The 60,948-nt window shown below is 38.3% G+C and overlaps 1 protein-coding gene across 3 annotated transcripts; it reads left to right on the top strand.

Annotated features, from left to right (window-relative positions):
• The first annotated feature begins 11,768 nt into the window (after positions 1 to 11,768).
• RNF138 (ring finger protein 138) lies at positions 11,769 to 51,610 on the top strand. 3 transcript variants are annotated; one of them, NM_001038174.2, is given in 8 exon segments: positions 11,769 to 11,987; positions 12,531 to 12,714; positions 36,732 to 36,897; positions 38,635 to 38,750; positions 45,326 to 45,382; positions 48,053 to 48,164; positions 49,761 to 49,868; positions 51,426 to 51,608. In NM_001038174.2, coding segments are annotated over 7 exon segments (738 nt in total). In that variant the 5' UTR covers positions 11,769 to 11,987; positions 12,531 to 12,604; the 3' UTR covers positions 51,495 to 51,608.
• Positions 51,611 to 60,948: the final 9,338 nt, after the last annotated feature.

Below are 60,948 nucleotides of genomic sequence, written 5' to 3'. Positions count from 1 at the left end.
TGAAGATCAGAGATCCCACATGCCACAACTAAGACCCAACACAGCCGTATAAATACATAAATATTAAAAGCAAAAACTACTTTAGGGGAATTCTCTGGTGGTCCAGTAGTTAGGACTCCTCCCTTCCTCTGCAGGGGGCATGAGTTTGATCCCTGATTGAGGAACTAAGATCCTGCAAGCTGCACAATGCAGCCAAAAATTTGTAATAAAGATTTTTTTAAATTATTATTTTATTTATAGTCAAACTCTTAGAAAATAGGATGGTGGTTGTCAGGGGGCAGAGAAAAGGGGAAAATAGGAGTTGTTCAATGGATATAAAATTTCAGTTTTGCAAGATGAAAAAGTTCTGGAGACCTGTTGCATAACAAGGTACATAGAGTTACCATTACTGCACCACACAGTTAAAAATGGTTAAAATGGAAAATTTTATGTTACATTTTTTTTTACCACAATAAACAAACAAACAAAATTGGTATGTGGGTAAACCAAATACCAATTTATATACCAAATATATAGTTTTATGACACCCAGTTTGGGAAATTATAATCATTGCTGAAATTTAGGAAAGAACTGTCATGTCACTGGTGAAGCCCTTGAGCATCCAAAATAAAAGGTTTAAATATAGAGACTGAACAATGCTCCTCCCTGTTACTATTTTTTTCACCCACAGATCTCTCTCCAGACTTAAGGTGAAACTTAGAGTACACAGCTTTGTTTACTTGTTTTTTCCCTATTTGCATCGGGTGTATGTTCTCTTAGATTTACTGATTTGAGTTGCCAGTCTAAGTTAATATCACTTCTTTATACGATTTTTGATGGGATGTTTGGGAAAAGAAGGCAGTTCTTGTTTTCATTATGGGTACTATTCAAACTGGTGTGAGCTTCCCAGGTGGCTCAGTGGTAAAGAATCCGCCTGCCAGTGCAGGAGAAGCAGGTTGGGTTCCTGGATTCCTGGGTCAGGAAGATCCCATAGAAAAGGAAATAGCAACCCACTCCAGTATTCTGACCTGGAAAATCCCATGGGCAGAGGAGCCTGGTGGGCTACAGTCCATGGGGTAGCAAAGAGTCGGACATGACTGAGCTGCTGAAACTGAGCTGGATCCTATGGCCCTCCCAGGTACGGTCTTTCTGTATCCCCTCATTTCTTGTTCGTAAGAAAAAGGCTTCAGCTTCTTAGACCTTCTTTGAGTCCCAAAGGGCAGGCTCAGACAGTTACCCATCAAGGAAATGAGGGAATACAGAAACAAAGGAAAGGCCAAGTGATGAGGCAGGGTGTGCAGAGCAATCTGATACGCTTCTCAGAAACTAAGACCCACCCCGCCCCCCTTGCCCCAACTTAGTGTGGAGGATGGTAACTTCAGTTTGGATAAAAGCAGGTGGACCCCGAATCCTGCCGACTCTTTCGTAACCCCAGGGACTATATATAGCCCATGCTCCTCTGTCCATGGAATTTCCCAAGCAAGAATACTGGGGTGCGTTGCCATTTCCTCCTCCAGGGGATCTTCCCCACCCACGGGTTGAACCCGCATCTCCTGCTTTGCAGATTCTTTACCACTGAGCCACCAGGGAAGCCCCCAGAATGATTGGAGCCAGCCAAATAAATAAATAAAAAATTTTAAAAGGAAGAAGAAAGGAATCATTTGCTAGACTGAAGTGAAGAAGTCAAGTTCCCTGATTCACTTCCCTTTCTCTGTATAAGACTAAAATGTTGACTGAGAAAGTGTGAGATCTTGGCCACTGGGGAGGGATTAATGGCAGATCTGGGGTACCTGACTCCCTGGGCTACACCACAGGGCCCCACACTGGCTCCCCTCCTGACAAACAGGATGTGGGGAGGGGCATGGCAAAGTACACTGGACTGGAATTCAGTGTGGGGGCAGGGTGATGTTCTAGAACAGCGGTCCCCAACCTTTTTGGCAATTTTTTCATGGTGGGGCTGGAGATGGTTCAGGCAGTAATGGGAGCAATGGGGAGCGATGGGGAATGGCAGATGAAGCTTCAATTGTTTGCTCACTGCTCACTTCCTGCTCTGCATCCATTTCTAACAGGCTGAGGACCTCAGTTCTAAAAGATAGAGAAAAAAAAAATTTTTTTTTAAATAAATAAATAAAAGATAGAGAAGAGTTTTCTGTGAGCCCAGTCTGTTTTTTCATTCACTCTGAGACAGTTTGTCAAACAGTGCCCTGTATATGTGTTATCCTCAGAGTTGCTGCTAACAAATAGGAAATCTATGAGGCCACCCAGACTTGTCTCTAATTTAGCAGCCTGTGACCTGACACATTTTTTTGGTGTTTACTTTCAGGAAGTTCCCCGAAAATGAAACTGATAAACAGAAGACTAAAGTTTTATCCGAAATGAAACTGATAAACAGAAGACTAAAGTTTTATCAGAACTGTAGCACCAGCAGAAACTTACCTAACCTGTATAACAGGCCTGTGGTTCATTAAAATCAATGGGGCAAAATTTATGAAAATTCATCAAAGATGATCAAAGTAGATGCATTTTATTGTATTTAAATAATACCTCAATAAAGTTGATTTTTAAAAATAAATAAATAAAATCAACCGGGCAGAATATCCTAATTCCTAGGTCTCAAGAAGGGTCTTATATTTTTTTTTAACTTAAAATTATTTGGCTGTGCAAAGTCTTAGTTGCAGCATACAGGATCCATGCTCCCCAACCAGGGATTGAACCCAGGCCCCCTGCTTTGGGAGCTTAGAGTCCAGGCCATTGTACTACCAGGGAATCCCCTTAACTTTTTATTTTGTATTGGAGTATAGTCAATTAACAATGTTGTGACAGTTTCAAGTGGACAGCAAAGGGACTCAGCCATACCTAGACATGTATCCATTCTCCCCCAAACTTCCCTCCCCTCCAGGATGCCAGATAACATTGAGAAGAGTTCCCTGTGCTATACAGTAGGTCCTTGTTGGTTATGCATTTTACATACAGCAGTGTGCACATGTCGATCCCAAACTCCCGAACTATCCCTTCCTCTCATCAAGAAGAGTCTCATTTTTACATCCAATACTTTTGACAAAATGTAATTGCAAATGAAATAGACCCCTCCCTTCTCATACAGGAGAGTCTACTCTAAGGTCCTTTAAGGTGTTCCCCTGACAACAGTAATGATCTCAGCCAGCAGTATCAGAGAGTCCAATTCATTGACAATAGGATTCTCACCACTGTCAAGTCAACCAAACGATGCTCACGGGACTCAGTGGTTCCCTGCTTTGCTTCATTAACTCTGTACAGCAGCAGACACTGCATAGTCTATGGTTTCTTCTCCTCTCTCCACGTTCTAAATGGAAGTTCTTGTTGTAGTTGTATTTGTTCTGCATTGTGGTACTTAAGGGGTGGTGGATAGGGATTACATTTATGACTTAGTCTAAGACTGCAGGTTGAGGATTTCCTTGGGGGTCCAGTGGTTAAGTCTCCACTTTCCAGTGCAGGGGGCGCAGGTTGGATCCCTGGTGTGGGACCTAAGATTCCCACATGCTGTGGAGTATGGTCAAAAATTTAAAAAAAAAAAACTTGTTTTTAAAAAAGACAGCAGGATGATGAGATATGAAAACTGACCCAGGGGTATTCCCTGGCAGTCCAGTGGTTGGGGCTCTGTGCTCTCATTGCCAAGGACACGGGTTCAATCCTTGGTCAGGGAACTAAGATCCCACAAGCCACAGGATGTAGCCAGCCAAACAAACAAAAAACTGGACTAGATTAAAACTCAACTAAAGGAAGAAGTAAGAGATATTGCACTGGAGAAAGAGTAGACTTATGACATTGCCTCTAGAAGCCTACCTGGAAGGGGCTTTGGATTGTATCCTTTAGTGCGTGTGCTCTGATGCTCAGTCATGACCTACTCTTTGCAACCCCAAGGACTGTATTGTAGCCCGCCAGGCTCCTCTGTTCATGGGATTTTCCAGGCAAGAATACTGGAGTGGGTTGCTATTTCCTACTCCCAGGATCTCCTTTTGAGGAAGTACAAATATATGTGTGTGAAGGGGAAATGACTGGAATCATTAACTTTATGAACAGAGAGTATTTATGTTCTGGAGGTTTCTTCTATACCTTAAAAATTAGCCTTTGTTTGCTTTTAAAACCTGTTGTCAAGCTTTTGACTTCAATTTTATACTGGAACTAGTCTTTTTGTAAAAGTTGCCTTTGTCCTGGCTGTGAGCCCAGGACAGAACAATGCCCTGCTGCTGCTAAATCACTTCAGTCGTGTCCGACTCTGTGCAATCCCATAGACGGCAGCCACCAGGCTCCTCCGTCCCTGGAATTCTCCAGGCAAGAACACTGGAGTGGGTTGCCATTTCCTTCTCCAATGCATGAAAGTGAAAAGTGAAAGTGAAGTCGCTCATTCGTGTCCGACTCTTAGCGACCCCATGGACTGCAGCCTACCAGGCTCCTCCATCCATGGGATTTTCCAGGCAAAGTACTGGAGTGGGGTGCCATTGCCTTCTCCGGAACAATGCCCAGAAGATAAATGTGTGAAGCAAACGAAAGAGGAGGAAGGGAGAAGGTGGTTTAGAAGGAAGGACAGGGACAGGTATCTTTTTCTCCAAATTTGTATCTTTTTCTCAAACATCAGTAAAACAACATCAAAGAAAATTTGGAATGTGAGTTGATTTGTTGACATTTATTGCCATTTCTGGTTTAATCTATGGCTCTGCCTCTGAGGACAGCATAGCTTATCCAGTGGGACAAATGAGCTGCATTCAGAATGTCTGTTTTGCTGCCTCTTTGCCCTCTGTGGATTGGCTTCCTCTGCTTGGGGAAGGAAGGAGGTGGCTGGTTGTTAGTTCCTGTTAACATACCTTCCAAGTTAATGTAAGCAGATAAATAAGGGAGTCCCCAGAGAAAGAGAACCAGGAATGGCTTTCTTGACTTAAGAGAAGCCATTTTGGCCTAAGATATTTTATAATCTGGGTCTGGCCACAATGATTGCCCTTGGACAGGTCTCAGTAATGATCTTAAGGGAACAACGGAATGCAGGAACAGAGAAAAGTACAGTGATAAAGTGGAGTCCTAGTTACTCCTCATGGGATATACATAAAGATGTATCTTTCAGTGTGACAATAATCAAGGCCCCCAACCAAGTGCAGGATGGAAATGTAAGGCTGACTTTCCTGACTTCAGTCAACTAAATCTTGGACTCTGTCAACCTTTGCCTGAATTCTAGGCTGAACTCTCCTCTGCTCAAGCCCCTTCATGAATATGAATGTACCCTTAGCTTAAATCTTCCCCAGTTTGGCTGTTTAGAGGGCCACTAGGATGGGAAAGATCCCCTGTGTTCTCCCTACTTGCTGACACTAATAAACTCTTTCTCCTCCCCATCTTTGGCTTGATTGTGTCTTTTGGCTCAATACCCACCAAGAGATGAACTCAGTTTTCAGATAACATGAATGCACTTAATGGAGAGTGACTAGAATATAGGGATCTCAAGTCCGTATTCTTGAAAGTGTGACAGTCACAAGTTGGGACTATACATACCTCTATGTTAATCAGTTGCAACATGGAGCCTTTATTTCACAATATATATAGGCCCAATGGGGCTACTAATAGGACTGTTATTTAAAATGACAGCTCTATAGCCTTCACATTACAATTGATTGTATGTATAGTCCCAACTTGTGACTGTCACCCTTCAAGAATATGGAATTGAGATCCCTATATTCTTGTCACTCTCCATTAAGTGCATTCATGTTATCTGAAAACTGAGTTCACCTCTTGGTGGGTACTGAGCCAATAGACACAACCAAGCCAAAGATAGGGAAGAAAGAGTTTATTATTTGCTCCAAGGGAGAACACAGGGGATCTTTCCTACAGTAGTGTCCCTCTAAACAGCTAAACTGGGGATGTTTTAAGGTAAGGATTCAGGCATATTCATGAAGGGGCTTGAGTATATGGGCTTCCTGGTGACTAAGATGGTAAAGAATCTGCCTGCAATGTGAGAAACCTGGGTTGGGAAGATCCCTTGGAGAAGGGAGTGGCTATCCACTCCGTATTCTTGCCTGGACAATCCCTATGGACAGAGGGGCCTGGCGGGCTACAGTCTATTCGCAAACAGTCAGACACAACTGGGTGACTAAGTACACACACACACAATAGTGTATAGAAACACTGCTGATATGAAGTTAAATTCAGGTAAATAGCATCGAAATGCATATTTATAATGGCATTTATGAGGACTTGAAATTTAACTGTTCCAAACTGTGGTAGACTAAACAGGTAAATTCGGAGGACCTATGCTAGGGGGCACCTTCCAGGACTGCTGCTGCCAGTACCCCTGACTCTCATACCCCAGCCTGAGGCATCCTTCTGTGTGTGTGTGTGTGTGTGTGTGTGTGTCTGTGTGTGTGTGTCTGTGTGTGTGTGTGTGTGTGTGTGTCTGTGTGTGTGCACGCGTGTGCACATGAGTGCACATGTGTGCGCAAATATTGCAGTGAAGTGGGAAAAAGAAGTAATAAGTATTAATTCAATGCAGTCACTCAGTTGTGTCCTACTCTTTGTGATCCCGTGGACTGCAGCATGCCAGGCTTCCCTGTCCATCACCAACTCCTAAAGCTTGCTCAGACTCGTGTCCATCAAGTTGGTGATGCCATCCAACCATCTCATCCTCTGACGGCCCCTTCTCCTCCTGCCTTCAATCTTTCGCAGCATCACGGTCTTACCCAATGAGTCAGTTCTTTGCATCAGGTGGCCAAAGTATTGGAATTTCAGCTTCAGCATCAGTCCTTCCAATGAATACTCAGGACTGATTTCCTTTAGGTTTAACTGGTTCGATCTTCTTTCAGACCAAGGGACTCTCAAGAGTATTTTCCAACACCACAGTTCAAAAGCATCAATTCTTTGGCACTCAGCTTTCTTCACAGTCCAACTCTTACATCCATACATGACTACTGGAAAAACCATAGCTTTGAATAAACTGACCTTTGTCAGCAAAGTAACATCTCTTCTTTTTAATATACTGTCTAGGTTGCTCATAGCTTTTCTTCCAAGGAGCAAGCATCTTTTAATTTCATGGCTGCAGTCACCATCTGCAGGGATTTTGGAGCCAAAAAAAAAATAGTCTCTCACTGTTTCCATTGTTTCCCCATTTATTTGCCATGAAGTGATAGGACCGGATACCATGATCTTCATTTTCTGAATGTTGAGTTTTAAGCCAACTTTTTCACTCTCCTCTTCCACTTTCATCAAGAGGCCTTTTAGTTCTTTGCCTTCAGCCATAAGGGTGGTGTCATCTGCATATGTGAGGTTATTCATATTTCTTCCAGAAATCTTGCTTCCAGCTTGTGCTTCATCCAGTCTGGCATTTCGAGTGATGTACTTTGCATATACGCTAAATAAGCAGGGTGACAATATACAGCCTTGATGTACTCCTTTCCCAATTTGGAACCAGTCTGTTCCATGCCCAGTTCTAACTGTTGCTTCTTGAGCTGCATACAGATTTCTCAGGGGGCAGGTAAGGTGGTATTTCTGTCTCTTGAAGAATTTTCCACAGTTTGTTGTGATCCACAATCAAAGGCTTTGGTGTAGTGAATAAAGCAGAAGTAGATGTTTTTCTGGAACTCTCTTGCTTTTGCGATGATCTAGTGGGTGTTGGTAATTTGATCTCTGGTTCCCCTGTGTTTCTGCTGTACAACAAAGTGAATTAGCTATATGCATATGTATATCTCCTCCCTCTCCCACCTCCGGCCTCTCCATTCCACCCCCGTAGGTGATCACAGAGCACGGAGCTGAGCTCCCTGTGTGATATGGCAAGTTCCCACTAGCTAGCTATTCTACACCTGGTAATGTACTCGCTGGGTTTCCCTGATGGCTCAGACAGTAAAGAATCTGCCTGCTTTGCAGGAGACCTGGGTTTGATCCCTGAGTTGAGAAGATTCCCTTGAAGGAGGGCATGACAACCCACTCTATTATTCTTGCTTGGAGAATCCCCATGGACAGAGGAACCTGGTGGGCTGCAGTCCATGGGGTTGCAAAGAGTCAGACATGACTGAGTGATTCAGCACAGCACGGCACAGTGTATCCGTGTGTGCCCTCAGTTGCTCAGTCACGTCTGACTCTTTGCAATCCTATAGACTGTAACCCAGAAGGCTCCTCTGTCCATTGAATTTTCTTGGCAAGAATACTGGAGTGGGTTTCCATTTCCTCTTCCAGGGGATCTTCTGGACCTAGGGATCCAACCTGTGTCTACTGCATTGGCAGGTGGATTCTTTACCACTGAGCCACCTGGGAAGCCCATGGTAGTGCATTTAAGTCCAATCTAATCTCCCAATTCATCCCGCCCTCCCCCTACCTCCCCTGCCATGTCCACATATTGGTTCTCTGTGTCTGTATCTCGATTCCTGCCCTGGAACGATGTTCATCATTATCATTTTTCTAAATTCCACATACATGAATTAATATACGAAATTTGCTTTTCTTTTTCTGACTTACTTCACTCTGTGTGACAGACTCCAGGTCCATCCACATCTCTACAAATGACCCAATTTTTGTTCCTTGTTTATGGCTGAGTAATAGTCAATTGTATATCTCAGGGCTTATTGAGAAGCTGTTCCCAGGTTATAATTCTCAAATTTAGCTTGAATAAAAATTTCCATTTCTTTCTTAGATTGATTGATTTTCACTGACAGACTTCTAGTTCGAAAAGAGAGAAGAAAGATGTGTTAGATAGGTTGAGAGGACAGCTGAGGGCTGGGGACCTGAAAGCACATTGCCTCATAGGCTGGGGAGAACCAACCTATGGGTCAGCACTTCAGGCAAATCCAATGACATACAATGAGTCTTCCTCCCAGAGACAGAGGGGAGGGACCCCAGAGATGCAGTGGAGTATAGTTGTCTTGAGAACATGAGGGACCTGCTGCATTGAGGATCAAGAAACCAGAAGATGACAGTGGCAGAGATCTAGAAGGTTCTACAGCATTGGTGAGATGAAATCAACCAGGGCACAGGACCGGGCCATGACCCAGCTAGGACAGGCCAGAGTAGCCCTCACCAGCATGTTACCAGCAACAGAACGCCCAAGACTTGCATCTCAGAGAACAGTCAAAATGATCCTCTTCTGTAGAAAAGTCCAGCGAGAATTTAAGGAGACTTTGTAGCTCTTAGGACCAAGATTCCAGAGTAGTGTCTCAAGTTCATGCCAACTACCCTTTGTCTTTCTTTTTATCTTCCCACATGTCATTTTGAGGATAGCTGACTGAGAGAGAGGGGCTGAGGAAATGTTTAAATTATTTCAACGGACTAAGTTTATAAATTGGTCTAACATTTAGAGTTTTCCCCCTACTGTTCCCCAAACCTGAGGACATTTTATTTACACAGCTGAATGGATCTTGAGTAAATCTGTGACATTGCCATAAAAATATCAAGTAGCTTTTCATATAAAAAGCTGCCAAGACAGAAGGTTATGTATTTTGGCATTTATGGTTTATGTATCTAAGCTTAACTCTCAAAAGATGACTACAGTTTTCTTATACCCACACTCTTGATGGATTTCCACATATGGCCAACTATACACATACATGTAAGCCAAATGACTTACCTGAGTCAGAGAGTATATGAAAAGCAATACAAATGTGTTTGGATTAGTGCATTGAGGAAGGCTGCCATTACTGAGAAAGAATGAAATAAAAGTCACAAAATTAATGTTCTAATTAACAATTCTCAATGAGTAAAGGGAAACATTTACTAAGTAGAAAAAGCATTTTACTTCCTAAAGTGATCAAAATAAGTAAAATATGATTGGGAATACAGTATCAAAAATGTGAAATTTGGAACCCAAGAACCATTTTATGAGAGAATTTAAAAAGCACTTGGGGACTATTGTTATTAGATATCTCTCCCATCAGGTGCTTTTCCTCCTCCGAAGAAATCTGAAGATAAAATTAGCCTGTCTGCTTCCACTTCTACTGTTTTTGCTATGGATGAAAGGAAGAAAATAATGCCAAACACTGTAGATTGGTGGTGGAGGGAATTCGCTGTTGTTTAAAGATGTACATTAAGACCCATTTCAAGTCTGTACAAATCCAATTATTCATCTTCTGCATTATAGTCACTGTTAATGAAAAATTTAAGATTGATACTTTGGCAAATATTTTTTTGTTCTATCATTTTGATAGACAACCAAAAGTATAAATGAATTGAGAGCAAAGGTCATGATACCTATAACTTCCCCATTGGTCCAGTGGCTAAGACTGGACCACCTGGACTCATTGCAAGGAGGCGAAGTTTGATCCCTGATCAGTGGGTTGCCATGCCTTCCTCTAGGGGATCTTCCTGACCCAGGGATCCAATGCATGTCTCTTATGTCTCCTGCACTGGGAGGCAAGTTCTTTACCACTAATACCATCTGGGAAGCCCCAGGGAACTAGATCCCATATGCTGCAACTAAAGATCCCCCATGCCCAGATGATAACCACTCTAATGGAAGAAAGTGAAGAAGAACTAAAGAACCTCTTGATAACCATGCTGACAAAGGTCCATATAGTCATGGCTATGGTCTTCCAGCAGTCATTTATGGTTGTGAGAGCTGGTCTGTAAAGAAGGCAGAATGCTGAGAATTGATGGTTTTAAACTGTGGTGCTAGAGAAGACTCTTGAGAGTTTCTTGGACCGCAAGGAGATCAAAGCAGTCAACCCTGAATGTTCATTGGAAGGACTCATGCTGAAACTGAAGCCCCAATACTTTGGTCATCTGACGCAAACACCTGACTCATTGGAAAAGACCCTGATGCTGGGAAAGACTGAAGGCAGGAGACAAGGGTGTCAGAGGATATGTCTGGATGGTGTTATTGATGCAATGGACTTGAACTTGGGCAAATTCCGGGAGATGGTGAGGCACAGGGAGGCCTGGCTTGCTCCGTGCAGTCCACAGTGCTGCGAAGAGTTGGACACAACTGGCCGACTGAACAGCATGCCCAACATCCAAAACCTCAAGTGCCACAACTAAGGCCCAGGACAAATAAATATTTTTAAAAAGCTGATGACACCTGCATGACATTTATCACAGTGCCAAGAACAATGTAGACAATAAATGACAGAATTGAATTAACTAAGCCTTTCAATGGCTCCTAGTAATGATTCATTTAGCCCATAGTGCAAAGCTTTAACAAAGCATGGTAATGAAACAAGTGAATTGAGGATGCTTTATGATGTTCTATATTTATTTAGCTCTGTTCATGTAATTGTGACTTCATCTTATTCACTTATCAATTGTGTGGATATATCTGGGAATTAACGGCTCATTAAAAAAAAATTTAGTTGATTACGGTAAAATGCCTAGATCCATGCTTCTACCTCATTTTTCTTCGAACCTATCAAACAACAAAACAATGGTGTTGGTGGAAAACTGTATTTGTGACTGTAACTCACTGTGTTAAGGTCTAAAGATGAAGTCTAAAGCCTCTCAAGGAGGCTTATCTATAATTTTTTTTCTCCAAAGGTTTAAAATCCCATAACGGATTATTACAGAACACATCTTGGCAAGATCAAAACATTCTGACAAGGACTAACTCTTTAACACTATTAGGCAAGGCTATTCTTTTTTTAATGGAAAAATTCCTGCAAACACCAATATATATGATAGGAGTTCCGAGAGACGGGATCCTTGCTGGAGGGAGGCTGGGGTAAAGGTGATCACCCAGCTGGTGATGTCACAAGCTGCTGCGGGCTACAAGCGCCGGTTGCTGTGGAGGCCACATTCCCGCCTCTCCTACACCCCAGGCTCGCCGCTCGCTCGGGCAGAGCGATGACCCGGGAGAGCAGCTGGAGAGGGCGGCGGGATCCCAGTGCACCATGAGCCTCGGGCCCGGCCCCGTTTCGGGCCGATGTGCACCACGTATTCCGCCCGCCTCTCCCCTCCCGGCCTCGCCCGCGAAGGCGGCAACGGCTGGACAAGAAGCCCGACTACGGCGCCGGGCTTCTCTACGAACACTCGCCCGGGAAGTGGGTTCACTAGCCTCGGGGCTCTGGGGCTCTTAAGTGAGAGTCTATGCTAGCTGAGTGCGGGGGGCGGGGCGTGAGGCGGGTACAGGGAGGTGTGGGGCGGGGAGCCGAGGTACTGGGTAGGTTGCCGCCCGGAGACCGACGGCCGCGCGGGTGGGAGGGGGGATTTCGGGGAGCGAGTGGTGAAAGGAGCCTAAAAGCCCGGGGAAAGGGAGGCTAGACGCGCCGCAGAGGGTTGAGGGCGGAGCCCTGCGGAGCCAGGTGAGGGTGTGGCCCTGGGCGGGGGAAGGGCTAGGAACGCCCTTCCCAGGTGAGAGGGGAGGCTCCTGGCTCGAGCGGAAGCGACAGTGAAGCCAATCGTCGGGCTCTCGGCCACCGCCTCCCGCTAGGCACCGCCTTCCAGTCCTGCCCCTATGGGAGCAGCGCCCCAGGGCACGAGCCTAGCCCGGCGAGTGCGGTCGCTGTAGCGTCTCCGCGCTCGGCCCCGCCCCTCCTGGGCCCCGCCCCCCGGGGCCCCGCCTCCTTCCTGGCGCGAGCAGCTTCCTGACGCGATTCCCCGCCCCCTTCGGGTTCGCGCAGGGAGTCTGGCCCCTGGCCGCCACCGCCACCCCGGCCGCTGCCGCCGCCATCGCCTTCATCCTTCGTCCCCCACCATGGCCGAGGAGCTCTCCGCGGCCACGTCCTACACCGAAGATGATTTCTACTGCCCCGTCTGTCAGGAGGTGCTCAAAACGCCTGTGCGGACTGCGGCCTGTCAGCACGTGTGAGTAGACGCCCCCTCCCCCGCGCGGAGCCGGCTGGTTTTAGGCCCCGCACCCCGCCCTGGACCCTGGGACGCAGCCTGGTGGGAGCCGAGCCCGCCGCGGCCTCCCCTCTCCGCAGCTCGGCGCTGAGGGCCCATTCCCGGTCAATCGGAGGCCGGGCCGCCCTGCCTCCGATCACTGCTCCCGTCCCCCTGAGCCCGAGCCGTCTGGCCCCGGGGCTCCCTCGTCGTCGCGCCCCCGGGGCAGTGCCCAGGCCAGTCCCCATGGCGTCCTCTTTCCTCGAGGCCCCTGCCCTCTGCTGAGGGCCGGGGAGGAACTGCAGAGAACGTGGAGCCTTTTTTGTTTCCTAGCAACCCGAGTGAAGGCTGGGGTGTCGAGTGTCAAAACCGGCCTGAGGTGCCCGCTCGCCGCGACCCCACCCCCCACCCCGGCTCTCAGGTCTCCCTTTTCTTTTCAGGATCTTGGCCGCCCATCGTTCCAGATTTAGAGCTCTTATCTAACTTAGCCTTTCAGTCCCTCTTCACAGACCACCCTTGAGAGTGTTTTAATCGGTTAAAATTCAGTGCAGGTTGGAATGCTCTAGAATGGATCGGCTTCCCTTATATGTTAGAACTGACAGGATTTCCGGGTATTGAAGTGATAGTTTCCTTTGTTTTACCATTCTGCTTATTACTTGATTGCTACAACGATGGAAATGAGAAAGACCGCCCTTGTGAGGAATGAACTGAAATGAAGGCTGTAACCGTAGGGAGGGTGATGGAGCACAGCGAGGGGTTGGCTTGTTGAGGTGGCTTGGTGCTGTTCGATTTAGCATATTTAAAGGAAGCACTTCGATAATTAATAGAGGCCACTAGGATGTCAGTAAGAATTAGAAGGAGCCCTTCTTGTAAAGGTATATAGCACTTCTGACAAAGCTGACTGCCGATCGGGGTCTCTGGGGGAACATTTTAAATAAACACACCAATTCCCAGGCTCCATTCCAAACTTAGAAAAGAATTTCTGGCAGGTGAGGCTTGGAAATCTCGTTTTGAAAAAAATACACCCAGACTTGAAAGTTCTGTGTGCTTGTAAATTGCTGAAAGGAATCGAACCATTTTCTAAATCGATTTCTCTTTCCACTGGGTTCTATAATTTTGGAAGAATGGGTTGTTGAATTTGGGGTTAGTCTCAAATTTCCTTACAGCTGTTTCTTGATACCCACTCTTCTCACTCCGATTCTAAATCTGTTGTCTTCCTTACTCTTCTGTAGTGCTTGTATGAGCCCAAGAATATGTGACTTTTCTTGATAGAAGTTACACCAGTTACAGTTTTTCCGCTTATGGGAGATGAATGACAGTCTTTATTCCTTTATTATTTGGTGCAACAAATGCAGGTAGTTAAAAGAATATCTTGAAATGTTTAGGGCACAGTGTATGCCTTTTGGCTTTTAATCTACAAGTGTTTAACTTGGTTGCTTGCCTGCGCTTGGGCTGGCAGTGGATAGAAGAAAGGGAGGGAAGGAAGGCAAAGTAAGGCAGTAGGTCTTTTTTGGACAGAATCATTTCTAGTATCCATTGGGTCACTGACCTCATGGAGCTCATGGTAATCTCTGCTGCTGCTGCTGCTGTCGCTTCAGTCGTGTCCCACTCTGTGCGACCCCCAGCCCTCCAGGCTCCCCCGTTCCTGGGATTCTCCAGGCAAGAACACTGGAGTGGGTTGCCATTTCCTTCTCCAATGCATGAAAGTGAAAAGTCAAAGTGAAGTCACTCAGTCGTGTGCAACTCTTAGCGACCCCATGGACTGCAGCCCACCAGGCTCCTGCGTCCATGGGATTTCCCAGGCAAGGGTACTGGAGTGGGGTGCCATTGCCTTCTCCATTCCCCTCAAAATTCCATGCAGTTTGCTCTGGTTCACTTCTCTGTGAGACATTTTGTTAAATCAGACTGTAGTTTGGCTTGACCTCAGGGCTGTGGAAATGAGTGTGGAGATGATTTGTTGAGGGTTTTTCTCAAATCATCTTCTTTGGGCTGGGATGTGGAAATAAAATAGGGACTAGATTTTGGTAAGAGAAATGGACACGTTCTACTTATCCTCCATCCTCTCCTTTACCCACACTGTCCTCCATCAGACACATACACAGTTGCCCTAAGGTTCTGACTAAACAATAAATTAAGGTGGAAGGAGAAAACATTTTCTTTGGAAAGGGTGATAATGGTAGAACAGGGTATTATTAGAAGGAGTTTAGTGGGGAAATAAAATTATATTGTAGAAACCTAGTTTAGAATGTCATTTGCTCTTCCCCTTTCACAGAGAACAAACCTGGGCCTCAAACAAATTTATATTTAGCTACAAAAGGAATTTTTTGTTCATGAGTAGTGAGAGATGCGGAGAAGGCAATGGCACCCCACTCCAGTACTCTTGCTTGGAAAATCCCATGGATGGAGGGGCCTGGTAGGCTGCAGTCCATGAGGTCGCTAAGAGTCGGACACGACTGAGCGACTTCACTTTGACTTTTCACTTTCATGCATTGGAGAAGGAAATGGCAATCCACTCCAGTATTCTTGCCTGGAGAATCCCAGGGACAGGGGAACCTGGCAGGCTGCTGTCTGTGGGATCACACAGAGTCAGACATGACTGAAGTGACTTCACAGCAGCAGCAGCAGTGAGAGATGAGGTGATGAGAGCTTTGGGCCCCTATGCCATTTCAACGGCAGTGAAGGATTTGCCTATTCTGGTAGAAGGAGCAGATTCATTATCACTGGAATAACTTTACCAAAAAAATAGATTCCCATTTAATCCTCATTCATCCCCTGGTGGCTCAGATGGTAAAGAATCCGCCTGCAATGCAGGAGACCGGGGTTCCATCCTTGGGTTGGGAAGATCCCCTGGAGAAGGGAGTGGCTACCCACTCCAGTATTCTTGCCTGGAGAATTCATGAACAGAGGAGCCTGGCAAGCTACAGTCCATGGGGTCTCAAAAGAGTCAGACATGACCGAGTGACTAACGCAAGAGTAACATTCCTTCAAACAGCTGTTGTTGGATGCCTTCTGGGTGTCAGGTACAGAGAATACAAAGTGCTGTTTCTCTGGAGAATGTTCACAGTTTAATGGAGAAGATCTGTATCTGAATATGAATGGTATGGAATTGAGGAAATTTTATGTGAGCTTTGAAAGCAGGTATCTAAATTAACCTATGAGTAGAGGAGAGAGTTCCTGCATGAAGTAATAGTTTAGGTCAGAATTGGTATTCAAGGTTTGTTGGGGAATACCCTGATTAGGTGTACAGCAAGGGGAGGGGTTACCAGAGATGACTGTTTCCAGGTTATAAAGTTTGGTTGGAGCCAAAGATGAGAGTAGTGAGATGGAGCTTAGAGATGTTGGCAGGAATTTACAGTGTAAGCCAATTTGAATTTCTTGCTGAAAACCATGAAGATCTACTGAATAATTTTGTCAGGGGAGCAGTATGGTCACATTTAAATTTTAGAATACTTATAGTTACTAGCCTGGTCTAGCTTGGTACTGGTGGAATTAGTGAAGAGATCATCATTGCTCTGTCAGAGAAATGATTAAAACTTGAACCAAGGTAACAGTAGAGGGACTGGAGAGAAAAGGTTCCTGACATTTTAAGGAGATTGTGTAAGATTTGATGATTGTCCAGTAGTTAAGTGTATGTACAAAGATCTGGAATGCATGGAACTAAAGCTATGACTATGGATGAAGCCACTGGGGGATGTATATAAATTGAAAGATAGCAGAGATTGAGATGGAACAAAGTGCTGGAGAACACATGTTTAAATGTGGAGTTGAGAAAAAGTGCAGCCTAAGGAGGATTAGACAGAATAGGAAGAAAAATGAGGATAGAGTGTGACAAGCAACCGAGAAGAATTTTAAAGAAAAGGTAGTCAGGAGTGTCAGATGCCTTAGAGTGGTCAGATATTTTGAAAAACACACAAAGATGAATTAACAATATTAAAGTTGAGCAGATATGTTTCAGAAAGTACAGACTGGCATAATGGTAAAGTATTTATCTCTCTTGGTTTTATCCTTTGTAATCTTCAAAGGCTCTTTGAACCAAACCTCCCTTTTTTTCCCCATTCATTCAAAAATCTTTATTTAATACTTACTATGTACCAGGCAGAAACAAAACAAAATTTTTCTCTTTGCTGAACTTACATTCTAGTTGGGGAGGTAGGCAATAGACAACATGACAAATAAGTCATACAGTTTGTTAGAAAGTGTTAAGTACTATGAGCAGGGCTTTACAGAACATTGTAAGAACTTTGGCTTTTACTGAGTGATTTTTTTTTTTTTTTTAGTGTAGGAATTCAGGTGTTTTTTGTTTTTTATTGGGGTATAGTGGCCTTCCAATGTTGTGCTGATTTTTGCTGTACAACAAAGGGAAAGCAACTGTATGTACACATTTCCTCTCCCTCTTGGAACCTGCCCCCCCCTCCCCACACTGCCCCCCACAGTCTCCGCACACACCTATCCCACCCATCTAGGTCACCACAGAGCACCAAGCTAAGCTCCCTGTGCGGTACAGTAGTGAACCAAACCTTTGTCTATTTTGAATGGTTAAGGAAATAACTTTGTATGCTGTTAGATCTAAGCTCTATAACTGTGAAAATTACATATGACAAGTTAATGCCTTGCCAGACTCTTAAAAATGGAAGTCTAATCCATTTGCTTTGGTGCATATATGTAAGAAGCATCTTTTATTTATTTATTTTTGTGGCACCAGGCTGCATGCAGGACCTTGGTTCCCTGGCCAAGAATCCAACCTGTGCTCCCTTAAACTGGGAGCATAGAGTCTTAACCACTGGGTGACCAGGGAAGTCCCAGGAAGCATCTTTTAAAATGAGCTGATATAGATCAGCTTCCACTTCTCATTAAGCACAGATTTGTATGATTTTTGTGTGTGTGTTTATGATTCTTTGTTGACCTGCTTTGGATTATCCAGTCCCTGAATTTTCACTTAATGTTTCTTATAATTTGAGCAACTTTATAGGTATCCTGTTTGGGCATTCATGCTCGTATTACATATTTTTAAATTTCTTCTTTTCTGTATACTAATTATAATTCTGAAAGCCAGGCTCATATGGTTTCTTGCTGATTTAATAAATGCTGCTCTAGGCCATCTTTTTCGTAAAGTTTTTGAGATTTTATCTAAATGTTTTTGAAAAATATTTATAAAGTGGTATCATTAAAAAACTATGCTATTTAATTATATAACAGAAGATTGATTTGATTTAGTCTTGAAGACTACCTTGAAATATCTGATTTTTGAAAGTTTTAAGTTATTTTGGGAAATGATTTTGATTATACACTAGGAAGAGAAAAGATACACAATTTAAAATTAATAGTGAAGCAGGAGCTTGATGGATGGGAAAGTTGCTTTTCTCTTCCAGTGTCTGATCAACCTGTTGTTTGGAGAATGGATAAGGAAAATTCATCTGGCATTTGCTTAAAGGTAGGAGAAATTTAAAGATAACCTTTTAAATTGTTTCACTATCCTAAAGATGCAGGCTCCTTTGATATATCAACATAGTTCTAGTAATCTTGACTTGTACCTTTTTTCCGTCTCATTCTAGTTTGTTTTGAAATAAACTTTGTCTAGCAAATTCAGATAGTCTAGTGAAAGGGAGATGAGGAATAAGCAGTTTTGTATCTGAAGAAATGTGCATGGTGGTACAAAGGCAGAAACAGTAGAATGGAGATAAAAGACCTGAATAACTTCCTTTGTGTACCACCTATCACAGTTTATAATCATAATATTTTTGGAGTCAGTTGATTTGATGGATGCCATTTTCTCCAGTTAGACTGGAAGCTCTTAAAAGGCAGCAACCCAGGTCTACTTTTACATACTGAATAATTATATGAATGGATTTGTGTTTGGAGCCCACAGCTTACTAGCTGTATCACTTGGTCAAGTGATTTATCTCCTTTTAGTCTGTTTTCCTCTCCATAAAACGGGTAAAAGCAGCCTGTTTCTCAGTGTTATTGCACGGACCAAATGAGGTAATGTTTGTGAATGATAGTAATAATCTTGTATGTATATTTTATAGTTTTCAAAACCCATCAAAATATAAAAATATTTTTAATTTAGTACCTATAGCATCTAACATGAAAAGCTAGATTATTTTTGTAAACAAGAAGGAATCTTATTTCTAGTGTGTTGGTCCATATGTTTAATACCGAAGGTATTATTGTGAATGGAGAATATTGTAATTCACAATTTTAAAGGTACAAAAGGAAATAATATGATTGTCTCCCACAGTCACTGTTACCTTATATATTCTTCCAGAGTGCATACTATATGCACTCTTTTGTACATTGCTATTTTCATGTTTTGGTGTATCGGAGGTTATTCTATATCAGTACATAAAGGGTCTTCTTTTTTTCTCTTTTTTTTCTGGTTGTAGAGTTTTCATTAATTCATTCAGCCAACACTGAGTGTCCATGATGTGCTGACAGTACTATTGTATATTCTAGGGCTCTAGGGGTTCAACAAACCAGACAGAAATTCCTGACCCCAATGGAACATACTGAGTGTTCTAGTATTCCGTTTTTGATGTATCATTATTTATTTAGCTAATCTCTTACCCGATGGACACGTAGGTTGTTTCCAGTCTTTTTGCTGTTACAGATAGTGCCACAGTGATTAAACTTGTATGAATACCATTTCACATGTGAGAGTTTTTCCTGTAAGATAATTCTCACAAGTGGAGTTGCTGGGTCAGAGGGTAAATACAAGGGAATTTGTCAGCTGTGTCACACAAGAATGATTATAGCTATATTGAAGTATTTTGTACATGAAAGGTGCTCATGGTTTTGATTTGAGGACTGTGGATTGTATTTTGGGTTAAGTAAATTTTTGGATTAGGTTAAGGTAGGTTAGCATTCAATGCCTACTAGATTGAAGGCAAAAGGAGAAGTGGGTGGCAGAGAATGAGATGGTTACATAGTATCACTGATTCAATGGACATGAATTTGAGCAAACTCTGGGAGATAGTGGAGGACAAAGGAACCTGGCGTGCTGCATGCAGTCCATGGGGTCACAAAGAGTCAGACATGACTTATGACTGAGCAACAACTACGTGCCCAGCTCTGTGTTACAGTGCTGGTCATACAGTGGTGTACAGTTAGATATGATCCCTGCCCTCAGAATTGGCATTGATGAGACACATTTTAGTTCAAATAAACACTCAGATAAATGTGTAGTTACAAACCTACAGGTTGAAAGAGCAAGCATAAGAAGGGGAGCAGATCTAGGTGGGTTGGTGAGTGGATGGTTCAGTAGTCAAAGACCTTTCTTGAGGAAGTGAAATTGTTGCTGAGGTTTAAGTGACATGTAGGTGTTAATTTGTGGAGGACTGTATTTGTATATAGAGTATTTTGGGGTGAGGGAAAATTCAGGGCCTTGTTTTTCAATGAAGAAACACCTTGCCTTAGTCTCTTACAGGTTTATTTATAAAGGTATTTATTTGTTTGGCTGCGCTGGGTCCTCATTGCAACATGTGGGATCTTTTTGTTGTGGCATGCAAACTGTTAGTTGTGGCAAGTGGGATCTAGTTCCCTGACCAGGGCTTGAACCGGGCCTCTGCCTTGGGAGCTCAGTCTTAGCCATTGAACCACCAGGGAAGCCCTGTTTACTTATTTTTTGTAAAGTCTTCGTTTCCTTATCTGTAAAATAAAGGAACTTTTAAACGTTTATTTATTATTAAGAACTTAAGATAATGTATGTTAAGATAAAGTTTCTGGAACCCTGCCTAGCACATGTTAAATGCTCAAAAAATAGTTTCTGCTGTTTGTATAGATGCAATGTTGCTTTCTACAAACCTGGGCTTACACAATGCCATTAATACTATTAAAGTATATCTATATTTTGCCAGCTTTTTTTGTAAACCAGTATTTTGTTAGTTTAATACAGTTCATAATGGTGTCTAGAAGTCACTTTAAAATTTATTTTTTTAGTTGCTAGCAAGCTATATGCATTTTTCCATATTAAATATTTATATCCTAATTTATAATTTTATTGTTCAGAATGTGCTTTATGTACATTTGTGGTCATTTCTATGACTGATTCAGTAATAACCCATTGTAATTTATTACTTATTTTACATTATTTTCCTGCCTTTTGTTTGTTTTGGTAGATTACTGTATCTTATTATACATTTAGATTTGAGATACTTGATTCCTTTTATCTAAGTTATAATGCTGTCCATTTTTTTGTTTGTTGAATCTTCTAAAGAAAATTGTCCATTTTCAGACTTACTTGGAATCTACTAAGATATATGGGTTTTTTTGTTTAAACTTTTAGAAATTTTATTTATTTATTTTTATTTTTACTTTACAATATTGTATTGGTTTTGCCATACAGCAGCATGCATCCGCCACAGGTATACACATGTTCCCCATCCTGAACCCCCCTCCCACCTCCCTCCCCATACCATCCCTCTGGGTCATCCCAGTGCACCAGCCCTAAGCTTCCTGTATCCTGCATCAAACCTGGACTGGCGATTCGTTTCTTATGTGATATTATACATGTTTTAATGCCATTCTCCCAGATACATGGTTTTGAATCATTATTAATTTGCCTATCTTACTTAGTTGACCTTAGTATTTCTTAGAGGGTATTCCTTTTCTGTTTTTGGTAAAATCTCTTTAGTGTATTTGAATTCTTCTAATTTGATTCTTTGGGGATTTTTCACTTTCATTAGTAACTTTTGCTAATTTTTAGCACAGTATCATATGACTTGTTAACTGTTTTGAGATATAGTGTATACACACACACACACTTGGTGCCAGTACCTATGCTGTAAGTCCCATCAAGGTAGGGATTTTCATCACTTTTGTTCCCTGATGTGTCCCTAGTGTCTGTTATGTAGTAAGTACTTAAAGCATATTATTAGGTGAATATTCATTATAATATATGGATAAGTTATTTATTTTGAGATTATTGTAGATTCACATGTAGTTGTAAGAAATAATATACAAATTGTGTACCCTGACCCAGTTTCCCTTAATCATAATGTCTTGTAAATAAAACCAGGATATCTCATTGATAAAGATAAAAAACATTTCCATCACCACAAAGATTTTTCCTGTATTTCTTGTACAGTCACACCCACTTTCCTCTTGATTCCACTCTGTCCCTCCTTCACCCTTGGCAGGCACTAACGTTCTCATGCTCTCTGTTTCCATAATTTTGTCATTTCAAGAATCTTAAATATTGTGCAACTCTGTAAAATACAATAAAAAAATAAAAGCTCACTGAAAAGTACGCTTTAAATGGGTGAATGGTGTATGGTATGTGAGTTTTATCCAATAGTTGCTGTTGTTCAGTCGCCCGGTTGTGTCTGACTCTTTGTGACCCCATGGACTGCAGCACACCAGGCCTCCCTATCCTTTATCATCTCCCCAAGTTTGCTCAAGTTCATGTCCATTGCATTGGTGATGCCATATCCAGCCATCTCATCCTCATATTTCAATAGAGCTATTACCAGAGAATGTTATGTAATGTTATATAAATGGAATCAAACAATTTATAACTTTTTGGGATTTCTTTTTTCCCCTCAGCACAATTCTCTAGAGATTCAGGTTTTTGTGTGTTACCATTATTTCCTCTTATTGGTGAATATGCATGCATACATGGTATGGATGTACTGCATTTTGATTAAACATTGATCCACTGAAGGCAATCTGGAATAGTCAGTTTTTGAGTATTTCAAATAGAGCTGCTATAAATAATCATGTACAGATTTTTGTGTGAACATAAACTTTCATTCCTCTAGGATAAATGCCCAAGAACACAATTAGTGGATCATATGGTGGTTGCATGTTTTATCTTTTAAGAAAATGCCAGATCATTTCCTACGGTATCTGTACCATTTAACATTTCCACCAGCAATGTATGAGTGATCCAGTTTCTTTGTATCCTCACCAGCATTTCATGTTGTCAATTTTTAAAAATTTAAGCCATTTCAATGTGTGCAGTGATATCTGATGACTTTAATTTACATTTTACTAATGGCTAATGATGTTAAACATCTTTTCATGTGCTTGTTTAGTATCTGTATCTTCTCAGGTAAAATTAGCATCATGTCTGTTCAGTTTCTTTTGCCTATGTTTTTAAATTAGATTATTTGCTTTTTCCTTTTCAGCTTTGAGACTTCTTTATGTATTCTAGATACTACTCCTTTGTTAGATACATGATTTACAATTTTTTCCCCCCAGTCTTTGGATTCTCTTTTTGACTTTTTAACAGTCTTTGCACAGCAAACATTTAGGATTTCTATAATGTCCACTTTATCAATTTTTCCTCTTGTGAAATGTGTTTTCAACATTAAGTCTAAGAACTCTGTCTAGCTCTGTATTCTAAATATTTTCTACCTTTTTCTGAAAGGTTTATGTTTTACATTTTGCTCTGTGAATTGGTCTCCTAGGACTGCTATGACAAATTACTACAAACTTGGTGACTTTAAAACAGAAATGAATTTTTTCACAGTTCTGTAGGATAGAAGTTTGAAATCAATTTGAGTTGGCCAAAGTCAAGGTGTTGGCAGGGCCTTGAGAAGCTGGGGGCCACATCACTCCAGTCTTGGCCTCCATCTCAGTATGGCTTTTCTTCTGTGTGTTTGTGTCAGATCTCCTTCTGCCTCTTTTACAAAGACTTGTAGCATTTGGGACCCACTTGGATAATCTCAGCTAATTTCTTCATCCCCAAGCCTTAACGGTAATCAGATCTCTTATAATATAAGGTGATACTATCTTCTCCTGGGAATTAGGAAGTGACTATATCTTTGGATGGCCATAACCCACTTTACTACAGTCTGTGATCTGTTTTGAATTAACTTTATATAAAGGGGCAGTTTGAGTGGAGTTTATTTTTTTGGTCTATGGATTTCCAGTTGCTCTAGCATCATTTATTAAAAAGTCTATCTTTCCTTCATTAAGCTGTTTTTGCACCTTTGTAAATCAGTTTTGCTTTCTAAGATATATTTTTACCGGTCTTTAAGAAGTAGTTTTAGTGTCTATTTAAAGGATAGCTGTGCATAGTTACTAAGATTTGACTTAGGGTTTTTTATTTTTGGCCAAGCCACACAGTTTGCATGATCTCAGTTTCTTGACCAGGAATTGAACCCAGGCCACAGAAATGAAGGCTTGAAATCCCAACCACTAGGCCAGCAGAGAACTTCCCCAAATCTTATTCCTATTGTCACTTGTTGTATCCACCTCTGCCCCACAGTTCCCCAGTATATATCACTATTTCTTTGGTATCTTTTCAGAAGTTTTACATATACATAAGCAAATCTGAACATATATTCTTTCCCTTCCCGTAGCATAGTGTACATAAAAATTGTATTCATACTTGCTTACAGCATTTCCCTTAGGGAATATAAAATATAAATAAAGCTAAAATACTCTTTCATGGTTATTGTAATGAGTAGTGTGTACTTTTTTCAGACTAAATTAAAACTTTACATAGAGTATTCTTTCAGATGTTCACATTTGAGTTTTGCCCCAGTCCCATTTTTCCCATAAACTCTTTGATTTTTACTGGATGACTTTGCATAGTGCAGTCATTTCTAGGAATGCATGTGTAATTTTACCAGAACTGAGTCTTTCAGAGAGTAAAAGTGCTAACTTTTCTGAGTGTATTTGTGTGTTATCCCAAAGAATGCTGGTATAGAAATATTAATATCAGACAGTACAATTCAGATAGCATGATAAGAAAGAAGGTCATTTCAGTTGGAAAAAAGAAATAATCATGAACTTTTTTGCAGCCACCAACATAATTGTAGATGAGAGCTGACAATTGTTGGGAAGAATTGACAGACCTCGAATTTTTCATCCTTTTAAATGGAACCAGTTTTCACTGGGCCTTAGGAAGTCAAGTGGGCCTTAGGAAGCATCACTATGAACAAAGCTAGTGGAGGTGAAGGAATTCCAGTTGAGCTATTTGAAATCCTAAAAGATGATGCTGTGAAAGTGCTGCACTCAATATGCCAGCACATATGGAAAACTCAGCAGTGGCCACAGGATTGGAAAAGGTCAGTTTTTATTCCAATCCCAAAGAAAGGCAATGCCAAAGAGTGTTCAAACTAACACACAATCGTACTCATCTCACACGCTAGCAGAGTAATGCTCAAAATTCTCCTAGCCAGGCTTCAACAATACATGAACCATGAACTGTCAGATGTTCAAGCTGGATTTAGAAAAGGCAGAGGAACCAGAGGTCAAATTGCCAGTATCCGTTGGATCATAAAATAAGCAAGTGAGTTCCAGAAAAACGTCTCCTTTATTGACTATGCCAAAGCTTTTGATTGTGTGGATCACAACAAACTGTGGAAAATTCTGAAAGAGATGGGAATACCAAACCACCTTACCTGCCTCCTTAGAAATCTATATGCAGGTCAAGAAGCAACAGTTAGAACCAGACATGGAACATCAGACTGATTCCAAATTGGGAAAGGGGTACATCAAGGCTGTGTATTGTTACCCTGCTTATTTAACTTATATCCAGAGTACATTATGCGAAATGCCGAGCTGGATGAAGCACAAGCTGGAATCAAAATTGCTGGGAGAAATATCAATAACCTCAGATATGCAGATGACACCACCCTTATGGCAGAAAGTGAAGAGGAACTAAAAAACCTCTTGATGAAAACGAAGGAGGAGAGTAAAAGAGTTGGCTTAAAGCTCAACATTCAGAAAACTAATATCATGACATCTAGTCCCATCAGTTCATGCGAAATAGATGGGGAAACAATGGAAACAGTGATAGACTTTATTTTTTTGGTCTCCAAAATCACTGCAGATGGTGACTGCAGCCATGAAATGATAAGATGTGTGCTCCTTGGAAGAAAAGCTATGACCAACCTACACAGCATATTAAAAATCAGATATTACTTAGCTGACAAAGGTCTGTATAGTCAAATCTATGGTTTTTCCAGTAGCCATGTGTGGATGGACCCTGGTGGTCTGCAGTCCAGGGGGTTGCTAAGAGTCGGACACGACTGAGTGACTTCACTTTCACTTTTATGCATTGGAGAAGGAAATGGCAACCCACTCCAGTGTTCTTGCCTGGAGAATCTCAGGGACAGGGGAGCCTGGTGGGCTGCCGTCTATGGGGTTGCACAGAGTTGGGCATGACTGAAGTGACTTAGCAGCAGTAGCAGCATGTGTGGATGTGACAGTTGAACTATAAAGAAAGCCGAGCACCAAAGAATTGATGCTTTTGACTTGTGGTGTTGGAGAAGACTCTTGAGAGTCCCTTGGACTGCAAGGAGATCAAAGTAGTCCATCTTAAAGGAAGTCAGTCCTGAATATTCATTGGAAGGACTGATGTTGAAGCTGAAACTCTACTACTTTGGCCACTTCATGCAAAGAACTGACTCATTGGAAAAGACCCTGGTACTGGGAGAAATTGAAGGAGGAGGAGAAGGGGACGACAGAGAATGAGATGGTTGGATGGCATCACCAACTCGATGGACGTGAGTTTGAGCAAGCTCTGGGTGATGGTGATGGACAGGGAGGCTTGGCGTGCTGCAGTCCATGGTGTCACAAAGAGTCAGACATGACTGAGGATAATTACCTTACAGTATTGTGGTTTTTGCCACATATTGACATGAATCAGCCACGGGTGCACATTTGACCCCCCGCTATCCGGAATCCCCCTCCTACTTCCTCTCCACCACATTCCTCTAGGTTGCCCCAGAGCACTGGCTTTGAGTACCCTGCTTCATGCATTGAACTTGCCTTGGTCATCTCTTTTACATATGGTAATATGCATGTTTCAGTAATATTCTCTCAAATCATTCCACCCTTGCCTATCCCAAAGTCCAAAAGTCTGTTCGTTACATCTGTGTCTCTTTTGCTGCCTTGTATATAGGATCGTTGTTACCATCTTTCTAAATTCCATATATATGCATTAATATGCTGTATTGGTATTTCTCTTTCTGACTTACTTCACTCTGTACAATAGGATCCAGTTTCATCCACTTTATTAAAACTGATTCAAATACATTCCTTTTTATAGCTGAGTAATATTCCATTGTGTATATGTACCCGCTTAGCCATTCATCTGCCCATGGATATCTAGGTTGCTTCCATGTCTTAGCTGTTGTAAACGGCTCAATGAACTGTTTATAAGTGCTCAATGAACATTGGGGTACATTTGTGTTTTGGTTCTGGTTTCCTCGGTGTGTATGCCCAGCAGTGGGATTGCTGGGTTGTATGGAAGTTTTATTTCCAATTTTTTAAGGAATCTCCACACTGTTCTCCATAGTGGCTATACCAGTTTGCGTTCCCAACAACAGTGTAAGAGGGTTGCCTTCTCTCCAGCATTTATTGTTCGTAGACTTTTGATGGCGGCCTTTCTGACTGTTGTGAGATGATACCTCATTGTGGTTTTCATTTGCATTTCTCTAATAATGATTGATGTTAAGCATCTTTTCATGTGTTTGTTAGCCATCTGTATGTCTTCTTTGGAGAAATGTCTTTAGTTCTTTGGCCCACTTTTTTGATGGGCTTCGTTTTTCTGGTGTTGAGCTGCATGAGCTGCTTGTATACTTTGGAGATTAATTCTTTGTTGGGTGTTTCATTTGCTATTATTTTCTCCCATTTGGAATGCTGCATTTTCACCTTGCTAATAGTTTCCTTTGCCGTGCAAAAGCTCTTAAGATTAATTAGGTCGGGAATGGCAAACCACTTCAGTATTCTTGCCTTGAGAACCCCATGAACAGTATGAAAAGGCAAAATGATAGGATACTGAAAGAGAAACTCCCCAGGTCAGTAGGTGCCCAATATGCTACTGGAGATCAGTGGAGACATAACTCCAGAAAGAATGAAGGGATGGAGCCAAAGCAAAAACAATACCCAGCTGTGGATGTGACTGGTAATAGAAGCAAGGTCCGATGCTGTAAAGAGCAATATTGCATAGGAACCTGGAATGTCAGGGCCATGAATCAAGGCAAATTGGAAGTGGTCAAACAAGAGATGGCAAGAGTGAATGTCGACATTCTAGGAATCAGCGAACTGAAATGGACTGGAATGGGTGAATTTAACTCAGATGACCATTATATCTCCTACTGCGGGCAGGAATCCCTCAGAAGAAATGGAGTGGCCACCATGGTCAACAAAAGAGTCCGAAATGCAGTACTTGGATGCAATCTCAAAAACGACAGAATGATCTCTGTTCGTTTCCAAGGCAAACCATTCAATATCAGAGTAATCCAAGTCTATGCCCCAACCAGTAATGCTGAAGAAGCTGAAGTTGAACGGTTCTATGAAGACCTACAAGACCTTTTAGAACTAACACCCAAAAAAGATGTCCTTTTCATTATAGGGGACTGGAATGCAAAAGTAGGAAGTCAAGAAACACCTGGAGTAACAGGCACATTTGGCCTTGAAATACGGAATGAAGCAGGGCAAATACTAATAGAGTTTTGCCAAGAAAATGCACTGATCATAACAAACACCCTCTTCCAAAAACACAAGAGAAGACTCTATACATGGACATCACCAGATGGTCAACACTGAAATCAGACTGATTATATTCTGTGCAGCCAAAGATGGAGAAGCTCTATACAGTCAGCAAAAACAAGACCGGGAGCTGAGTGGCTCAAATCATGAACTCCTTATTGCCAAATTCAGACTGAAATTGAAGAAAGTAGGGAAAACCACTAGACCATTCAGGTATGACCTAAATCAAATCCCTTATGATTATACAGTGGAAGTGAGAAATAGATTTAAGGGCCTAGATCTGATAGATAGAGTGCCTGATGAACTATGGAATGAGGTTTGTGACATTGTACAGGAGACAGGGATCAAGACCATCCCCATGGAAAAGAAATGCAAAAAAGCAAAATGGCTGTCTGGGGAGGCCTTACAAATAGCTGTGAAAAGAAGAGAAGCGAAAAGCAAAGGAGAAAAGGAAAGATATAAACATCTGAATGCAGAGTTCCAAAGAATAGCAAGAAGAGATAAGAAAGCCTTCTTCAGTGACCAATGCAAAGAAATAGAGGAAAACAACAGAATGGGAAAGACTAGGGATCTCTACAAGAAAATCAGAGATACCAAAGGAACATTTAATGCAAAGATGGGCTCGATAAAGGACAGAAATGGTATGGACCTAACAGAAGCAGAAGATATTAAGAAGAGATGGCAAGAATACACAGAAGAACTGTACAAAAAAGATCTTCACGACCCAGATAATCACCGTGGTGTGATCACTGGCCTAGAGCCAGACATCCTGGAATGTGAAGTCAAGTGGGCCTTAGAAAGCATCACTACGAACAAAGCTAGTGGAGGTGATGGAATTCCAGTTGAGCTATTCCAAATCCTGAAAGATGATGCTGTGAAAGTGCTGCACTCAATATGCCAGCAAATTTGGAAAACTTAGCAGTGGCCACAGGACTGGAAAAGGTCAGTTTTCATTCCAATCCCAAAGAAAGGCAATGCCAAAGAATGCTCAAACTACCACACAATTGTGCTCATCTCACACGCTAGTAAAGTAATGCTCAAAATTCTCCAAGCCAGGCTTCAGCAATACCTGAACCGTGAACTTCCTGATGTTCAAGCTGGTTTTAGAAAAGGCAGAGGAACCAGAGATCAAATTGTCAACATCTGCTGGATCATGGAAAAAGCAAGAGAGTTCCGGAAAAAACATCTATTTCTGCTTTATTGACTATGCCAAAGCCTTTGGCTGTATGGATCACAAGAAACTGTGGAAAATTCTGAAAGAGATGGGAATTCCAGACCACCTGATCTGCCTCTTGAGAAATTTGTATGCAGGTCAGGAAGCAACAATTAGAACTGGACGTGGAACAACAGACTGGTTCCAAATAGGAAAATGAGTTGGTCATGGCTGTATATTGTCACCCTGTTTATTTAACTTATATGCCGAGTACAAAATGAGAAACACTGGACTGGAAGAAACACAAGCTGGAATCAAGATTGCCAGGAGAAATATCAATCACCTCAGATATGCAGATGACACCACCCTTATGGCAGAAAGTGAAGAGGAACTAAAAAGCCTCTTGATGAAAGTGAAAGTGGAAAGTGAAAAAGTTGGCTTAAAGCTCAACATACAGAAAACGAAGATCATGGCATCCGGTCCCATCAGTTCATGGGAAATAGATGGGGAAACAGTGGAAACAGTGTCAGACTATTTTTCTGGGCTCCAAAATCACTATAGGTGGTGACTGCAGCCATGAAATTAAAAGACACTTACTCCTTGGAAGGAAAGTTATGACCAACCTAGATAGCATATTCAAAAGCAGAGACATTACTTTGCCAACAAAGATTCATTTGGTCAAGGCTATGGTTTTTCCTGTGGTCATGTATGGATGTGAGAGTTGGACTGTGAAGTAAGCTGAGCACCAAAGAATTGATGCTTTTGAACTGTGGTGTTGGAGAAGACTGTTGAGAGTCCCTTGGACTGCAAGGAGATCCAGCCAGTCCATTCTGAAGGAGATCAGCCCTGGGATTTCTTTGGAAGGAATGATGCTAAAACTGAAACTCCAGTACTTTGGCCACCTCATGTGAAGAGTTGACTCATTGGAAAAGTCTCTGATGCTGGGAGGGATTGGGGGCAAGAGGAGAAGGGAACGACAGAGGATGAGATGGCTGGATGGCATCACTGACTCGATGGACGTGAGTCTCAGTGAACTCTGGGAGTTGGTGATGGACAGGGAGGCCTGGCGTGCTACGATTCATGGGGTCGCAAAGAGTCGGACACGACTGAGCGACTGATCTCTGATCTGATCTGATCTGATATAGAGGTCTTTTGTTTCTTTAGGTAGATTTATTCATAAATATTTTATTCTTTTCATTGCAATTGTAAATGGGATTGTTTTCTTAATATCTCTATTTTTTTATTGTTAGTGTATAGGAATGTGAGGCATTTCTGTGTATTAATTTTATATCCTGTAATTTTAGTATATTTATTGATTAGCTCTAGTAATTTTTTGGTGGTATCTTTAAGGTTTTCTCTGTAGAGGATCATGTCCTCTGCAAACACTGAGAGTTTTGCTGCTTCTATTCCACTCTGGATTCCTTTTATTTCTTTTTCTTCTCCGATTGCTGTGGCTAGGACTTCTAAAACTATGTTGAATAGTAGTGGTGAGCGTGGGCTCCCTTGTCTTGTTCCTAAATTTAGAGAAAATGCTTTCAATTTTTTGCCATTGAGGATAATGTTTGCTCTCGGTTTTATTATATTGAGGTGGAGGCTTCCCTCATAGCTCAGTTGGTGAAGAATCTGCCTGCAGTGCAGGAGACCTGGGTTTCATTCCTGGGTTGGGAAGATCATGTGGAGGAGAAAATGGCGACCCATTCCAGTATTCTTGCCTGGAGAACCCCATGGACAGAGGAGCCTGGCAGGCTACAGTCCATGGGATCACAAGAGTTGGACACGACTTAATGAGTAAACCACCACCATGTTCCTTCTATGCCTGCCTTCTGGAGAGTTTTTATTATAAATGGGTGTTGAATTTTGTCAAAGGCTTTCTCTGCATCTATTGAGTTAATCATATGGTTTTTATTTTTCAATTTGTTAATACGTTGTATCACATTGATTGATTTGTGAATATTGAAGAATTCTTGCATCCCTGGAATAAGGCCCTCTTGGTCATGATGTATGATCTTTTTAATATGTTGCTGGATTCTGTTTGCTAGAATTTTGTTGAGGATTTTTGCATCTTTGTTCATCAATGATAATGGCCTGTAGTTTTCTTTTTTCGTGGCATTCGTTACAAATCTTTGTCTGGTTTTGGTATCAAGATGATGGTGGCCTCATAGAATGAGTTTGGGAGTTTGCCTTTCTCTGCAGTTTTCTGGAAGAGTTTGATTAGAATAGGTGTTAGCGTTTCTCTAAATTTTTGATAGAATTCACTTGTAATCCCATTTGGTCCTGGACTTTTGTTTGTTGGAAGATTTTTGATTACAGTTTTGATGTCCGTGCTTGTGATTGGTCTGTTTAGATTTTCTGTTTCTTTCTGGCTCAGTTTTGGAAGGTTATAGTTTTATAAGAATTTGTCCATTTTTTCCAAGTTGCCCATTTTTTGGCATATAGTTGCTCATGATAGTCTCTTATGATCTTTTTGTGTTGTCTGTTGTGATTTCTCCATTTTTATTTCTAACTTTATTGATTTGATTCTTCTCCTTTTTTTTTCCTGATGAGTCTGGCTAACAGTTTGTCTATTTTATGTATCTTCTCAAGAGTCAGCTTTTAGTTTTGTTGATCTTTGCTATAGTCTCTTTTGTTCCTTTTTCATTTACTTCTGCTCTTATTTTTATGACTTCTTTCCATTAACTTTGGGGTTCTTCTTTTCTTCCTTTTCTAGTTGCTTTACATTTGAAGTTAGGTTGCTTATTTGATGTTTCTCTTGTTTCCTGAGGTAAGCTTGTATTGCTGTGAACTTCCCTTTTAGCACTGCTTTTACTGAATCCCATAGGTGGTGTTGTGTGTTTTCGTTTTCATTTGTTTCTGTGCATATTTTGATTTCCTTTTTGATTTCTTCTGTGATCAGTCGGTTATTCAGGAGCGTATTGTTTAGCCTCCATATGTTTGTGTTTTTTGTAGTTTTTTGTTTTTTTTTTTTCCTTTCTGTAGTTGATATCTAATCTTACAACGTTGTGATCAGGAAAGATGCTTGAAATCATTTCATTTTTAAAATTTACCGTGGCTAGATTTGTGGCACAGGATGTGATCTCTCCTGGAGAATGATCCGTGTTCACTTGAGAGAAAGGTGAAATCCACTGTTTTTGGATGAAATGCCCTGTAGATATCAACTAGATCTAATTGGTCCATTGTATCATTTAGAGCTTGTGTTTCCTTGCTAATTTTCTGTTGGTTGTTTTATCCATAGGTGTAAGTGGAGTATTAAAGTCCCCCACTATTACTATGCTACTGTTAATTTCCCCTTTCATACTTGTTAGCATTTGCCTTACATATTGAGGTGCTCCTATGTTGGGTGCATATATGTTTATAATTATTATATTATATTCTTGGGTTGATTCCTTCATCATTGTGTAGTGTCCTTCTTTGTCTCTTGTCATAGTCTTTAAAGTCTACTTTATCTGAGTATTGCTGTTCCTACTTTTTTTTGGTCTCCAATATCTTTTTCCAGCCCCTCATTTTGTCTGTATGTGTCCCTAGGTTTGAGGTGGGTCTCTTGTAGACAGCATATTGTTTTTGTATCCATTTGGTTCCCTGGTGGCTCAGTGGTAAATCATCTGCTTGCAATGCAGGAGACCTGGGTTCGATCCCTGGTTGGAAAGATAGATATGCTCAGTTGAGTATACAGTAGAGAGCCCAGATAGGCTTTTGGTTTGTTTTATTTTAGGTCCTGTTAGAAGATAATTTAGTTATTTTTATAAGTTTAAACATATTTACCCGTGTTTTTACTCCTAATTGAGAAAATTTAATTCCAGCTCAGTGAATTTTTTTCATACAGAGCACATCTGTGTATTCAACACCCATGTCAAACAACTAAACTCCAGGACTCCATCACCAGCACTTTAGAAACTCCTCACTTCTCTGAGCTGTATATCTCATTTCTTCAGGACACAGTGGTTTTGACTTTTAACAGTAGTCTTACCTGCTCTTTGATCTTTATAAGAGTAGAATCATGCACTTTGTAGTCTTTCATATCTGGCTTCCAAAGCTCAACATTGTTCATCTGAATTCATTCTCATTGCAGTATATTAGAGTTTCCATTTTGTGGATATGCTATAATGCTTATGCATTATTCTGTTGATGGACATTTGTGTTGTTGGCTGTTACATATAGTGTGGCAGTGAACTTCCCAGGACATTTCTTCTGATCATATATGCAAGTCAGTTGGGTATATACTTTGGAGTGAAATTACTGGTCTGTAATTGTGTGTGCTAAGTTGATTCAGTCGTGTCTGACTCTTTGCAATCCCATGGACTGCCCACCAGGCTTCTCTGTCCATGAGATTCTCCAGGCAAGAATACTGGAGTAGGTTGCCATCCCCTTCTCCAGGGGATCTTCCTGATGTAGGGATTAAACTCTAATCTCTTGAGGTTCCTGCATGGCAGGCAGATTCTTTACTGTTGAGCCATGGGGGGAAGCCCACTGGTCTATATTAGATTCTGCCAAATGGTTGTATTAATCTTCAAAATATTCATATCAGTTTATACTTTTATAACATCGAATGCAAATTTAGGTTGGTTTCACATCATCCTCAACACTTGGTATTTTCCACTTTTTTCATTTTGGTCACTGTGGTGGGTATGTAGTGTCATCAGATTGATACTATTTTAGATATTGAATAAGTGTACTTTGAAATGGTGCTTTATTTTATTTACTCCCCCCATACAACTTTTGTTTGTACATCAGGTTTCAAAAAATCTTTTAATATTCTGTGTTTATATTTTATTTGTAGTTAATTGTTAAGTTAGCCAGCATATTGACTAATTTACTTGCTGATAGTTATTCTAACCTGCTTCATTTTGTTCACTCATGCTCCATCAATTTTATGCATGGTTATCTTTTTTGTAATGAATTTTGTTGATACGAACTTAGTTTCAATTTTTCAAAACAATAATTTTTTATGTGTATCTATTGATGGCTGTATTGGGGCTTTGTTGCTGTGAGGGCACTTTTTTCCTAATTGTGGTGAGTGGGAGCTACTCTCCAGTTGCGGTGTGCAGGCTTCTCATTGCTGTGGCTTCTCTGGTGAAGCGTGAGAAGCCATGCCTGTTCTTTGGTAGTTGCTGCACATTGACTCTTTAGTTGCGGCACATGGGCTCAGTAGTTGTGGCTCCTGGGCTCCAGAACACAGGCTTAGTAGTTGTGGCACATGGGCTTAGTTGCTCTGTGGCAGGTGGGATCTTCTTGGATCAGGATGGAACCTGTGTCTCCCACATTGGCAGGTGGATTCTTTAGCACTGAGCCACTAGGGAAGCCTGACAGTTTCAATTTTTATTTAAAGAGAAATGTTAAGCTTAATAGTTTGGTGATGGCTTTACCTTTATCTCTTTAATTACTATTTCTTTTTGTTAGTTTACTAGACTCAGCTTCTATAACATTATTTACTCTTAGTTCTTCTGGTTCTTTGAACCTTCCTTTAAATGTTTTTATTTCTCTAGATTGTTTCTTTAGTGTTTGTCTCATCTTGTCTGCTCTCCAAATATTCCCCCTAATTTTCATATCCATCTTTCTACTTGTTTACTGGATATTGTGCATTGAGGTTTTTGTAGGTGTTTTAAATTTGTACTTTTCCGTCAAACCAACTTTTCCAGTATTTCTCAACTTGGTTAATACTGTCACCTTTTACTCACTCTTCTCTTCCAGTGTTTCTTAACTTGGTTAATACAGTTACTTTTTACTCAGTCTTCAAAATCAGAAATGCTTTTCTTTCTCATTCTCCCACAAGTAATTGTCAAAAAGTCATATTTTATTTTTTAACTTAGGACATTCCCTTCATACAGGATCATAGACACTGATAACTGTGTTTCTAAAATAGTGATCCTCTATTCCTCCTTCCTACCTCTCCCTTAATGTAGACTGTATCATGGTCTAGACTATTGTTCCAGTTAGTCTTATGAGCTTTTTTTTGTCTGACTCTTCCTCTCCTTTTTTCTTTTTAACCGTCCCTCTGATTAAAGAATGCAAACATTGAAATAAAGAATTAAAATATGTTGTACTAAAAATTTACCAAAAAATGTAAAATTTCAGTTTTTAATTTAAACAATTAAACTTAAAGATGATGGTTTTTAAAGCTGAAAATGTCATTAAGAGTTTTGGAACACCTTCAGTAAGGATTTTGTTATTTATTGACAAGTTGCAGTTTAGAAATACAGAGCACTTATAAATTTTTCTCTCCTTTATGTCTGCGTATTATTATTATTTTTAAAAACTAGTGTTTTGACAACTGAAAAAAAAATCTCCCATCTAGTTTGTTTTGCATTTCTTTGACTCTTGTTTATGATGAGTATTTTTAATGTTTTAATGTATTGTGATCTCTTCTGTGCTACCTTAGTGATGTTACCTTATATTTATTGAGCACTTTCCTGACTGTCAAAAATACTGTAGTGTTTTTATACATGTAATAAGACTACATGACCTGTCTTAATCCTCTGAACAAGCCTGCCAAGTATACATAGAAACATTATTGTATGTGTGAGGAAACTGATTTTAAAGAAGAGTCACTTGTTCAATGCTACATAGTTGAGAAACTCAGAGTGATATGTTATCATACTTTTATCTCTCAACTTTTGATAGTATAGATGTGAAAGATTTGTATTTGTATTTATAGGGGTTTGGATTAAATGATTCTGGACCCCAGATAGAGATGGCTGTGATTTTTATCTGTTTTTTCTAAAAGCAAGAGGTTCAGCTTTGGTATTTGTTTAGGTTAGGGGAGAAGATTTTGGTGAATTTGGTTGCAATTAGAATGTTGGTTTTATATATTTAGAACTGGATGGATTCTCAAGTATTTCTCAAATCATGTTCCATTGCATATTGTGGGAATTTTCATATATCCTGACCACAGAAGTTTGGGCATCATTTGGTTTCTGTAGCAGAGAAACCTTAATAGCTTTGAATACTTCAGTTTCTGAAAAAGTTTCTGTAGGAGACATATTCATATCATGTAGAACAACATCTTGAAGTATATCAGTTTGAGACAAAAGCTCATGTGTGGTCCATTCTCTTATTTTGTTAGGGAAGGAAATGGAGACCCATTGTGATTAAGTGTGTCGCCTAAAAATCACACAGCTGCTAAGCAACACAGGATAGGATTCAGTCATTCTTTTGTACCATGCTTTCTCTGATTTTTCCTGTATTATGTTAAAAGTTAAAAGACTTATGTGTAGTTTCTTTTATATTCCCATCTAGTCCAGACACTAGTTTTATACTGAGAAATTAATATATAGTTTTAAAAATTCTAGGTTTATTCACATACAAATACCCTAGCATTATTACGTATTCATAACTGCTGTCTTTAATCATCAAAATGAAAAGAGTACTTTTTCCTATAGTAACGTGTCACATATGTTTGGTTTAGTTTTTGTAGAAAGTGTTTCCTGACTGCAATGAGAGAAAGCGGAATACATTGTCCCCTCTGTCGTGGAAATGTGACTAGAAGAGAGAGAGCATGTCCTGAACGGGCCTTAGACCTTGAAAATATCATGAGGAAATTTTCTGGTAGCTGCAGATGCTGTGCAAAACAGGTAGAGTAAATGTGATGTAGTTCTTTGAAAGTCAAACTTCTGTTTTGAGATTTCTGATTGAATTATCTTGGTGTGTACTGTTTTGAAGAAAAATTATTTAGGTTGGGAATAGGGTAAAAAAGGCCAGAAAAGTTATGGCTGTAGATCTTTTCTAGATAATAAACTTACTGAGAACAGAGACCAGAAGATATGTCCTTGAATTTGCCATAATGTTTAGCATGGCATTTTTTCAAAATAATCACTCTTGATTTACCTACTAAATGAACTGAATGAACAAACTGCCATTTAACTCCCTTAAACCCCGTTTCTGGTACACTTTGAGCTCTTAAGTAGTTTTTCTGGTAGCATTACTGTCATTTTGCCTGTAGAAATGGGCCAAATGGATTATGTAGTCAAGGGGAACTCTCTAACTGCCCACTCTCCTTGGATATTTATGTGTTTATCTAAAAAAATCACTAAGTATTTGGCAGAAAACTCCTTACTTTTTAAGGAACAGATGGGAAAAATCAGGTATTGGCAAATAACCGACATTAATTCTCCAATCTGGATTTTATTTTGTCTTTTGGAGACAGAGTGAAATGGTGAGAGGTAGTTAGGCTTTGAGTATATTGGTTTATTTATAGATTTATCACAGGCACTTTCTCAAACAGCAAATAAAGTCTTTGAGCAAAACCAATTGCTGTTTTATGCATTCACACAAGACATACCTGATTTTCCATCTCTTTGAGGGAGGTGTTAACTGACAAGGCAATGAAGTGAAGTTGGAAAATATACTTGAGATTTCTGGCTCTGCTCCTTAGAGAGAAACTGAAAAATGTTCCAAGTGTTAATTTGGGAACTTGGTTTTTTAAAGCATTTTCTAACTCTGCCAGGTTACAGTAGTTAAAGAAAGAAAAATATGCCTAGTGCCATGAGGCAACTTCTTAATACTTTTAATATTATTTTGTGTCTATTAATAGTATTTTTTCAAGTATAAAATTATTTATTAATTTTGTTTATGGACTGTTGGACTCATCTACATTTTCTCTGCATCTAATGGACAGAAACTTATTTTTAGAGTTAATTTACTTAAAAAAAAAACCTCTTGTTTAAATGGATTATTTACTTACCTGTTTTTGTCTTATTTTTTTTCTCTTGTTGGCAGTGTCTCAAATCTTAATGAATTCTCTTTTAAACTAAAAGTCACAATACGTTAAAGATTTTTAAATTTTTTTTTAATATGGTGAAAATGCATAATGTAAAATAGCCTTTTCTTAGTTTTTTTTTAATAAGTGAAAGATCATGGTAAACCTTATTTTTTATATAATAAACATCTACATATACTTCCATTTGCTAAGAAAACATGATATGTATATGATATATATGTATTATATATATGTACACACATATATACACAATTTAATGAGGCATCAAGTGAACAATTAGTGCAGTATTATGAATGGTAATGTAGAAAACACACCATTTTTAAGTGTACAATACAGTGGTATTAAGTACATTCACTGCATTGTGTAACAGTCACCACTATCTATTTCCAGAATTTTTTCATCATCCCAAACAGAAAATCTGTACCTGTTAACTTGTAACTTGCTGTTCCCCTGCCCTTCCATCTTCCCCACCCCATCTAGTAACCTATGTTCTACATTATATCTCTGAATTCTCTTCTGCCTTATATAAATGGCATCATATAATGTTTGTTCTTTTGAAAGTCACATTGCTTTTTTAATCAATAATTTACAGATTAAATTCTATCGCATGAGACATCATTACAAATCTTGTAAGAAGTATCAAGATGAATATGGTGTTTCTTCTATCATTCCAAACTTTCAGATCTCTCAAGATTCAGTAGGAAACAGGTAAGCAATATTTTTTTTTATAGTTAAAATGAAAATTTGGGGGAGGCTATATAAGAAATTTTTTGTTTTATTTATGTGTGTTTATGTTTTTAAATTGCCTGTCTTCATAAGTTTGACACATGTTAAATTGAATCTGGGAAATTGACTTTGTGCTCATCTTAAGCTTAAGTAAAAATTATTTTAAGAAAATTTACATGTCTGAGTGAAAAACAGATTTGTGAATTGAAGGTGTTTTCTTTTGCAGCTGAAATTACTTGAAAACTAGAGGAAATCCCTTTTCAGTAATGTGTTTGCAAACTAGAATCTTTTTACTAGTTGTTTGAAATCTTTATTTTGGTAAAACATGTCATGTAAAAGTGAGACTTGGTACTATTATTAGTTCTATGTTAGTCTCAGTTCTTTTAAAGCTAGGTTTTGGTTTGATATGTATCTTATTGTATCAGGTTTATGTATATTAAACATTTTTATGAAATGTATTTTATGCATAAGAATGGCCAGAATGCACATGTGTGGTTTAAAAGTTAGTTGCAAAGCAAATCCCTGGTTATTCACTAACCCAAATCAAAAATTATGTAGCATTTTCCAGCCCCTTAGAGTCTCCTTGAACTCATTTGAACTCATTTGAACCCCATACTCCCAGAGATAACCACTATCCTCTTTTTCGGGTTATTCATTCTTTTGTTTTCTTTATGGTATTATCACCCATGCGTGTATCTCTAAATGAGATGTTTAATTTTTTAAAAAATCAACAGCAAGCACACACAATTGTGTAAAGAAAGGCAGTATTGGCAGTTTTATAGAAAGACTCCCAGGAGACGATATGTTAAGCAAAGTCTTTAAGATTTTATTTTAGTAGCATTTCATTTTACATGTTGCTAATTTTCAGTAATTTAACCACTCTTAAGCACTCATAGTATAATAAAGCTTCTTCTCAACTCCTTAGTTAAAACTGTTCTGGTAAAGGTTTTTAATAATTTTTTGGTTACTTGTTTTTTAGATTACTAGTCTTTTCATTTTACTTGGCTCAGTGTCATTGGATGAAATTGGTCACTCCTATTTTGTGATTTTTTTTCTTTTTATCCCCTTAGGTTAATTCCTTCTGATTTTTTTTTTTTTTTAAGTTATACTTCTGCTGTATTGGAATTACTCAACAATTTTTTATTAACTCAGTAGATTATTCTTAAGTGCAGGGATTATCTTTGTCTTGTTCAACAATCATGTCTCTGTCTCTTAGCAAAGTTCCTAGTGTATGATTTGGGCAGTCATTACTTGTTAAATAACTCAGTTTTCTTCTCATGAGACTTGCCTTCTTCCCTCTTATTCCCCAGATCCCGCTGGTCATAGGTAATAGCAGTATTCTTTATCTGTATTCTTCTTCTACCCTACTGTCTCTTCCCCATCAAGTCTCCATCATCTCTCACTTGAACAACAGAGTATTCTTTTACTTGGTGGTCCTCCACTAGTCTGTTCTGCATGCTGTTGTCAAAGTGTATTTCAGAAGTGTAGCTCTGACCTTTTTCTCTTTGTAGCTTCCCTCTGTACCTTGTCAATGACTTCCCATGCCCCATAGCAGTGTTCCTCATCCTGAATTCCGTGAACTACCTAAACTGCCATTGTGTGTGTATATACTATGTGTGCATTTTTCTGGAGAGAGAATATCAAAATTCTCAAGGAGTTCAATGATCTAATTCAGCAACTAGCTTAATAAGACAAAATCCCTTATTCTAAAGCCCTTTCTTATTTGCACTCACATTTCTTTTTTAGTCTTTGTCCTTCTTGGTTACTCATTACTGCATCATATGCCTTAGCTATGTTGAATTATTCCCACCATATCCTTTCCATTCTTGAGAAACAGAATAACTTAGTTGTTAAATATGAAGGCTTGGAACCAGACTGCCTGGGTACCAGACTCTTTCCTTTACTAATTGTATGAGTTTGGCAAGAAAGTATACCTCAGTTTTCTCATTTGGTTGAAAGAGAAAGGGGTAGTGATGATACTACTAAACACCTTTTTGGATTGGGAGTCAATAAATAGGTCAATACAAGTAAAACAATGAATGTTAAGCTTTTTTTTTTCTTTCTTGTTTTCTGTTTTGGTCACACCATGCAGCTTGTGGAATCTTAGTTCCTTGACCAGGGATTGAACCTGCAGTCTCAGCAGTGAAAGTCCCAGAGTCCTAACCACTAGTTTTGAAAGTTTCTCAGTCGTGTCTGACGCTCTGCGACCCCATGGGCTTAGTCCCTGGAATTCTCCAGGCCAGAATACTGGAGTGGGTATCCTTTCCCTTCTCCAGGGGATCTTCCCAACCCAGGAATCAAACCCAGGTTTCCCACATTGCAGACAGATTCTTTACCAACTGAGCCACAAGGGAAGCCCCCTAACCACTGGACCTCCAGAGAGTTTCCTAAATAATAGTTTTAAATTATCATCATCATCATAATCATCGTCATTGCCTCACCTCCACACTTTCGCCACCATTCTAACCCATACACTTTGTCAGCTAGTGGACTTTTTCTTCTCTTAGAAAACTTAGACCAAGTGTTAGTTACTCTGAAGTCTTTCTTGTTTACTTGTCTGTCTTTTTTTAATCTAGTATTAATAGAATGGGCTTCCTAGTCTTATTCATGATGTTTATATCCTGTGCATTTGTTTTGGATGTATAATGTGAGGTAGGAAAAGTTTTCCCCAGGTGATAACCATTTGTCCTAGTACCATTCATTGAGGAGTCCATTGTTTCCCACTGATTTCTTTCTTTTTTTTTTTTCACTGTGCGTCTGCTAGGTACCACATATTTTATTTATTTATTTTATTTTATTTTTAAACTTTACAATATTGTATTAGTTTTGCCAAATATCGAAATGAATCTACCACAGGTATACCTGTGTTCCCCATCCTGAACCCTCCTCCCTCCTCATACCCTCCCTCTGGGTCGTCCCAGTGCACCATCCCCAAGCATCCAGTATCGTGCATCGAACCTGGACTGGCGACTCGTTTCATACATGATATTATACATGTTTCATTGCTATTCTCCCAAATCTCCCCACCCTCTCCCTCTCCCACAGAGTCCATAAGACTGATCTATACATCAGTGTCTTATACTTACCTGGCAGGGGAGATACCATGATCACGAAGGTGGTTTTCCCAGGGCGAGGCTTACCCATTGCACTCCCACTGATTTCTGATGCCATTTTGGTCCTATACATCTCTATTCTGTTGTGTTGCTTCATTTATTCCTCAAGAACCATGTTACATTAATTATTGTGGCTTCAACAATAGGTTTTAATATCAGATCAGCTAGGGAAAGTTCTCCTTATTGTACTTATTAAATTGTTTCTCTTATTTTTAGCTCTTTGCTATTCCACATGAATTTTAGGATCAGACTTTTGAGCTTCCAAAAAATCTCTGTAGAGATTTTAATTGGCAGCATTGTTTGAATTTACTGAAATTGTATATTAATTTGGAGAGAACTGGCATCATATGATACTTATTTTTCCCACCGTTTCCCATCTGTTTGTCTCTCCATTAAAAAAAATGCACTAAAAGAAGTCCATTTAGAGCACACATGAATATGTTCTAGTATATCGTTTCCTGGCTTCCCAGGTCGTGCTAGTGGTAAAGAACCTGCCTGCCAGTGCAGGAGACTCAAGAGACATGGGTTCAATGCCTGTGTTGGGAAGACCCCCTTGGAGAAGGGAATGTCAACCCACTCCAGTGTTCTTTCCTGGAGAATCCCATGGACAGAGGAGCCTGGTGGGCTAGAGTCCTTGAGGGATGGCAAAGAGTTAGACACAACTGAGCGCACACACACACATCTTTTCCTAGTAGTAGTGACAGTGAAAATGTTAGTTGCTAGGAAAGCCTTTAGTTTTGTTGCTGTACAAATAGATCTTTTTTTCTTGTTTTGTAATCTAAATGGCTATTACTAGTGAATAGGAATATTAAGGATTTTTATGTAATTTTGTATTTAGAAACCTTGGTGACTAGTTGTAATAGTTCTAAATAATTTTCCTGTGTATTCTTTTGGATTTATTACATAGAAACTTATTTAGTTTGTCAGTGCAATTTGGTTTCTTACTGCTTTATTTCATACTTGATTTATTGCATTAAATAGGATCTTTATCAGTATTAAATAACAGGTACCTTTTAAAAATTCTTGATTTTAGTGGGAATGTGTCTAAAATTTTATTATTAAGTATAGTTTACTACTTAATGAACTACTATAGTTTTTTAACATAGATATTCTTCATCTGTTCTGTGGTTTCTGTCATCCTGAATTTTAAGATTTCTCCATTGAATAGTTCTTACTCAAATTAGAATCTTTAATGTGATTATAAAAGTATATGTGTCTGGCTCCATTCCCAGATAGTCTGCTATTTAAGTTTAGGCATTGTATTTTTAAAAGCATTGTGGGTGATCAGAGGGTTTTTTGCTTTTGTTTCCATTTATGGAGGTTGAATTTTATTGAATGGTTTTTCTGTATCAGATAAAATGATTGTTTTTTAAAAATTGATATATGGTTTCCAGTAATAGATATTCTGTTGTTGAGCTCATTTGTACATTTCTAGAATATATGAGTAGGCAACCAGTAGTAGTGTAGGCATGATATAGTCAGGAAGGGCTAGAACGATGATGATAACTAAGTAATAATGGAAAGTAGAGAAACTGTAAGAGGAGGTAGAGGGGAAAAGCATTTTAAAAGGGCATTAACTTTGATATTAAAGTGCTTCAAATTGGAAGTTTTGTGATGCGTATCCTACCAGTGAAAAAAATTGAGAATATACTCCCAGTATATGTGTGTTTAAGGTTAAGCATGTATTTTATAGTACTGATTGATACTTTATTTTATAAAACATGCAAATGCTTAAGATGAAAAAGGTACTTTAAAGAGAAGTTTGCACAGCAGAAACCATCACAAAATTTTTAAGCAATTTTCCACCAATTAAAAAATAAGTTTGCTTTGTTTAATGGTATAAAATATTTTCATTCTTAAAGTTTTAATACTGTTTTTATTGAAAACAATATTGCTGACTCTGATTTCTAAAATTTCTTAAAATCTTGATTTAATACAGTGACAATAATTTAAAGATTTGGATTTAGATCCAAATCTTTAGATTATTGATACTTGGTCTTGATGACTATCATGGCTGAAAAAGATAGCTACAACACACAAAATAACAGATCCAAATGGAAGAAATATGTCATAGGTTGAGATTCCTATATTTTTAAATCCTGTTTGATAAATCTCAGAAGGGCTTTTGTTGAAATTTTTATCTTTTTTGATGTTATAGTTCTTACAAACCATTTGGAAGTTTTTATAATGTTTTATAAGGGTATGTTCAAAACCCAATGATTATATTTATTTGGAAGATTTGAAAACAGTTTAAAAATCTGTTACCAAGTATAGATATGAGACTTTAAAAAACAAGTGACATCCTGTTTTTGCTAAAGTCATAACATCCTTTTAATGAATGTAATCTCCATAGTTTAAATTTATTTTATTTTTTATTTTATTTATTTTTTTAATTTAAAAGCAGTTTTTAGTTTCTACCTTTAGCTGCAGAAACAGATTAATAACTGCTAAAAAGATACAAAATAATGGTTAGTAGTCTTCTAAAAAGCTTCTGAAATCAGGGAAGCTTCCTTGTGGAGAATATGTGTGGAGACACAACAACAGTATTTTCCCAGAAGGGAAATGACTGTCATTGGAGAACATCTGTTAGGTAGATGATACAGTATTGCTTGTCATTCTGTTAAAAGAAAAATGAATAATCAGTTTTCTAAGCTTTACAGCTCTTTAACTCATACTCAGATGTAAGCAAAGCTCTTGTGTGGTACAGTTTTTTGGTCCACTGCCTATCTCATTTTTATTTTAATGTTTCTGCTATTGAAAGGTCTTGTTTTTATAAAATTGACTACATTGATGAAATTCTGTAATGCATAGGTGACAATCCCCATAGCATGCCCACCTTTCTCAGGATTTTCTCTAATACTGCAAGTGACACACGACACTGGCATGGGGTCCGAGTGAGGACATCAAGTTATTCTCTATGTTAAATGTCAGAAAGCCTAGTTCCTTTTTGGAAAATATAAACAGTGAACATTCAAATATTTTCTTAACCTGCTCCATTTTGGATGCTGCAACCCTAAGCTATGTGCTAGTTACAAGCCAGAAAGTTCACAAATTCTTGATCCTGCCCCAGCATTCAAAAACTTACTAGTCCAGGTAGAGGTAGAGTCTCTTAATTTGAAAGTCTAAAGGACCTGGGGAAATATTCATGCTGTGGATTTAATATAATTCTGCAGAATTCTGTATTCTCTATACTTTTGTAACTATATCTAATTTAAGTTTTAGAGGATATGATAAGGACATAATAAGCAGTCTTCTTACCAGAATTTATTTAAAAAATAATTAATGCCATAATTATATCATAGTTCAGAACTATTTGAAGTTCAGGCTTTTCAAACAAATTCAGACTAGTTGTCTTCATTAGCACGTAATGAATCTGTATCGTGCTTTATTACTTGAGGTATTAACTTCTCTTCCCTCCCCCACCCCCCACCAATTATTCTTTAGTAACAGGAGTGAAACATCTGCATCTGATAACATAGAAACTTACCAAGAGAATACAGGGTAAGCTTTGGAAATTTCTATTACTTTAGTAAATAATACCTATCACTTTGTACTGATGGATTTTTATTTTTTTAATTTATTTTTATTTTAATTAAAAAAATTATTTATTTTAGTTGGAGGCTAATTATTCTACAACACTGTGGTGGTTTTTGCCATACATTCACATGAATCACATGTGTCCCCCATCCTGAACCCCCCTCCCACCTCCCTCCCCATTCTGTCCCTCAGGGTCATCCCAGTGCACCAGCCCTGAGCACCCTGTTTCATGTGTCAAACCTAGACTGGCAATCTGTTTCACATATGATAATATACATGTTTAAATGCTATTCTCTCAAATCATCCCACCCTTGCCTTCTCCCACAGAGTCCAAAAATCTCTTTATATCTGTGTCTCTTTTGCTGTCTTGCATATAGGATCATCGTTACCATCTTTCTAAATTCCATATATATGCGTTAATGTACTGTATTGGTGTTTCGCTCTGTATAATAGGCTCCAGTTTCATCCACCTCATTAGAACTGATTCAAATGCATTCTTTTTAATAGCTGAGTAATATTCTACTGTATATATGTACCACAGCTTTCTTATCTGTTTGTCGAAATCAATTCCCCTAAAGTCAGGAACAAGACAAGGATGCCCACTCTCACCACTACTATTCAACATAGTTTTGGAAGTTTTAGCCACAGCAATCAGAGAAGAAAAAGAAATAAAAGGAATCCAGATAGGAAAAGAAGTAAAACTCTCACTGTTTGCAGATGACATGATCCTCTACGTAGAAAACCCTAAAGACTCCACCAGAAAATTACTAGAGCTAATCAATGAATGTAGTAAAGTTGCAGGATACAAAATTAACACAGAAACCCATTGCATTCCTATACACTAACAATGAGAAAACAGAAAGAGAAATTAAGGAAACAATTCCATTCACCATTGCACCAAAAAGAATAAAATACTTAGAAGTAAAGCTACCTAAAGAAACAAAAGACCTATGTATAGAAAACTATTAAACACTGATGAAAGAAATCAAAGATGACACAAATAGATGGAGAAATCTACCATGTTCATGAATTGAAAGAATCAATATAGTGAAAATGAGTATACTACCCAAAGCAATCTATAGACTCAATGCAGTCCCTATCAAGCTACCAACGGTATTTTTCAGAGAACTAGGACAAATAATTTCACACTTTGTGTGGAAATACAAAAAAACCTCGAATAGCCAAAGCAGTCTTGAGAAAGAAGAATGGAACTGGAGAAATCAACCTGCCTGACTTCAGGCTATACTACAAAGCTACAGCCATCAAGACCAGTATGGTACTGGCACAAAGACAGAAATATAGATCAGTGGAACAAAATAGAAAGCCCAGAAATAAATCCACACATCTATGGACACCTTATATTTGACAAAGGAAGCAAGAATATACAATGGAGAAAAGACAGTCTCTTTAACAAGTGGTGCTGGGAAAACTGGTCAACCACTTATAAAAGAATGAAACTAGAATACTTTGTAACACCATATACAAAAATAAACTCAAAATGGATTGAAGATCAAAATGTAAGACCAGAAACCATAAAACTCCTAGAGGAAAACATAGGCAAAACACTCTGACGTAAACCATAACAGCATCCTCTATGACCCACCTCCCAGAGTAATATAAATAAAAGCAAAAATAAACAAATGGGACCTAATTTAAGCTTTTGCACTATGAAGGAAACTATAGGCAAGGTGAAAAGACAGCCTTCAGAATGAGAGAAAATAATAGCAAATGAAGAAACTGACAAAGAATTAATCTCAAAAATATAAAAGCAACTCCTGCAGCTCAATTCCAGAAAAATAAATGACCCAATCAAAAAATGGGCCAAAGAACTAAACAGACATTTCTCCAATGATGGATTTTTAAATTAAAATTTTTAAATTGTTAAGTCTTGAGACATAATGCTGGTATTTAGCAGTTTAGAAAGGCATCAGTTGCTTTACGGATCCAATTAAATTGGAAGTAGTTAGCTTTTCTGTGTCACTGTGGTCAGGTTTCTTCCATGCATAATTTATGCAAAGTTGTCGATATTGAACTGTCCCTTGCTGAAATTAAGGGATTAAAAGGTATTGATGTATGATCCTCAAAATATTTTGAAATGTTGATCATTCTGATAATTGATGTTTTCATTTTTCTGTGAATTTTGTGTGTATATTCTTAGAAACTAGGATAAATTAAAGTTATATACCATATTTATGGAAGTCTTTAAAAAATTTTAATTTCCTAGATATGGTGTTTCCATACTGGGACACCATGGAATATTTAAAATTTTCAAGGGATATACAGTGATATATACTGGTTACATTAATGACTGAATTAAGTTGTTCAGATCTCCTTAATAAATGGGACAACTGGGTTTGTTTTTCTTTTTGTTAAGGCCTATTTTAGAGGCACCATGAAAAAGTTTCCTAGACAATAAGAGAACTGTAAACTGAGATTGTTTGGGAATATCTCTTGTAGGTTATTTATTGAAAACATAGTTTTCAAAAAATGAGAGAATCTTTGATTTGATCAAAGATTTAGTTTAATAATTGTAACTTTTAAAGAAAGAAATAATAATTGATCAAAAAATAGGAGTACATCATTCTTACATTACAATTTCAAATTCAGTATGCTTACTTTAAAATTGTTTTTTAGTTCTTCTGGGCATCCTACTTTTAAGTGTCCCTTGTGTCAAGAATCAAATTTTACCAGACAGCGTTTACTGGATCATTGTAACAGTAATCACCTATTTCAGATAGTTCCTGTGGTAAGTATGTGTGTTTACGACAGTCTTCTGTTTAAGGAATGCTGTTCTATTTATTTCCCTTCATGTGTACAAGGGACAGTGGTTAATTTAAATTTGGATGGGACATTATCAGTAAGGTATATTTTGTCATCAAAAGATTGATAACTATGAAGCAAAATGAGATACTTAAAATTCTGGTAACTAGAAACTTCCCTGGCTGTCCAGTGGTTAAGACTCACCTTCCAGTGTGAGGTGGGTAGGGGTTCGATCCCTGGTCTGGGGTCTCTGAGATCCCACATACCTTATGGCCAAGAAACCAAAACATAAAACAGAAGCATATTGTAATAAATTCAATAAAGACTAAAAATTGTCCACATCAAAACAAAAAAATCTTATTTAAAAAAAATCCCAGTAACTAACTTATAAGAAGAGAGAGGCTTATTGTGAGGGTAAAGTAAGAGAAGAGCAAAGTAAGGAAAAGAGCAAAGTAAGGAAAGGTGAACTGAGGACTCATTACCGAGGGGTAGCTTTGTAAATTGTATCTTTGCAGAATGGTGGTTCTAGTGGTAAAGAACCCGCCTGCCAATGCAGGAGACATTAGAGACGTGGGTTTGATCCCTAGGTCAGGAAGATTCCCCTGGAGAAGGAAATGGCAGCCTACTCCAGTATTCTTGCCTAGAGAGTCCCATGGGTAGAGGAGCCTGGCAGGATACAGTCCATAGGGTCACTTTAGGTGAGTGACCATTCCATAATGGTTATCCAGATCATTAAGATCTTTTTTGTACAATTCTGAGTATTCTTGCCACGTCTTCTTAATCTCTTCTGCTTCTGTTAGGTCCTTGCCTTTTCTGTCCTTGATTGTGCCCATCTTTGTATGAAATGTTACCTTGGTATCTCTCATTTTCTTGAAGAAATTTCTAGTCTTCCCCATTCTATTGTTTTCCTCTGTTTCTTTGCATTGTTCACCTAAGAAAGTTTTCTTACGTCTGTTTGTTGTTCCTTGGAACTCTTCATTCAGTTGGGTATATTTTTCCCTTTCTCCATTGCTTTTTGCTTTTCTTCTTTTCTCAGCTGTTTGTAAGGCCTCCTTAGATAACCATTTTGCCTTTTTGCATTTCTTAAACCACAATCACAGAAAGCTAACCAAAATGATCACATGGATCACAGCCTTGTGTAACTCAATGAAATCATGAGCCATGCGGTACAGGGCCACCCAAGACAGATTGGTCATGGTGGTGAGTTCTGACAAAATGTGGTCCATGGTGGGAACGGCCAACTACTTAAGTGTTCTTGCTTTGAGAGCCCCTTGAACAGAGATTACATACTGATTAATGATAATTGTCATTACAGTTGGTTAAGGCTGGATGTGGTATTTTTGTTAAAAAGTAGAATAATCAGATTTAAGTAATAGAATATATAATATCTCTCTTTTTATTGTGTTGTGTCAGATTAGTATAATTTATCTAAGGTAATTTGGTCTAGAAATAATCTAGTCATGAAATTTGGCCCTTAGAAGTGCTTCATATAAAATTTTTTGGTAACGTTGTTTTAATACTTTCAATAATAATGTTGAGTTATTTTCATTATTTTTTATTTGAAATATTCTGTTTCTTATAGACGTGTCCTATTTGTGTGTCTCTTCCTTGGGGAGATCCTAGCCAGGTTACTAGAAATTTTGTTAGTCATCTAAATCAAAGACATCAGTTTGATTATGGAGAATTTGTGGTAAGTGAATTTTTCAATATTAAGAAAATACTTTTTAAATATTGAAGTCACATTAACCTTTCAGTCTGGATGAGTTTTGAGGTGAAATACTGTATCATGTTGGATTGATAAAGAGCAAGTTCTGTTGATTTTATAATAACATAGGTGAACTTTGGTTTAAGTGGTGAATTTATTGTCCACCTCCTATACTAGAGAGGTTATTAATAGAGGATGAGCAAACCCCTGGATTAACAAGATGCTGATTTATATGAATATTATCTAGATTTAAGAAAAATTATACCTGCTAGAAAAGTAAAGTTGGTATGACAGCTAGAGGATGTATTTCTTGTGTAGTGTAAGTAGCTTATAAACTCATAATATCTACATGTGAAAGACATTCTTTTTAAAAATGCAGAGCTTATTTATTAAGTAATGAAAGTGAGAGTGTTAGTCACTCAGTTGTGTCTGACTCTGCAACCCCATGGACTGTAGCCCACCAGACTCCTCTGTCTATGCAATTGTCCAGGCAAGAATAGTGAAGTGGGTCCCTTCTCTAGGGGATCTTCCTGACCCAGGGTAAAGCCAGGCTGAATAGCAGATTCTGGCCTTAGTTCACTGCTTTAACAGAATACGTGAGGGAAGTTATATAAAAATGGATCTCCAGAGCAAAGAATGAATTTAATTTTTTACTTCCAAAATGTGTCTTGATAGTTTAAAAAAATTAGATGACTTTTATTAATTATGAATTTGCATTTTATTCGTCTTCAGTGAATTAAAAGTCTTATTAAGATTCAGCCTGATAAGAAATGGTACATACTTGTTTTCATGTTTAGGTGAGCACAGGCATGGGCAATTCTGAGATTGGCAGGAACAGAATTTACATTTCCTCTGCCCCTCCAGTGTTGAAATTACATTATTCTTGATATATATTTTTATTTTGTGTAATTTGTACTTTTTAGCGATACTGTATAAAAATAGTCAACTATATGTAGAATTCAGGTGTAGTCTGATAATTTTAGCATTTTTATGGTGTAATTATAGATTATTCTGAATTCTCAATGTAAGAAAGGTTACTGCATCTGGAGAATTACGTTTGGAAAAACAAAAATATATTTTGTGAACCACTTTTGATCTGATTGTCAGATTGTTTTACCTTGCCACAGAAGAACATTTAATTTTAATTATTTGAGATTGTAAAAGAGGAGGCCTATTTTAAAGCATCCATGGACCATAATTGAAAAGAAATAGAATTGTTTAAGTTAAGAAGTAATAGTATAATCAGATTGAGTGGACTTTAGTTGTAATCTTTATATTATGATTAAGACGCTGTTAATTCAGGTTAGCATCAGGCATTGTAACTCTCAAATTTCATTCTGTGCTGATCCTCTCTTGTTTATTAGTTATTTATAAATAGTTATAACTGAATTTTTAAATTTTAGTTCTTATTTTTAAAGTTTATGTTATAACATAAACAGTTTCAAGTATATGTAATGTGTATCAAGATGTGTAATGTATTGGGCAAAGTATTGAGTAATTGAATATGTTTTTCCTATTGACATGTTAATGTTACATTTTTAGAATCTTCAGCTAGATGAGGAAACCCAGTATCAAACTGCGGTTGAAGAATCTTTTCAAGTAAACATTTGAAGGCTGTAGACACCTCTGCATCTTTGTACCTGCAAGTGCCATCTTTAAGGAGAAAACTACAGGAAGTCACCATTTCAATAACTTGATGTGTATATTAATAAAAGTAATTCAGTCTATTGTTTTAGTTTTTTAATTGAAAAATAAAGGTGGGCCATGTAAAAACTTAATTCTTTTGATAAGTTAAAAGATAAAGCTTAGGACATTATCTTTATAAACATTAAAAGGATTATACTTCATTAATGGTGAAAAGAGAATCCCTAATGTACTTACCTTTTTTGCATTACATATTCTTGAATTTTCCCTTGCTTTTGAAATTTGGTGCAGTTCCTCCCATTGACATTATTGTACACAGGTAACACCGTACCAAATTCTGAATGATGTGATTAATATAAACTAACAAAACTGAGCCAGTTATTTGAGTTGCAAATGGAGACTTGAAGTGCTAAATGAAACAATCCAAAGGAAACTTTTTTAAATACAGATTCTAGCTGAAGAATTCAACTATAAGGAAATTGTATTTATATAATGTTTAGTATTTTTGAAGACTAGTGAGATTTCTTTAATAATTTTAACTCTTCAAAAAGCAAAAGCTCATTGTATAGGTATTTCCTTTTTGCTGTTAGAAGGAAATATCTAGAGAAAAATTGATTTCTTTGGTGGACAAGTTGGTAATGTCAAATCTTGTTTGTTTGGCTGACTAATATGTAAGCCTAAAGTACAGTAAGCTGAATTACAGCTCTTTGGCCTCAGAATTTTCAGTAACAGAATTGCTGGTTAGCTACGATGAAACTTGTATTAGAAACTTGCAGTTGGTGATATTACATTCTCTCTATATATTTAAATGAGAGGTTTGACTTCATCTCAGTTTAGAAATTTGTTCAAAGCTAAAGATGTGTATGTATATATACATGCACTTTTGTATGTGTATATACACATATAAGCATGCAATTTGTCTGGTTATACGCAGAATTTCTATTAAGATTTTTAAAAGAAACTAATAATATGGGGTTGATGTGTTCATCTGAGTTGATTAAAATTTTGTATGTTACCAAATTTTTAAAGTAACAGTCAAATGCTAAGTTGTCTACTTGGCTACTATGACACCTTAAAAATTGAGTTTACACACCTACACAATTACATGTTTATATGGTGCTCATTTGTTATCTGAAAGATAATGCGGGACTATAGTAGTGAGATGGATCCTACCAGCCACTCTGTTTCACTACATTTTAGTCAAAATTGAGTTCATTCTTCGTATTCATTAATAAAAATCATAAAATAACTTGTACTAGAAGGCCCAAATCACAGAATAAAGCTGAAGAGTGGATTAGCTGACATTCCATACTAATATAATTGTTTATGCTTTCTTTAAAATAAATAACTAAAAGAACATAAAATCTCAGAAGTAGTTTGCTGCTAATATATACATATGTTGTATAAAAAGGTATATTTTGGTTTTGTTAAAACCCTTGTTGACTTTTCTACAGTGAATGTTTTTTTAACTTGATTTAATAAAAATGTTAATTTTGAAACGGAGTTTTGTAAAAACCTTTTTCAAACAGTAATGACTTTATTTATGGGTAGTAATAGCAATCACCAAAAAAACCATACATCTTAACATACGCCTTGTTTCTGTCACCCTAAAGAGTGATGTTTACTATGTGGTTGAACGTTTCTCCGCAGTTACATGAGTGTAATTATAAGAATAGCTGTTTAATGAACCCTTTTTAAAACACTTTTGACCATAGATTTTTCCAATTTAAAGCAATAACTTTAGTACTTTGTTTCAGAATTTAGTACTTCCAGTATGTCAAGTAAAACCATTCTGAGATTTGAGAACTTCTTTAAAGGAAAATTGTAGAGATCATCTTGATGAAACTGTGTTTTGAAGTTTGTGGATTAGTTAAATATCATTTTATTGTTTTGGTGTCTTTCATAAAAGTTTTTTCATAAGGAAAATACCAACTTTTACTTGCTGTTACCTGGGAACTCCTCAATATGGAAATACTTGTTGAAAACCTCCCGTCCTTTGATCAGTGGTTTAGGAATAGGGAGGAAACTGTTGATGCTTTACACCTAAATTTCACAGTACCACTTAACAGGCCTCAAAAGTTTATGTTGTTAAGCAGAATCTTATTTGAGATACATTGCTTTATTTTTCAATTAAACATGGTTTTCTCCTACTTGTGTGTCTAATTAAAATTTTGTCTAGAGGCAAACATGAAAGCATTTAAATCTCATAACTCACCCAGGAAGACACGTAGGAGATAACCCATTATTTTGCATTTAAAAACGTGGATAGGAGAAAGCTACCACATGCTGATGCTGTATGTTGGGAATAACTTTACAAACCTATTTTATCTTTATTTCAAATGTTAATCAACTTATAAAACTATTTTATCAACTGTTCACACAGCAGGGTTTTCAAGCCCTGCAATTTAATAGCAACCAGGCAGAAAGCTAGTTAACTGGTTAACAGACATTTTTAAATGGAAAAGTTACCCTTAAATAAGGTATCAGGGTTATAAGAATGTATTGCCAAGCACAATGTCATATACCTGTTGCATGCTTAGTGAGTATTACAATCTTCAGTGAATCATAACTTGATAGGAACCCCTTTAGGGCTGCTACTCAAAGAATAAACCCTCTCTGGAGGTGGTGATATTTGTAGAAAAGGTGTGGCCTAGAATACATGTGAATACATATAGTATAAAACTAATAGTAATATGAATTAAAAACTCATTCTGTGATACCACTTAGTTTACAATGTAATTTTCTAGTTAGGCAGTATAGTTCTGAAGAAGATGGGGAATAGAAATGAGTTTTATCAAGAGATTAAAAGGATACAGAGAATCCCATAAGTCCTCTTGTTTGATTGCCAACTCAACACTAAAATCACAAATTGTTTTCCCTGTTTTTATACTCTTACAGGTGGAAGCACTCAGTAAAGATTATATCTTTTTGATTAATAGTTATTAACTTTTGTTCAATAGTGTTTTGAAATTTGTAGATCAGTTTTTAGTCTGCAGCTGTCTATAATAACTTGTCTCTTTTCCAAAACAGTAAAGCTAAAAAGTTGCTTCTAAAGCTGCTTTTAAATATTTGTGTGTGAAAATTAAGTGAATTACAAGTGGTTCTTTTTTCATGTATGTTGACTCCTAGTGGTTCCGAGTCTAGATAAAACCTGAAAACTGACTGGAATTCCTCTTGTAATAACTGGAAAACAGGTGAAGAGTATAACTAAATGGTTCTCCACTGAAACCAGGTAAGAAACTGACCTTTCTCATACTGTTTTCAAGGGCATTTTGTTAGGAACAAGATTTTAATAAATACGTCAGGACTGTATTTTCCGGCAGTAGTGTGTAACACTACCAGTAGAAGCTTAAAAAGGGCTGCTGCAGTTGATACAGAAGAAGGGAGTAAATGTATCTTCATGGGGTACTAAAAGCTCTTAAAACAACCAAGCCTAGCTTCTTGGACTACATAGCCTGGTTTTGATGGTTCTGCAAGTTGATACCCTTCCTGTGGTTTGGAACAAATTGTGTAGCCTCTGACCTATGCACTGTGGAGATGAGTTAATATGCAGAGTTTTTGAAGTAGAGCCTGTTGTCTTTACTGTGTATTCAGTACAAATTTAACAGTTATGTTTACATCTGGAAGATCTCTTCAATTTCTATACAATTTTGTTTGGAAAAATCTTGATTTTTTTTTTTTTTTACAATTTTTTAAAGATTTATTTATTTTTTTATTGAAGAATAATTGCTTTACAGAATTTTGTTGTTTTCTGTTAAACCTCAACATGAATCAGCCATAGGTATATATATATATCCCCTCCCTTTTGAACTTTCCTCCCATCTCCGTCCTCATCCCACCCCTTTAGGTTGATACAGAGCCCCTGTTTTGAGTTTCCTTAGCCATATAGAAAATTCCTGTTGGCTATCTATCTTACCTATAGTAATGTGAGTTTCCATGGTACTCTCCCCATGCATCTCACCCTCTCCTCCCCTCTCCCCACGTCCACAAGTCTATTCTCTGTTTCTCCACTGCTGCCCTGTAAGTAAATTCTTCAGTACCGTTTTTCTAAATTCCGTATATATGCATTAGAATACAATATTTATTTTTCTCTTTCTGACTCACTTCACTCTGTGTAATAGGTTCTAGGTTCATCCACCTCATTAGAACTGACTCAAAGGTGTCCCTTTTTATGGCTGAGTAATATTCCATTATGTGTATGTACCACAACTTCTTTATCCATTCATCTGTCGACAGACATGTAGGTTGCTTCCATGTTCTAGCTATCATAAATAGTGCTGCAGTGAACAATGGGATATGTGTGTCTTTTCCAATTTTGGTTTCCTCAGGGTATATGCCTAGGAGTGGGATTGGTGGGTCATATGATGGTTTTATTTCTAGTTTTTTAAGGAATCTCCATACCATTTTCCATAGTGGCTGTATCAGTTTACATTCCCACCAACAGTGCAAGAGCATTCCCTTTTCTCCACACCCTCTCCAGCACTTATTCTTTGTAGACTTTTTGATGATGACCATTCTGACCGGTGTGAGGTGGTGTCTCATTGTAGTTTTGATTTGCATTTCTCTAATGAGCTGGATCATCGAAAAAGCAAGAGAGTTCCAGAAAAACATCTATTTCTGCTTTATTGACTATGCCAAAGCCTTTGACTGTGTGGATCACAATAAACTGTGGAAAATTCTGAAAGAAATGAGAATACCAGACCACCTGACCTGCCTCTTGAGAAACCTATATGCAGGTCAGGAAACAACAGAACTGGACATGGAACAACAGACTGGTTCCAAATAGGAAAAGGAGTACGTCAAGGCTGTATGTTGTCACCCTGCTTATTTAACTTCTATGCAGAGTACATCATGAGAAACACTGGGCTGGAAGAAGCACAAGCTGGAATCAAGATTGCTGGGAGAAATATCAATAACCTCAGATATGCAGATGACACCACCCTTATGGCAGAAAGTTAAGAGGAATTAAAAAGCCTCTTGATGAAAGTGAAAGAGGAGAGTGAAAAAGCTAACTTAAAGCTCAACATTCAGAAAATTAAGATCATGGCATCTGGTCCCATCAGTTCATGGGAAATAGATGGGGAAACAGTGGAAACAGTGTCAGACTTTATTTTTTTGGGCTCCAAAATCACTGCAGATGGTGACTGCAGCCATGAAATTAAAAGACGCTTACTCCTTTGAAGGAAAGTTATGACCAACCTAGACAGCATATTAAAAAGCAGAGACATTACTTTGTCAACAAAGGTCCATCTAGTCAAGGCTATGGTTTTTCCAGTGGTCATGTATGGATGTGAGAGTTGGACTGTGAAGGCTGATCGCCGAAGAATTGATGCTTTTGAACTGTGGTTTTGGAGAAGACTCTTGAGAGTCCCTTGGACTGCAAGGAGATCCAACCAGTCCATTCTAAAGGAGATCAGTCCTGGGTGTTCATTGGAAGGAATGATGCTAAAGCTGAAACTCCAGTACTTTGGCCACCTCATGTGAAGAGTTGACTCATTGGAAAAGACTCTGATGCTGGGAGGGACTGGGGGCAGGAGGAGAAGGGGACGACAGAGGATGAGATGGCTGGATGGCATCACTGACTCGGATGTGAGTTTGTATGAAGTCTGGGAGTTGGTGATGGACGGGGAGGCCTGGCGTGCTGCGATTCATGGGGTCGCAAAAATCGGACACGACTGAGCGGCTGAATTGAACTGAATGAACTATGTTGAGCATCTTTTCATGTGTTTGTTAGTCATTTGTATGTCTTTGGAGAAAGGTCTGTTTAGGTCTTTTCCCCACTTTTTGATTGGGTTGTTTGTTTTTCTAGTATTGAGTTGTATCAGCTGCTTATATATTTTGGAAATTAATCCTCTGTCAGTTATGTCATTTGCTATTATTTTCTCCCATTCTGAGGGTTGTCTTTGTCTCCAAGAATTACAAATTATCCAGAAAAAGAAATTTTATATAAAAAATATCTTTAAAAATAATCTTTATAAAGAATAATCAGCTGATTGTCATCCTGTTGAGAAGAAAAAAGTACAATATTTGTAATATTAGCAGATGAATAGCTTTTATATGATTGCCTAGGTTATTCGGTTGTCTCTTTAAGACCCCACCCCCTCTTGTTTTTGGTAAGTTTTTTTGATGTGGACCATTTTTAAAGTCTTTATTGAATTTGTTGCAATATTGCTCCTGTTTTATGTTTTGGTTTTTTGGCCACGAGGCATCTTAGGCTCCCTGACCAGGGATCCCATAACCCCTGCATTGAAAGGTGATGTCTTAAGTCACTGGACTGCCAAGGAAATCCCTAACCTTTAAGGTTTTAAATTGTTTTTCTGACCTTTTTGAAAAGTTCATGAATGTTTGTTTAGCATTACTTTACACCAACAGTTTTCTGTTTCCAGATAGAATATTAAGCTCATTACATTAACGTTAATATTTTTAATGGAAAATAAGAAATGTTTCATTGAGAGGAGTGGCGTTGTTTGGCATCTTTACAGATCTCTCTTAATATCTTACGTAATCAAAGACTCTGCACTTGGGTGTTAGTAGCTCAGTCATGTCTGACTCTTTGTGACCCCATGGACTGTAGCCAATTAGGCACCTCTGTCCTTGAGAATCTCCAGGCAAGAATATTGGAATGGGTAGCCATTCCCTTCTGCAGGGGCTCTTCCATACCTAGGGATCAAACCTGGGTCTGCTGCATTGCAGGCAGATTCTTTACTGTCTGAGCCACCAGGGAAGTCCATGTAATCCCATCATGAACACACGATGTAAAAACTAGTGTGTTTGGTGCCACTGCCTTGATTCATATAAGGCACTAACACTGCGAACAACACACTAAGGCAATTAAAAATGTCAGTGTTTTTATGAAAATATTTTTGATCTTATAGACCCTTGGAGGTGTTCATGTTCAGAAACCATTTCCCCTTCCCAGGGGTTCATGTACCACCCTTTTGATAGAGAACATATTTTGTTTTGTAAGTTAAAATTGTTTTAGCACATTCTTTACATTTTCTTAATGGTGTGAAGTAAAAAATTTTGAATTTTGGTGAGTTCAACTTGATCGTTTTTTTCTTCCTTTCATGGTTCTGTGTCTTTGGTGTCTTATATAAGAAATCTTTGCCTAACCCAGGGTGTCAGATTTTTTATTTAATGTTTTCTTTTTAAGTTTTATTGTTTTTGCTCTTCCATTTAAGTCTGTGATCTCTTTAAAGTTGATTATTGTATGGCGTGAAGTATGGTTCTTGCATGTAGATAGCCAGTACATGACTTTGCTTTTCACCAACAAATTCTCTTGGCACCTTTGATAACAATCTGTTGACCATAGTAACAGGATTTATTTTAGGACTCTGCGTTCTTTGCTGTACATCTATGTCTGTCGTTATGCCAGTACTACACTGTCTTGATAATTGTTAACTTTATGGTGAGTATTGGAGTCCATAAGAAAGTCCTCCAACTTTGTTCTTTGTCAAAACTGTTTTGTTCATTACAGGTCTTTTGCATTTCCACGTACATTTTAGTATCTATTTGTTGGTGTCTGCAAGAAGTATGGTACATTCTTTTTATATTTATTGAGGTAAGATTGGTATATGACACCATATAAGTTCCAGATATACAACGTTTTGTAAATTGATATTTGTATATGCTACAAAACTAATCACCATAAGTCTGATTATCATTCATCACCATGCACTTGATCTCATTCACCCATTTCACCCTCTCTGCCATTTCCCTTGCCTTCCGGTGAGCACCAGTCTGTTCTCTGCCAATGATTTGTATATGTTTTGTTTCACATGATTTTTTTAGATTCCACATATAAGTGAAGTCATAGGGTATTTGTGTTTCACTTCACAAAATACCCTCAAAGTCCACCTGTGTTTTAGATGTCATGTCTTTTGGACATGTAGTATTCCATTGCTACAATATTGCATTGAAATGTTTTGTACATTGTGTATATGTAACTCATCTTCTTTATCTGTTTACTTCTTGATGGACACTTGGATATCTTGGGTTAAATAAATAAAGCTTCCATGGATATAGGAGTGCATATATCTTTTCTAGTTTGTTTTCATATTCTTCAGATAAATACCCAGAAGTGGAATAACTGGATTATATGGCAGTGTTACTTTTTGAGGAGCCTCCAAACTGTCTTCCATGGTGGCTGCACCAATTTAACATTACCACCAGTAGTCTATGGGGATATCCTTTTCTCCACCTTCTCTCCAACACTTGTTGTTTCTTGTCTTTTTGATTATAGCCAGTCTTAACAATTTTGAGATGATACCTCATTATGACTTTTAATTTTCATTTTCCTGATAGTGATGTTGAACATCCTTTAATGTACCTCTTGGCCATCTGTTTATCTTTCTTTGGAAATATCTATTCAGATTCTCTACCTATTTTTTATATACTTGCTTTGTATTTGTTGTTGTAGTATAAGTTATTTGTATATTTTCGATATTAACCTCTTATCATATATCAGTTGTTATTATCTTCTCTCATTCCATAGATTACCTTGTCATTTTGTTGTTAGTTTCCTTTTCTGTGAAGAAGCCTTTAGTTTGATGTAGTCTTATTTATTTTGCTTGTTTCCTTTGCCTTTGGAGTCAGATCTAAAAAAAAAAAAATTGCTAAAACATGCCAAGGAGGTTACTGCCTCTGTTTCTTTTAGGAATTTTATGGTTTCAGGTCTTATCTTCAAATCTTTAATTCGATTTGTGTGAAATTTTTTTGTATGGTGTAAGATTAGTGGTCTAGTTTCATTCTTTTGCATATGGCTGCCCAGTTTTTCAATACCATTTATTGAACAGACTGACCTCTCTCCCATTGTATGTTCTTGGCTTCTTTGTCATAAATCAGTTGTCCATATATGTATGGGTTTATTTCTGTACTCTGTTCACTTCCATTGATTAGTGTGTCTGTTTTTATACTCATCCCATATTGTCTTGATTACTGTAGTTTTATAGTATAGTTTGAAATCAAGAATCATGATCCTTCCAGCTCCGTTCTACTTTCTCAAGATTGCTTTGGCTATTCAGGATCTCTGTGGTTCCATACAAATTTTAGAATTTGTTCTAATTCTATTAAAAATTCACTGAAATTTTTAAAAGAATTGCATTGAATCTGTAAACTGCCTTAGGTAGTCTGGACACTTTAACAATATTCTTCCAACCCATGACCTCAGAATATCTTTCCATTTCTGTCTTCTTTAATTTCTTTAATCATGTCTTACACTTTTTTGGGGAGGGGTGGCATACTGCACAAGCATGACATGACGTGAGGGATCTTAGTTCTCCAACTAGGGATTAAACCCACACCCCCTGCAGTGGAAGTACAGAGTCTTAACCATTGGACTGCCAGGGAAGTCTCATCATACAGTGTTCAATGTGCAAGTCTTTTACCTTCTTGGTTAACCTTATTCCCACGTATTTTGTTC

The sequence above is a fragment of the Bos taurus genome, chromosome 24, assembly GCF_002263795.3.
Source record: "Bos taurus isolate L1 Dominette 01449 registration number 42190680 breed Hereford chromosome 24, ARS-UCD2.0, whole genome shotgun sequence".
Lineage (NCBI taxonomy): Eukaryota > Metazoa > Chordata > Mammalia > Artiodactyla > Bovidae > Bos > Bos taurus.
This window is presented reverse-complemented; position numbering and strand designations above follow the sequence as displayed.

Excerpts from the sequence above, each read along its gene's own strand:
- RNF138 (XM_059880941.1), top strand. The coding sequence starts at position 12,605 with ATGGCCGAGGAGCTCTCCGCGGCCACGTCCTACACCGAAGATGATTTC. Across the intron at positions 36,898-38,634 it reads GCAGATGCTGTGCAAAACAG|ATTAAATTCTATCGCATGAG; the intron begins GTAGAGTAAATG and ends AATAATTTACAG. Across the intron at positions 38,751-45,325 it reads CAAGATTCAGTAGGAAACAG|TAACAGGAGTGAAACATCTG; the intron begins GTAAGCAATATT and ends ATTATTCTTTAG.